Consider the following 68,003-nt stretch of genomic DNA (forward strand, 5'->3'; position numbering starts at 1 on the left):
TGAAACCCAGTTTGTTACAGTGGAAGAGAAAGCAGGAGACCAGGGAGAACATTGAAGAGCATCTTCCTCCTCTAACTGATGTAACTTCAGCTGAACATAATGTAATACGGTTATGAAATCATTAATATCTAATGATTAATTCATTCATAATATATATGAATAATTATCATCTTAATTTACAGAAATGTAAATATAATCAGTTCCTCAGTTCCTGTTTGTAGAACCGTAACTCACACATTTTCACTTTTTTAAAAGCATCACTTTTCATCATTTTTCTTTTTTATTGTAATAATTATTTGAAAACTTGTGATGAAATTCCTCTCGAGTTGTTTCAGCTGCGGATCAAGCAGAGCAGAAAGAAGGCAGGCCGTCCACACGAAAGCCTGTAAACAAGGTTACCGAGAGCAGGATGAATATTTAAAGCTCCGTCTGATGGAGCGATATCAGGGTGTAGCGTTTCGGAGGGATTATCTGAAATCGGACCTGTGAGGCTGAAGCTCCAGAAGCTCAGGGCGCTCTGCGGGGAGTCCTCTGGATGGGCGGAGCGCACCGTAACACTGTTGATTATCTGCATCTTATCACCTCCGGAAACATGGGGGTGGACGGCGCGTTGAGCCGCAGACGACTGGGTGGAGCTCTGCTGAAAACGCTGTCCGTTTCCACGGCAACGGAAGAAACGCTGAATACGATGTGCACACTTCCGGTTCCGGTTCCGTTTTGTTTCTGCGCTTCTCGAGGACTCTGTTCAGAACCTGTGACGGGAGTCGGAGAACCCCTCGGAACCATCGGTGAAACATTAACGAGCGACGGGGAGACAAGCGGCGCAGCGTTCGGCTCAGCAGGCCGCTCAGCACAGGCGTGATTCAGTTACTCCTTGGAACTGTTACGTAAGAGGGAACACGAGCAGGGGGGACGGGGACGAGGCGCCCAGAGCTCCAGTCCAAACTGGCAACCCAGATTTAATCAAGCCGTTTGGCCCCGCGTGTTCCGCTGGAGCATCTGGAGGGAGGCGGGGCGGCAGCAGCTGGGACTCGAACGCAGCAGGACGCCAGGAGTCCACAGCACACCTTCACCGGGAATGTCCTGGAGGTTCGGGCCGGTCGGAACCCCGTCAGCAGGGGGTGTCGAGGAGGGAGGTGGTGCTGAGGAGGGAGGTGGTGCTGAGGGGGGAGGTGGTGCTGAGGAGGGGGTGGTGCTGAGGAGGGAGGTGGTGCTGAGGGGAGGGTGGTTGTGTAATGAAAAGTGCAGCGCTGTCTGACAGACCACACAGCCTCATCGCCTGGGGAAGATGTTCCCTCTTTCATAACACTGTGTGTTTCAGCCTCCATCACAGTGCTTGCATTCGTCTTTCTGCCTTTCCCCCTGTTTCCTGCACCCGGTGTTCCGTTCTGATCACGTTCCTGCGGTTTCTTGGTATGTACGCACCAATCAGAACACCAAACCCCCGACCGGTGAAGTGACGGACCGCCTCTTTGTGAAGGATCCTGTGATCAGGTGGGAGACATCAGACAGAAAGTCAGGGTTCTGTCAGCTGCGTGGATTTGATTTGGTTTGATAACCAGATGAAGGTTCTGGAACCAGTCGGGTCTTCCTGCTTCGATGGGGGAGTAACGGGCCTCATTCATTTGGGACATGGTGACGGCTGGTTGATGCACGCTGTCATGTTTTGGTGAACCTTCTCCCACCTTCTCTTCATTTCATCTGTCTGTTCTCTCATTTTAGCACAATCCTCTTTTGGTCTTGTCGTCTTATCATAATCATCTCTGCGCCTGATTGTATCAGCCCCGTCTTCTCTCTCTCTCTCTCTCTCTCTCTCTCTCTCTCTCTCTCTCTCTCTCTCTCTCTCTCTCTCTGCAGTGTGTCAGTCTGTGGGTCAGTCCTCCAGGTCAGACAGAACGAGAACAGAGAACATGAAGAGAGGCTGGAGAGTCCAGACAAGAACAATGAAGGAGAGACACCAAGACAGGAACTGGATGGATGGATGGATGGATGGATGGATGGATGGATGATAGATGGGTGGATGATGAATGGGTGAATGGATAGGCAGATGGATGGATGAATGAACGGATCATTAGATGATGGATGGATGGATTTGATCAATGGACAGATGGATGATGGATGGATGCATAGATGTATCGATGGATGGATGGAAGGATGGATGGATGGATGGATGGATGGAAGGATGGATGGATGAATGAATGGATGGATGGATGATAGACAGATGAATGAATGATGGATTCATGGACACATGGATCAATAGATGATCAATTGATGAATGTATCAATGGATGGATGGATGATGAACGGATGGATGGATGGATGGATGGATGGATGGATGGATGGATGGATGGATAGACAGATGATAGATGGCTGGTTGGATGAATTGTTGGATGAATGTAAATACTGGATCAGTTGCTGAACTCCAGGTTGAGGCTGAGCCTGAGTGAAAGTTTCCTTCATGTAAACGGGATGAAAGCAGCGACCTGCAGCAGTTCGACTGGTTCTGTGTTGGACCTCTCTTCCTCTGTCGTTCCTCGGTTCCCTCACCCTGAACCTGCCGTCCTGCCGTCAGGGTTGGGTGAGGAGCTGACCGTAGTGAGGTCCTGCCTGCAGAACATCCCCGTCCTCTGATCTGAGCCCGGCGCTGCGAGGCGGCAGCATTAACCCAGATTCACAGCACGGATTGGTAAAGGGGGAAGGAAAAGAAAAAAACAGAAAGCTCGCTGCTTATGCAACGCCTGAGCCGGGCGGCCCGGTCGCCCGCGGTCCCACCCCCCCTCAAAGGAAGCAGCCATGGAGAAGAATGGAAAGACAAAAAGAACACCAAGACAAGCAGAGTGAGTGATGGAGAAGTGAGAGCGAGTCGTCCCCGGCCGCCCGGCGGCGGCGGCGGCGGCGTCCCGGCCGGGAACAGGAAGGAGCTCCGGCTCTTCCAGGAGGATTTGTTCCTCCGCCGCTGCGGTTTATGTAAGAGGAAGACGAGTGACGCTGAGGATGAGCCGAAGAACAAAACTAATCAGAACGCTCAAACTCAAAGGGACGTTTCAGGTCAACATGGCGGCGGCAGCAGAGTCTCTGCTCACGTAACCGCTTCCAGCCCCGTCCAGAGGCGTCTGCCGCCCATCCCGGCTGTGGTCCTTCATCCGTCCCTTCAGACGCCATGAAAACATCGTCTTTGTCACATTAAGGGAAGGGAGCCGTATGGAGGAGGAGGATACAGTTAGACTCATCTTTTATTGTCCAGTAACAAAATCAAAAAACTGACCATATGAATACTCTTCCACAAAACAAGAGGGCGGAGCGGAAATCCAAAAACTGCCAGAGATGCAGCGGGCAGAGAGACAGGACGAAGCCTTTCATGAGCCCGGAGCGCCAGACGACGGCGGGGATCAGGCACAGGTGAAGCACGTCAGGGAGGGAACAGCCGTGAGAAGAAGGAGGAGAACCGCAGAGCCTGAAACCAGAGGCAAGGTTAAAGACAGCGCTGGGATGCACAGCAGGGCGGACAGAAGGACGCCGGCGGGAGACAGCAGCAGTGGCAGGACGGAGGGACGGAGGGACAGACGGAGGGACAGAATAAAGAATAATGAACCACTAAAATCAATTACAGCAGTAAATCCTACAAACGTTTCAGTTTTTTTTTTCAAAACTCTGAACATGACAGATCAGAAACTCTGCCTCGTTTAAGACGGCTCCTCTTAAATGCAGTGTGCTGTGAAGTGGCCAGAGAGCCTCGGTCCTGCCGGGTCCTGCCGGGTCCTGCCGGGTCCTGCCGGGTCCTGCCGGGTCCTGCCGGGACCTGGTCTGCCTCAGGTGTTTCTCACACGGGAGTCGCTGGTGAAGCGTGAGCCGGCTGAGTCACGCTCTGTTAGCGGCTCTGTTTACCTGGTTGCTCTGCTGACTCGTCACCGCGAGCTGCAGGCTGTTTGGGCGCCGACGTCACCGCGAGGCGTCCGGAATGATCGGAACTCCCTGAATGTTCCACGAAGAACCGAGTCTTCAGCGGTACGAAGGAACAGGTCTGGAGTCTCAGTCAGGCCTGAAGACCAGAACATGGCAGAGGAGTCCAACAAGCCAGCGGTCCAACGCCCGGCTGTCCTGACTGCTTCTGCTGCCAAACCCAGCGGTTTGATCTTTATTCTGTAATCATTACATTAAATCACTGACGGATGAATGAATGAATGAATGAATGAATGAATGGAAAACTGTAAACAGCCAGAAGGACGAGACGAGGTTCTTTCAGGCATCTCAGAGTCTGGACCCCAGAAGGACAGGTTTCTGTCTTCTCTCCAGCTCTGGATATGAATGTGGAGGTCAAGAAGCCAAAAACAGGGCTGCACCTGCAGGTCAGAGCCCGTCCCCCGTCCCCCGTCCCCCCGTCCCCCCGTCCCCCGGTGTTACATAACCGACTCTGGACAGAGACACAGAGGAGCAGTAAACACACACCAGCCGCTCTTCCATTTCCAAATCAGGACGTTCACACGGGGTCGTCCTGCATGTAAATCCTCCTCCTCGTCCCTCCTCGCCCCTCCTCGTCCCTCCTCGTCCGTCCTCGTCCGTCCTCCGGCCTCGCCGCTCCGTCTTTCTCAGGTCGGGGTCAGATATCACAGGGTTTACTTCAGAGACCGTCTGGCTTATCAGCTCTCCTGGTTATGTAAGGACCTCTGAGTCCAGCTCCATCTAATCTGGACGCCTGCTGAAGATGTCCAGATCCATCTGTTTGAAGTCATAGCTGGTGTGAGATTGTCTGTCCCCCCCCCCCCCCCCCGGGACACTGACTGTAAAGACACTCAGATGAATTTCCCTCCAGGGATTTCCCCTTAAAGCCCTCCAACACCCAGAAAATGAAACTGAAAGAAAAAACCTCCACCTGACTGGAAACAAACTCGCCTACTTTAACACAGAAGTAACTGATTACTTTCATCCAATCAGTCACTTAAAGGACATGAAAACAGCTGCAGAGCTGCTGTCTCTCTCCTGCTTAATCCAATGAAATAACAAAACACCAGCATGAACCTGTGAACACACCGCTGGAGACGAGTTAGCTGCTGGAATACCGGATTATAGAGCATCTTCCTCCGTTAAATGAAGTAACTTCAGATAACACGTCTCTTTTTTGTTATTTAAGGCAATTTTAAGTTGTTTGGAACAATTTTGTTTCAGTTACTTTATTCTAAAGGTAATATAAAGTAAAGTTGTCAAAGTCATAAAAGGAAATACAGCACTGTCGTCACTGTATTGTCAGACGTCAGTGAGCATTGTACTTCTGGGCGCGCGCGCACACACACACACACACACACACACACACACACACACACAAACACACACACACACTCAAACACACATTATTATGTAAATGTTCTCGACATGTTCTTCGGTATATACACAGCAACTCATCATGTCCTCTGCAGCCTTCCCCTCCTCACACACACACACACACACACACACACACACACACACACACACACACACACACACACACACAGAAGCTCATTAATATTAAACTGCCGGCTGCTGACTGACGTAATCGACCTCCTCTAACCTCCGACAGGCTGTTTAACGTCAGACCTGATGTCACTAATCCTCCTCTGGCCGGCGGCGGACTTTCCGCTGCACATCTGGATTTAAAAATAATAATAATAATAATAAATCAGAAGAATAAGAAGCTCTGCCGGGCACAGCAGCATTTCTCCGTGTGACGTCCATTTCAGCCTGTGACGTCGGGTTTTGGCGCTCCTGCTGCCCTCTTGGCAGGCGACCGTCGGAAGTGGCTCGCTGACAGAAATCCTGATACTCATGGCAGATTCAAGTATTCGCAGCTTTTTTAGGAGATATCAGGAGCAGAAAAGACCATGTTCAGCCAGCGGCATTCCAATGCAGTTTCTGGGAAGTTTCCAGATGTGTGTCAAACAGAGTAATGCCACTGACGACCTGAGGGGGCAGTGCTGAGCGTGACGGTTAGCTTCCCCCTGTTTCCATGGAGACGGACGCTGAAGGGCAACAAAGGTTTTGCATTTTGACCTGAAAGCGTGACGAAGGCGCCTTCAGGGCTCGGGTGTTCTTGGCTTCTAGGAACGATCCCTCCGGCGCCTCCGGAGCGGCACATGCACGGCATTCCGCCCCGGAGTCGCTCCCTCGCCCCGCACGCCACGGCCGCTCGCCACACCCGCCCCAACGCCGTTCCTCCACCTCTGTTCCCGGAAACCGTGAGAACTGTCAGTTCGGTTTGAGCTGCAGGACGAACCTGAGCCTCGGATCCCAGGTGGCTCAGCGTTCTGATGAGGCTTCAGGAGGGAATCAGACACAGATCCTTATTCAAAACTTAAAGTTCCTCTTTGTTGTGATGAAACATCTCCACGTTTTCACTGAACCAAACATTTACACCAGCAAGTGAAGACCATCTCACCATAAGACCCGTGGCCCAAAACCGGCTCACATGAAGCTCCAATCCGGTCAAAGCACAAAGATAATTGTTAAAATGATTAAAGAAATCAGATTACTTATCAGAACGCCACGGCTGCAGGAGAAGCTTTTTGGTTCATGACATTGATAAATTAATTGATTTGAACTTGTTTGATATTCTATTGTCTGTACTTCCTCTCATAATTTCATCCTCGTGTTTCACTGTGAAGGATTCCGCTCCAGATTCCACTGGATTCTAACAATAGCCTCAATAATGAATCAGCCGATAGACGGTATTAATCCGTCCAGTCAACTCCTCCTTGTGATTTGCATGACCCGTGAAAAACATATTTCGTAATGATGAACGCACCGAATGGATTTTTGCACGTGAAAGAGTCGCACGTGCGACGTGCCGTCCGGCCTCATTTCAATGCCCTAATCTCTTTTAGTAGATCAGATCAGGAGACGAGGACCCCAAACATGATTTGGGAGGACAGAGGGCGGCCTGGAGGATTCTCACACACGCTCAGGTAGAACATGGAGACTCCACATATGGAGGCTGTCACACATGACCTGCATTCGTACCGAGGACCGTTCAGTAGCAGTGGCGCTGTATACGCCATGCAACCGAAGCTGTTCACCAAAAACTGCATTTACACCAGCGTCGCCGTGGAAACGGAACCCCGAGAGTTTCCAGTTTCCACGTATAAACGAGGTTTAATGAGCTCGTTCCTATTTCTGTTCGTTCGACAATGGAACGGGGCGGCGCGGTGGAGCAGTGTCACGTTTGCTGGGATTGTATTCGCAGATTGCTTCTCCGACGTTAGCCTCGATCGGCCCTCTCAGCTCACGGCGGCAGGTCTCCTGGATCGATTCCAGGCAGCTAACCGGGACAGAAACGTGTCGAACCGCCTTCGGCGTGAAAACGAGCCGCGGGCTCGTTCCACATTTCTCACATTCCAGAGACGACGAATCTGAAATGCTGCTTCGCCGGCTTCATCTCCGCCTTGCAACAACGGCCTCCATCTGTCACCCGACAAACTTCAAAACACCGAGAGACACCAAGAGACACCAAGAGACACCAGGCTCCACAAATATTCAGGAAGATCACGGAGTGACAGTTACATTTTACACTTGGTTTGATTTGTTTACCGAGTTTGAACTAAATGAACCATTTTAGCTGCTTCAGCCAGTTTGAGCAGATTCTGCCACTTCAGCTGATTTAATTTGAGCTATTTTAGTTTTTTCAGCTGTTATTGGTGCTATTAGCCATTTTCAGCAGTTTCAGCTAATTTAACCGTTTTAGCTATTTTATACTTCAAAAGTTCTCTTTACATTTCTTTTGTTGTGGTATTAGCTGCTGTGATCCTCTTTTAGCAATTTTCAGGCTTTTTTTTAACAGTTCACCTGTTTAGTTGTACAGTTTCAACCACTTTTAGCTTGTTTTTTTCGTAGGATTTTATTTTACCATTTCAGGGAATCAGCTGTTTGTAGCACTTTGAATACTTCAGTTTTTTTTGGCAGCAAAATTAGAAATGTCTTGCTTTATTAGCAGTTTTTACAGTCTTGACATGTTGACCTGTTTTGAACTCTTTTTAGCAATTGTAATCAGTGACAGTTATATTAGATCATTTTAACTTTTTAATATAGTTTTAGCTACATTAGCTAAACAATTCATTTTTTCAGAGAGTAAAATATTAATGTAATGGAGGAACGTTATCAGAAAACCAAGCACTGAGCAGCAGGCGCTTCAGGTTACTTAGTTTGAACAATATTTAGAACTTGTAAGGTTTTTCCAGACGTGTCAGATGAGGCTTTTTGTTTCCTGTATTCACTCAAAGAAACATTTTGACTGAAGATAAATGTGACGTCTGAACGCCACTCCGTCCTGTTTTTCCAGTGATAAGAAGGAATCAGCTGTTTCCGTGTTCCGACCTGCAGCGACACTGAAATCCTCACGCCGGGACTCGAACCGACTCGTCTGATTGGTTCCCGTGTCAAGCTGTCATTGCCGCTTTGTTGTTTCTGGCAGTTTGGAGATGAACTGACGGTTGAAAATGCTTCACCTTACATAACGTACATTGTCTTTCCTGACCTATAAAACACGGCAATGAACTCAATAAACAAAGACTCAGCCCGTACGTAGATGACCTCCTTCTTTAAAATCCAAGCTCAACACTTAATTATTTCAATCAGTTTTCCACTTTTATATATTTGTAGAGATTTTACAAAGCACTTATATGTTTTTTTTAATTTTAAGTAAAGTTGTAATATTGGGTTTGGTATTTTAAAACACTCCAAAACTCAGAAGCATTTTGCTGATCTTGGAGGTTTTCAGTTTTCCGCGGTGATGAAGTGACGAACACAGACTGTTGAAGTCTTTTAAGCAGATTCACACACGTTCAAAAATATTTATTGGATCAGGCCCAAAGTGTTTTAAGCAGAATTAAAGACGTTCTATAAACAGAGTTTTTGCTCTTTTATGTGCTCTGCCTTCGTTAGCAAACGTCAGCCTGCTGAGAAGCTAACTGCAGGTAAAGATGTAGATAATTATGCCAGAAAATCAAGGATAGCATGATCATCTTACGCTACGTCGTTGGTCAAGTGACTCAGTGTAACGTGGGAAACCCTCCATCGCCCCCTGGTGGCCGGCTGTAGCAGGAGCTTCATATCCGTTCCTCCAGTCCAGTTCCATCGCTCGTTTATACGAACCACTTATTCAGGATACATCTTCATTTAGAGCATCACACAACAGAAATCCACTGACCTGATAACAACGTCTTTAAACAAACCTCAAACCCGCCGAGTGTCGGTTATTTAACAAACTCTCCGATAAGGAAAAGACTGTCCTCCAAACACTCCAGTGAACTTCACCGTGCGGTTTACATATTTCAGTAAACGTCTGTGTCCACAGCGAGTTCAGGTGAGTCAGAGGGACTGGACGGTGAGGGACTTTTCTTTCTGTGCAGGTTTTTAGAAAACAGGAAGTGTTCCACATGTGGGTCCATTATCAACACCTGGAACCGAGCAGAGATCTTCACTCCACATCTTCCTGGAACGAATGAGGAAACATTTTTTATTTCAATCCTGGAATGGCTGGAATCCCACAAGAGGACTTCAGTCAATTAGATCTGATTTCAGTGTTTTTTATGGTTTCGTGTCATGTTGTCTTCCACTCTGTTCAGATCATTTGTAATTTGATATTAGAAAATTCTAGAGGAAATTTTAGTTTGTGCCTGCTAGCTGCTGCTGACAGTGTGTGCATTTGTGTGTGTGTGTGTGTGTGTGTGTGTGTGTGTGTGTGTGTGTGTGTGTGTGTGTGTGTGTGTGTGTGTGTGTGTGTGTGTGTGTGTGTGTGTGTGTGTATGATTCCTCCATGTTCACTGTGAGCTCCGGGCTGAGATCAGTCATGACAGACTCAGCAGGTGTGTCTGTTGCCATGGAGACCAGCTGCACTCAGCAGCCGTGACAGTGAATCAGCAGTTTTTCATGCAGTTTGTATGGTTGAACAAATGTAGTTTATCCAGAACTGAGAGGTGAAATTAATTTTATTTAGTTTATTTATCTATTTTATTTTTACTGTGAGTATCAGAAACCTTTCATGGATATTTCCTGAAAATTTCATGTCTGTAGGATCATCCATTCAGCCACAGCAAGTTTGTAGAAATGTGTGAACTTTTGCATTCAGGCGAGAAAATCTCTCTCTAAAATGCATCGGAGCGGATGGGAGAAAATTCTTCACTGTCCTCAAACAAAGGCATCTGGAGAGAGAACCGTTTGAGATAGAGAAAAAATGAAAGCACTGTGAGAATCACAATGAAAATACCTACGTTTCGATGTATGATTTGTGAAGATTGAGCCAGAAATGTGGCCGTGGGGATGAGAGAAAAACTTTTTTTAGTCTCCCGCATTCTGCCTGCCGCTCTCCCACACTAGCCCTCTCCAACACTCACACATTATAAACTCCCAAAACAGCTGAAATTCTTACCAAACTTTATAGCTCACAGTTTAAATTTGGTAGAATGTTTTGAAATGAGGTTTTCTCATCTGGATAGAGGACAAAAACAGCAACATTTTTGATATTTGACATTTCTACATCAAAGTACTGTCAGGCACGATGGACTTGTTCGGTGATGTATTTTTTAAACATTTTTTAGTCGGCTGTCCTCCGTTTACATGAGGAAAACATTCCCAGTTTTTGGGAATTTTCTCAGAATTAGTTTCCCGAAAATCCAAAAAATCAAAGAATAAAAATCACAGAACACTATTCCTCGAATTTTCTGCAAGTTTTGATGTGCCTTCAGTTGGAAAGCTCCAACGGCGACGCATTTTTCAGCTACGTCAGGGACGGCGAGGGTTCTGATCAGTGCGGTAAATGTGTCCTTTCTTGGAGAAGATGTTGAATTCAGAAGTTCACACGTCAGAAAAAATTCTGGTTTTGGTTCCGTCCACAATGTGTTGCTCGCCTCCGATTATCAGGACACCGCCGTGCAGGAAGCTAGCCCGTAGCTCACCGCTGCAGCCTGCTAGCTTCACCCGAAGTGAGAATTCACAGCTGATCAGTCTGGTAACGGGACCAACGCTGCCGACATGTCAGCCTGTAGGAGACTCGAAAAGACGTTTATTCATCAGTTATCATCATTTGCTGGATTTCCAGTCGATTTGTTTGTATCCACACACACACACACACACACACACACACACACACACACACTCTGACATATGTACTGTCGACACAGTGGTATATATTTTATCTTTAATCCTACACATTCTGAGAACAGCCGGTGTTTTCTGCTGAATCCTGTATAACACACAACACACAACACACACACACACACACACACACACACACACACACATACATACATACGCACACACACACATCGCAGGGTTCATATCGCTGGTAATCCGCCGCAGCGCTCCAGCCGTTAGGTAAGACGGCGCCCGGCGTTGTGTAACTTTCTAAACGTTTCAACTCATCCTGCTCACTGGTCTGCAGCGCACACACACACACACACACACACACTGCTGTTAAACATGCATGAATGCCCACACACCCACACACACACACACACACACTGGTTGAGTTTGCCATCAGAGAATTGGCAGATCATGGCACTTTGAGCAGGGCGCTTATGTCGGGGCATTTCCACAGGAACTTTAACTGTGATGTAATGTGTGTCGCCGCCGCTTCTCGCTCAATGCGAGCGAGGCTCGGGGGTGGGGGTGGGGGGGTGTTGAGGGGGGTGGAGAGGGCTATTTTTGTCGGTTACATTTTCCGTGCGGCCCCGGCTGGCCGGACGCCCTACAATAGCCCGTGTTAAGCAGCGTGTCCTCATTCCTGACCAGAACCGGAGCCGTCAGGGTGTTTTAATGGCTCCGCCCACAGAACGTCCACCTCGGCTTTCTGGGTCAGTTTCCTCCTGCTGGTTCACACTGAGGAATTGAGAGCAGATGAGCTGTCGGAGCATCAGTCACTGCACGAGCCGGAGTTTCTCTTCTCGAGTCTGGATCTTCAAAGCTGACGGTTTATTAGCGTGTCAAACACTGACAAGGAAACACGAAGTAGCGGTGGCGTTCAATTTGTTTACCAGGTTAATATGGATCCACAGGAGTAGAACTGATGTTTTAAACCTGCTTTCATACATTTTTCCAAGATGTTGACTTGGTAACGCACCGAGAAGCTCATATGACAATTTGTTTTACTTTTTGGTCACTAACATGCTAATAGGCGTCATATTGCGCAATAGCTAGCCTGTATGAGATCATAAACAAGCGGAGTGACGCTCAGACCCCATTTACACGACAACGTTTCAAGTAGAAAAACATCGTTTTTACATTTTCATTTCAGAAAAGTCTCACGTTGATGTCTGTGTGATTGAAACATTAAAAACATTCTTGCTAGCATGGTCAGTCACGAAGTGGAGCTGTTGGTCGGTTTTGTAATGAAACCACACACACACATGCGCGCACACACACGTTGCGTTTTCCTCCGTGTACACGGTCGGAACATTTTCCAAAAGCTCCACCTTGGCAAATATTGAATGTCATGTAAACAAGTGCCAAAGCTAGCATCCTGATGCTAATGCTGACCGACCGGACTTCCTGCTCCTTTGCTCACTGAATGCTAAACTTTGTTGTGAAATATAAACACGTTAGCTTCCACACTCCCCCCATGATTCCTCAGTATAACTGGCACTGCTTTCACAGGAAAGGTTAGCATGCTAATTAGCTGTTTTTTTTAGCCTTTTCTTCTTTTCCTCACATGATTATCAGACTGCAACACCTGTCAGTTCTTAAATATTATGTGTTTTTGACAACAGTCGTGTTACAAGTGTGTGACGTTAATTTGTTTTCCAGCGTGTTGTTAGCAAACATGCTAAAACACAACACTACAATCACGCTACGCTACGTGCCGCTAGCACTGGCCCTCCTGTTTGCTGTGTCATGCAGTAAAGTGCCGCCCGACGCCGACTCATCGTCGGTTCGGGACTCACACGGTTCTTATGAGGACTCAAGTAGAACAGCGTGTTTCTATTCCTGACCGCTAATCTGCGGCGTGTCTGCGGCGCGGCCGTAAATCCGCCCCCCGGCAGGTGACCCTCCTCCTTCAGAGTGTTTCTGTGAACCGGTCGCCGGTCCACCTGACCTTCTGGTAATCAGGTTAAAGATAGCAGCAGGTGAGCCGCGCCGCTCGCTGAGTGACCTACTGTACAGACAGAATGATCTCAATCCCTCCACCTGTCTGCGCACCGAGCCGCCGCCGCCGCCGTCCGCGCTCAGCCACATCCAAACGCAACGTGTGCACATTTTCATTCCAGGCTGCACTGAAGGCTGCTACGCACCGCAAACAGGGTGATCGTCGCGTTACTCGTGTGAAATATTACTAAGTCAAACAAAGAGTCTCAACAGAAATCACCCGGAATCCAAAAATATTCATATTTCTTTCACGGTGTGTTCCAAATCCTCAAAATAAGAGATGCAAAATCGTCAAATTATGCTGCTGAATTGGCACTATTTAGAATAAATGGAGAAAAACTGATAATATAATGCATTTCACAGTCCCAGTTTGGACATTTGATTCAAGTCTGTACTCAGTTTTCCCATTAATCTGCATATTAGAGTTGCTACAAAATCCTTTTTATTTAGAATGCATGCCAAATGTTATATGAAATTCACATTAATAGTCAAAATGTGTGCAAAAAATTCAGAACATAATTTGTAGAAGTAACCAGAATTAATCCAGAACACCAAAATATGAATATTCCCATCACGGAGCGCAGGAAATAAACATACAGTGTTGGTTCTGTGCTCCATTTTCAGTGCTGTTGTTATCTAAATTAAAGGATTGCTCCATTATTAGTTCGCTTTTTAATTCATTGCTTCAGTTTCTTACAGATTCAAACACATTTATCTTGATAAGGTTTGAATCTAAACTTTAAAGTTGGCCTTTGTTGATGGAAACGGATCACTCAACACTTTAAATCAAGTTAAAATATGATGAGTGGACTCATAAAGGAGTTCAGAGGTCGTCAGTGATCGGCCCGCAGGTCACACAGTGTGTTCCTCAGGAGTTACATGATCTGAGAGCGGGCCTGTTTTCCGTGTGAAGCAGGTGACCATCAGGCTGAGAAAATATGTTTGTTGGCAGCGCGGCGCGGTTCTGGCACGAGGACGGCGGAGATGAGATGACTCAGCTGGGTTTGTCCTCGATCAGAGCGGCGCTCAACTTTCCCTGAACTCCGGCGGTTCTGAGTCAAACACGGCGAAGAGTTTCCTCCCTGGAAGCAGCTGACTGCGGAAAAAACAGGCCGTTGAAGGGAGGAGGAGGACAATGTAGAACAAGTTATTCATAACCATTTTATGAATCCCAGCTGGAGATGGGTACCTTGGTACCAGAGGAACCTCGGTTCTAAATAAGCCCCGATGCTAAACGAGCTGCAGGACACTTTTAAATCCTGGAGGATCAATAATCTCTGACGATATCGGTTCTTTTATCTGTACTTTAGAACAGACCTCCACAAACCTTTTTCCACCTTGGACGGGCTTTCTCCAAAGCACTGACGGAAGTGAAACATTTTTCAAATTAAAACTCAATGCTGACTGATAGAAATTTCAAAATAAAAGTTTTCCTCCTCTCTTTGGGCCCAGTACCAGATGATTCACAGTTTAGCCTCTCAAGTTGTTGTTCAGTGTGATCGTCACCAACTTAGTGTTCAGAAAGCTGATTTGTTCAAGAGATTGGTTGATTGATCTTTTTTAATCATTTTTTAAAAATGTTTTTTGAAAATAAATTTCAAAAAATGAAATAAAAAAACTGAAGCAGATGTCCCAATAAGAATTCAGCTGAAGTTCCAGGTCGATATAATCTCCCTACGACAAACTGTCAGGTTGCATTTTCATTCCAGAAAAGTTTCACGTTTCCAGGTCAGTTTCCATGGAAACGGCAATAAAACATTGAAAACGGTGTAGTTTTCATGTTGGTCAAAAGTTGGCGCTGTTGTTTGTTTTCGTGATGAAACCACACACACATGCTGCGGAGATCAATACACTGGAAACATTAATGTGACAACACGGAGAACAACTCAAACTAACATCAGATCTCTCTAGAACCCGGCGGCAGACTCCCTCCCTATCTGAGTGTTTGGGCTTTTATTCTGAAGGAGCCAAACATTCACACCGCTGCTGCCTGGAGACCAAGATATCTCTGAATGAGCTGAAAACAAAGATACTGGGAGTCGGATTTAGAACATTATTAAAGCAACGGGGTGGATTGAAGGTGCAGAAACAGATAGAAACAGAACTTCATGGTCTCCTGGTCATCCTGACTCACCCATGTTAAAAAACTCAAGTCTCACAGGTTCTTCTCAAGGATCCTGTTTTGCAGAGACTTCTTAGCTTCAGCTTCACTTTTCACACAATCAGTAAAAACGCCTGAGCTGGTTTATCGTTCAGGTTCTACTGCAAATCGTCCACTTATATTCATTCAGAGTGTTGTCCAACATTAACGCGTGTTAATCAACATGCTGAAGTTACAGGTAGTAAAAATAGTTATTTTCAAAATAAGAGTTTCATAGTGTCAGAACATACCATTTGAACTTATTGTCATTACACTGGATGGCAATTATATGATCACATTTTAACATTTGGTTCAAATTTTTAAAGGATACATTACCCTTCAAAGTAAAGGCATAAGATTTATTTTTCCATGTGTCTATTTTCAGTCCTTTATAACGTAATTTTATATTCTAAATTAAACAGTTGTGAACAGGATCAGGATCAGGATCAGGAGCAGCATTTCCCCCCGTTTCCATGGAGATGGAGTCCGAACATTTCTAAAAAGTTCCATCTTGGAATCTGTTTTCAAAAGCTTGCATGTTCAGAGTCTGAGCTCCGTTACTGTGTTTAGGAACAACCAAAACACAACATCTGGACCACAGAGTGCTGGCTAACTGGTTAACTGGTTAACTGGCTAACTGGTTAACTGGTTAACTGGTTAACTGGTTATCTGTGACGTTAGTCCTGGAACACAGTGAGGAGCTGAACAGGAGTCGAGATGCTTCACTCAGCTGCAAGGAGACGATCACCTTCAGTTCAATCTGTGTTTTTCACCCTGTCATCCTGCTGGACTCTGATCCATTCAGATGAGTGTTTTTCACCCTGTCATCCTGCTGGACTCTGATCCATTCAGATGAGTGTTTTTCACCCTGTCATCCTGCTGGACTCTGATCTATTCAGATGAGTGTTTTTCACCCTGTCATCCTGCTGGACTCTGATCCATTCAGATGAGTGTTTTTCACCCTGTCATCCTGCTGGACTCTGATCCATTCAGATGAGTGTTTTTCACCCTGTCATCCTGCTGGACTCTGATCCATTCAGATGAGTGTTTTTCACCCTGTCATCCAGCTGGACTCTGATCCATTCAGATGAGTGTTTTTCACCCTGTCATCCTGCTGGACTCTGATCCATTCAGATGAGTGTTTTTCACCCTGTCATCCTGCTGGACTCTGACTTGACTCCCCGCTGCTGTAAACAGTCTCGAACTCGCTCCACTTCCACTCCGTCATCGGGGCAAATTACAGGATGAACGTCCAGCTCTGGAAGCAGAAGGACCATTAAAAGCAGCTCATCAGGAAGAAAACACCGTTACTCAGCTGTTGTTGACGCGGGTTCAGGTGTGCAGTGGGTGGCACTCTCACCTCACAGCCAGGCGTCCCTGGTTTGAGTCCGAACTGGCTGAGCGCTCTGGGATCAGTTCCAGAGTCAAGAGACCTCAAGCTGGATCGGTAGCTAGAGTGGTCGTCCGTCAAACGAGAGGTTGCTGGTTCGAGTTCCTGTCCGTCCATGTGTTGAAGTGCCCTTGAGCGAGACGCTGAACCTCTCACTGCATATGCCACCACTGGTGTGTGAATGGATGATTGTGATTAACAAAATGAAAGCGTACCTCCACCGAGGACTGGACGTGAGACTGTCCCCCCACTGACGGTACCGTCTGAATCCCATTGGTCCTGCTGGTGCGTTGCCTCTGAATCAGGCAGACCGGGTCCCACAGCGTGACTGTGAGTCGGGCTGAATGTCTTTCTGTCGCCCTGAAGCTCCTCCATACAGGGATCATCCAGAAGCCAGCTCCAGACACAAGTCCAGCCCCGGGCTCTGGAGCTGTGTGCCTCAGTTCTTGACCCAGACCTGGTCCGACTCTGATCTTTCCTGTTTCAGGTTTACAGCGATCTGAAAACGATGAAGTTATCAGGAAGACACACACATTCATATGGACAGACCAGCAGGCTGGAGTGTTGCTATGGTGACTGTCAACTCTAAAACTACCAAGTCCAGGAGAATATGGACTGGAACCAGGACCTGGAGGACCAAGAGAATATGGACCAGGACCAGGATCGGGGGAGTATGGACTGGGAGCCATGACACTCTTTTTGTTCATCTACTGAGGCTGTGCAGAACTAGTTGGTACGACTGTAGTGCGAACGATCAGTAGGACTGGGTTCAGTGTTTCTGCCGTCTGCTGTGAGTCGGAACATGTCCCGAGAGTCTCTGTCTCCAGTTTCCACAGAGTCGGAACATTTTCACTAAAGTTCCTCCTTGGGAACCATTTCCAAAAAGTTGTCTGTTGTCATATAAACAGAAAACCAAACTGTAAGGAGACTGTTGTGTTTTCAGTTGAAGACGCTGAAACGCCCTCGGTCAACCGGCTGCGCTCAGCCTCGACGCCGCTCCTCAGGGTGAAGGGTCACACTGCTCCACCGGGCCGTTAGCCTCCGTCAGGAGCTCCGGTGAAACGAGCGCCGGCTCCGTGCGGAGCGTGGACGAACCCTCAGTTGGGTGTAGCGCTGTAAACCCTCGCCTCCGGGCGCTGCGCTCACGGTGTGCCATGACCTGCGGCCCGAGGCCGACGGAGGCCCACGCCAGTGTGGCCGACCGGATAACGCTGCGCACGAAAACCCCTCCAGAGGATCCGGAGACGGCGGAGGCTGCGGAGGCCAATTAAAAGAGCCCGCAGGCTTTTATTCCTCAGGTGGTTCCCGAGTCATGGAGACCGGTTCCCCCTCCGCAGGGACTCCCACGCTCCCGGCATCCGTAACCAGACACCCGCCTTTGTTCTGGTCCAGGTGGATAAAGGACCGCGAGCGGGGTGGGAGGGGGGTGAGCAGAGGCAGGTGCGTCACACATCTTCGGTTTCAGCTGTTTGGAGTCGGCGCAGGCTCGGCGATAGGAGGAAGGGAGAGGGAAAGTTAGACTTTTCTGACCGCCGCTGCAGCGACACACACCGAGGAGGAGACGGGGAGGGACAGGCGGGAGGCGTTTTCCTTCAGCGTCCGTCTCCCATGCAGTCAGTCACCTGAGCGTCCTGCGGCGGACAGACGTGGATTCATCACAGGCGATCAGACACCGAGGAGGAGATGAAGACCGGGAAGAAATCCTTCATAGGTGAGTGTTGCTTTAAGTGGCTGCCGGTGTTTACGGGAGCATCTGGGAAATGAAGGGAGCCTTTCAGCAGCGCAGAGAGGAGAGAGAGAGGAGAGAGAGAGAGAGAGAGAGAGAGAGAGAGGAGAGAGAGAGAGAGAGAGGGAGAGACCCTGAGACATGTAACTTTTACAGCCCGGTCGTCCAAAACGCAGCGCTTCATTTCCACAAACTGACCACAGCAAAGCGTCCGGCCTCCTCAGTGCAGCAGCCTCCACCGCTCCGTCAGCCGGGAGGCGGAGGAGGAGGAGAGCTGCTGCAGGGCCCAGGCTCCAGAATCCGGACCTGGATCACCTGCAGCCCACCTGATCACCTGGATCCATGATCAGCTAGATCACACCTGATCACCTGGATCATACCTGATCACTGGATCCATGATCCCTGGTCATCTGATCAGCCAGATCCCCCCGATCAACTAGATCCCTGATCATCTGTTCACCTGGACCATAGCTGAACACCTGGTTCCCTAGTAGCCTGATCACTGTGATCCCACCCGATCACCTGGATCCCTGATCACTTGAATTTTTCATCACCTCGATCCCTGATCATCTGATCACCTGGATCCCACCTGATTTACTAGATTAGTGATCACCTGGATCAATGTTAACCTGATCCCTGATCATCTGGATTCCACCTGCTCACCTGTATCTCTGATCATCTGATCACCTGGATCCCTGATTTCCAGGATCATACCTGATTACTCGATCCCGGTCCAGAACTGGACATGAAAGGAATCACTGTGTTCACCTCAGATCAGTTTGTCATCCTCCGTCATCACGGAAAAGACGACCGTAGCAACTCGAGGCCAGCTCCGTTTTTTTGTGGCATTTTTATCGTTGCCGTGGGAACGGACGCTGTTTTCAGAACGTTGCTGTGTAAACACCAAACTTTTCAGAAACAAATCGGCATTTTCACTTGAAATCTGTTCTTCAGAGTCTTTAAACACCAGCAGGCGTTGAACCGTGACTCCTGTTTCCTCTGGAGGTTTGTCTCGCGCTGCTCGCTCGGTGTTTGGCTTCGTCTTGGAGACGCCGGCTCGCAGTGGCGCTACAGTTAAATATCTGGAACGTTCCTGATATCAGGGCTGGAACGGTGCTCAGCGCTCCGTGGGGTGTGAATGTGAGCTGGTTGCAGCTGCTGTTCCAGTCCATGGAGATTTATTTGCATGTGTTCCTCTGGTGCTGAGTGCGGAGCGTTGCCTCTTTTCATCTTTCTCCCCACAGCCTCTCTGCTGTGTCACTTTTCAAAACCATTACCTGATCTTAACCTCCTCGGATGTCTGACCTGACTCATCTTTCTGAGTCGGGAAAATCTCACCGATTTGTTTCCAAACTCCTAAATTGTGGCAGTTTCTTCATTTAAAGGTGAACTGTTATCAAAACAAAGCCGTTTCTTTGGGCCTGCTGCTGCCGTCAGAGGGCTGCTGTAATAATACGTCTTCTCCACAGCAGGCGGGACGGCTTCTCTGCAATTACATGGAGGAATATAGTGGGCCGCTGTGATTACCGGCTCCAGCAAACATCCCGCAGTCAGAAAACACAGAGAATATCCCGATATGTGGAGCGAAGCAAACCCTGGACCTCATGCACATTTCTCTACAAAAACCACAGACTCAAGCGATCTTATTATCTTTTTTTAACAACTTCTGTAAATAATGGTGAAGGAGAAACTTCTAATTTCTGCAGTAACATTGATTTGCTGTTTTTGCCCTGTTTGCTCTTTAAAAAACTGGTGCACAAAGTTACGTTATCGATGCTTTTATTTTGAAAATTCGAACAAATATGAATGAATCTGGCACCATAAGTCACCATTTTAACAACTTTTTAAATTCACTTTTAATTGTTTTATTATTCTTTTGCACACATTAAACAATTTAATTGCAAATTCGATTCGAATTAAAAGATTTTTTTATTTACTTAAATGAAAAAACATAAATCAAAGGAGTGCTGTCAATGTTGTCATCCGGGTTATATAGTTCACCATAAATCTTTCCAGGTGAGTTAAAGCCAAGGTTAGAGCAATAAAAGTTTTACACATTCACAATAATAACTGTAAAGACTGCAGTGATGAAGCAGATTCACTCCGGTCTTAAATACGTCTCTTGTTCTTCCAGAAATGTTAAAATATAAATGAAGGCACATTTCTCTGCTTTGACACTTCAAAACGCCTCGAGGGTCAAAGTGTTTCACTGTGTTTCATGACGAGGTTTTGCTGTCAGGAGTTGATCGGATCCTGGATTTCCCTTCACACCTTGTCCTGGTTGTGTTGGAAGTTTTGGAAAATGCTCCGACTGTGTCTCCGTGGAAACGGAACTTTTCTGAAACCGCTGGGGTTTCATCTCTGTGTGGACGGGGGAAAGCACCGCGACTGGACGGAACGCTGAACTGTTCTGAAATTACCCGAAAACTCTGCTGCAACTGAAAGCTTCTCAAAACCTGCTCTGCTAAACGAAACAAACACGAAAACTCTGGAGTCTTCTGAAGCCTTTTTACCGGCGGTTCGATTCTGTAGTCTCTCTGGCTGAAAGCGTGTTTGAGGCTAACGGTGTCGGTCTGAGCCTGGTGAGACCACAGCGCTGTGAGGAGACAGGCGGCTGTCCTGTTGCCGGGAGACGTGGGAGGCCGCTGATGGAAGCTGTCAAACCTCCCTTTGTTTCCGCGGGCGGCTTGCTTCCTGCGTTGTTTTGGAGCATCTTCCTGGATGGTCAAACGGTCGCCGGATCAGGCGTTCGGTGAAACTCCGCACTGAGCCTCGACGTTCCATTTCCAGCCCACCTACCGTGAATCCATCAGGCGATCCGCCGTTTGTTTGGAATGTTGCTGGAAGGGTTCAGGTCTGCCCTGCGGCTCGGGTTTCCAGCACTCCGGCTGCCGTCACCGCCTCGCTCCCTTCACCCTCTCTGAGGCGATCAGCTGGTTTCCGATTGGGCGCTCGGCGGACGGCGGCCTGGATCAGGTGGATCGGCTGGTTTTATACCGGCTGCTCTGTCCGATGGGAGGGTGAATCAGAGCTCCAGCAGGCCACGGCCCCAGAAACAGGAAGAGTGTGAGGAAAACAGGAGTCTCTGCTGATTCATGATGTCTGGACGCCGTTTAGGAGACAGAAATCTAAACAAAGAACTACAATTCAGTTTATAGAGCATCTTCCCCCTCTAACATCCAGACTATAGAGCATCTTCCTCCCACTGATTGATGTAACTTTAGAGAAGACACACCCCCTTCTAATGATTGGTTGTTTATGGAAAGGGGCGGGGCTTGACTCTGACAGGACATAAAGCTTCTCTGTAAATGGGATTTTTCTCCACTCTGGACTGGAACACAGCGTTAGGCTGACCTCCAGCCGTGGAAACACACGTTAAAGCAGGAAAAACACACAGAGCTCATAATGCGAACCCTCATCCTGTCATCACGACAGTGATTATAGCAGGAACGGCAGCCACATTAAGGTAATAAACAGGGGCTTCGCGCTCCTAAATAGGCAGGATGGTCCCAGTAGCCTGGCAGCAAATTAAAGTCATGTATTGTGGAGAGCTTTGGAAGCCGTGTGCGTCTGAGTCATCCTCTGAGCAGCCGTCTAACCCCCCCGTGGACAGCACAAGAAAGGAACAGACACATTTCATCTCCTGGAATTCAGGAGGCGAGCCAGCGATTTCTCCCACTCGCTCAGCGTCGGCCCGAGGGATCCGAGGGACCACCTCCGGTCTCCAGACCCAGAAACTCACAGCCGACAGGCCGAGGCCGACGGAGCTGGCGAAGGCTGCGTGGGCGTCCAACACGAGCCTGCCGGCGCTGTAATTAGAGATCCTCCATCTTCATTACCCAGCAGCCCTTCCTGCCAGCCCCACGGCAGGGCGCCGCGGACCCGGGTGACTCACTCCTCCACCTTCTGCTGCCTCCTGTCACCACGGAGGGCGGCGGCGGCGGCGGGGAGACGGACGCTCTCTGCAGCATTCTACTGACAGAGACAGGAATCTAAAAACCCAACCAGCCGCTGTGAGAGCCTCCCGTTAACTCACCAACGAGACGAACCGAAACAAAGCTAACCGCTGTTTACACAGCTGCTGTGGATACAGGCTAATGCTAATGCTAATGCTAATACCATGAGGACCGAGGCCCCGCTCCCACCACAGCGCATCAGCAACGTTTTAAAAACGATGTCCGTTTCCTTGGAAACCGCTGAGACACCAGAGTCCATCCATTCCGAAGGAAGCTCCGCCCCCTTCATTCAGGCTTTATTTGTTAAGTAACCGTTTATCCCAGCAGTGTTTCCTGCAGAATGGCGTTCAGACAGCAGAGCTCCTCTCAGTCGCTCAGGTTATTTCCTCCTCAGCTGACAGACGATCACAGAATCAGACAATCCAGAGACACAACCAGCTGCTCTTTAGCTTCCTGAGATTATCTCGGTATTTTATAAATGGTGTGTAACTGGAAAAACTCGAACAAACACTCTAGATGGGAAATTCCCATTTTTAAGTAATATTTAAACTCGTGCCCTATAAAGGCTGGAGGCATTGTTCTGTGTTGAGCAACAATAATTGTTTATGCCTCTTGTAAAATCCCTCATGCAGCCGATAAAGACTGTCCAAACAGACTGGATCCAGTGAGGAAGACATTTCAGTGGTTCTCGTATTTCAGTTTCAGTTTTATTCACTTTTACAGTTACAGCGATCAGTGTTCACTTAAAAGACGAAGTAGAAAAACCCGAGAAGTGTTTGGTGAGTGAAACACCAGAGCAGGAAAAACTTCCCTTTGTTCTTTGTTCGGTTGTGTCATGAACTCGCAGCTGAATAATCGTCTTTGTTTCTTGGAGAGCGCAGGAGTTTTCATGTTGTGAGAAATACGGCATGATTTCTGTGGAGGGTCTGGATCCTGGAGAGGAAACTCTGATCTGAAGAAGGCAGCAATGGAGAAGGAGGGGCCTTAGCTTCCAGCAGATCCAGATAAGTCGCAGCTCCGTCTGCCTCCACCTGTTAGGGTTTGAACGGCCGCTTCCTTCTCTGATGTCTGATTGGCCGAAGCTTGGCAGAGGAGGAAACCCTCCGAGCCTGCTCTTCAGGAACGCTCCGACTGTCGTTTACATCTGCAAATACCTTCCAGGCCTGAGAAAACACGGCAGTGTGACTGAAGAGTCACTTCGGAGACACTTTTTGAAAGCGGTGAGAATGTTTTTGTGCTGCTGACTCCTCGCTCCAGCAGCTCTGCTGTAACAAAGCTTATATTTAGAACCGTAAACTGCGCCGTCATCTGCATACGTGGAAACATTTCTCACATCCCGACTGGACGCAAACGACAAAGAAAGACCGTTTGAATGTTGACGTCATTCTGCTCCCTGCGCACATGTGGGTGATGCATCACAAAAAAGGCACAGCGCCAACTAGTGGCTGGACATGCAAACCACAGCGTATTCAAAACCTTTTTTAATTTTTTTAACTCGACAACATTTTAGAGTGAAAATGCAAAACTCTCGCTGTGTTTTGAGGTTCTGTTTACATGACAACAGTGTTTGGAGGAACTGAAAATGAAACTTTTTAGAAACAGCTCCCAAGGCGGAGGCAAAACGCTGAGACTGTGCCACCACCACTGGGAGCTGTTTGGTTAAAAACACCAGAAACTATGGATCTCCAGTGACCAGGCGGTTCTGATGAGCCGATAATCCGCGGTTTGATTCTGGTTCGTGGACTTTCACAGCTCCTCAGATCTCAGAATCCTGAAGCTCTGCCTTCATTCAGAGTGAAAGAGAAAGTGTCGGTGCTCGTGAGAGTTTTCACTGCGAGCGGAAACACCGACGGAAAGCAGGGCGGCTTCTGAGAAGGCGCTAAATAAAACCTGATTAATCCGTCACGTGACCGACGGCAGCGAGGGAGACCCGGTGAGCCGGCCCGAGGCGGGGAGCCTGGGAGAGGAGCAACCGGATCCGCTCAGGTTCTGAGAGCAAACAGAGGCCAAGCTGAGCCGAGTCCGCTCAGGTTCCCCTCCAGGGACCAGGTGGTTCCCCTTTCAGTCCAGTCCTCAGTTCCTCTTTCCACAAGGCGGCCAGTCTCGGGTGGGCGGAGTCTCGCTTCCTCTGAGGGAAGCGTGACCGTCACATGAAAAGGCAGGAGTTCCCCCTGAAACTGCACGGCTGGACGGCCCGAGGCCACGCACCACATGTTTAGAACCACTGCTGCACTTCACAGGGAAAGTACAGGGAGTTTCAACGATCCAAACCCATCAGAAGAGCATCTGGGTTTTTTGTTTTTGAACCACGGACTGAATCTTTGCTACATTTTTCCACTGACAAACAGTCTAAACGAGGACTTAAAGGTGCACCACAAAAACCAGTGTTTTTTCAAAATAATACTGTGCCATCTTGTTCGTTAATTATTTAATTTCCTCCCATGAACCTTATTAAGAGCAGATATTAAATTAAAATATAAACTTTTTTAAAAAATAATTTAAAGACTGTGAAACTTATTTTTCTGATACAGTTGAAGCCAAACTTGATTTTATATGAAAATTCAAATTTAATTCTTGTTTTTGGCAAACAAATTCTACCTGAATACTATATGTGCGTACATGTGTGTGTGTGTGTGTGTGTGTGTGTGTGTGTGTGTGTGTGTGTGTGTGTGGTTTTCTCACACCCTGCAGGAGAGTGAAGTGTATCATGGAGCTGCTCCTCTCCCCTCCTCGGCCTGTATGGCCATCTGCATTATGGCAGTTATGTAACTCACAGGGTCAGTGGACCACAGATGTGACAGCTGGAGCTTAATGTCACTGATCTTTTCTCTGAATTTACATAATTCTGACCGCTGACCTCGACCGCATCATGGATGGTGAGCCTCCTAATCAGCGAGGACCGGTGGAGGTCAGAGGAATCCGGTGGATTTCTAGGTGTGGATTTCCAGTCTCTCACCTGCGATGAGGGTTCTGGTGCTCAGACGCTGCAGGAGAAGCAGGAATGCAGCAGTCGTGACATACATTTCTGCACATCCTCCAGAAAAAAAGAGAAAAATAATGTCTGCAGGAGAACGCAGGAGGGGAGGGGAGTCGGAGAATCCACACCGCACAAATCTGCACACATTGTTCCCACGCTGTGTGTGTGTGTGTGTGTGTTGTGATGTGAAGTCAGTTGGAGATTTTCCATTGAGAGAAAATGAGGTGGGAGAAAGTCCCCCCTCCTGTTTCACACTCCTCCTCCTCCTCCGCTGCAGTGAGCTCTCCTCTTCGTCATCCCTCTCTGTCTTCCTCCTCCTCCTCCTCCTCCTCCTCCTCCTGCTGCTGTGTTGATCGTGAATGAAATGGTTCTTCATGCTGGTTCTTTGGAGACAGCGATCCTCTCTTTAGTTTTTTGTTGTTGCACTGAGCAGGATCAGCAGGGTCTTCTCTCTAAAACAGCTTTCTCCATCTGAGTTATCCATCTGGGTTCTCATTGAATATCATTTTGAGGGTAAAGTTTGATTTCTGGGGGGGGGGGGGGGGGGGGGGGGGGGATTCTGGGGATGAAAATGTGCACCTAAAAGTAAAACAAGTCAGGTGTCCAGTAAAAAGAGTTGGGATTCTGTAAAAGAAAAACGTGACACTTCATCAAATTCCCTTCCAAAACGATGTGAGCATCAATCCAGAGAATAAATAAACATTCTGCATGACATGCTGCTCATTTTGTACACAATAGATTCTTTATATAAATAATTTAAATTTTGCTGATGGACTCATTAAAGCAATGAAAACATAAATTAGAGGGGCTCCTTTGGAGTGAAGACTCTTCACTGAGTCGTGACGTAGGAACAGAACTGAGTCCTGAGAGCCGACTCTATTTTCTGAGCCAAACTGTGAGAACATGACTGTTTTTCGCCAGCTGAGTAATAAAAATGGACTCTTTTTACTGAGCCAGTGCACAAAAATTTGCTTTTTTCACCGAGACAAACCGTCACAATGGACTCTTCATGGAGCTCACCTGTTAGCTTCAACTCTTGTTGTGAATTGAGTCCTAAAAATCAGCTGTTGTCACCGAGCCGAGAGTAAGGACTGAGCCTTTTCTCTGATCGGTGCAATAATAAAGTACACCTTTGTTCTCGCGGAGCTGGAAGATCCGACTGTCTCCACTGACCCTGAACTCCTCATCTCTGCGAGGCAGAAGAGGCTGCGGCGGAATCCCGTGACGTCACGCCCCCGGCCGTTGCCGCGGTTACCCGCGGTGACGACAGAGTGGGCGTGTCCCCTGACCACGTGGTCAGTATAAAAGCTCGTGTCCGCTCGCTCGCTGGCATTCGGAGCGGAGCGCGGCGTGTCGGAGCGGAGCGCGTGCGTGAGACAGCAGAGCGCGGAGGGGAAATTATCTGGTTCTATCGCTGCTTTTTATTGGATATCGATCACCTGCCGCTCGCCATGGCCGTGACGGAAGCCGGGTGCGACCTGACGTACTGCAAGATGCGGGGCATCGTGGCGGTTCTCACCGGTGAGACACTCATCAGTCAAACCTTCCATTTATCTGCGAATCAAACGGGATTTCAGTTATTTTAAATGTGTGAAACGGCTCCAGGTGACGGTTTGGAGGGAGCAGCTCGGATATGATTGTTAGTAGGAAGACTGAAACCCGGTAAAAATAAATAAATAAATAAAAATAAAAAAGAGAAAATAAAAATGTTGCGTTCGTGCAGAGAGCCTTGAGATGAGGATGTGAGGATGGAAAGAAAGGCTTTGTTGGCGCGTGAACGGGTCACCCAGGTGGTTGCGTAACCTGTAAGCCCGCAGCAGGTCTGCGCTGCGGATCTGAACTGTAACGGACTGTTTGGCTCTCACGCTGCGGGATTACAGCTCTGGTTCCAGATGATGGAAGAATTAAAAAAATAAAAATCTTCTGTGTGAATGATGATGATGATGATGACCCCCCCTCCTGTCTGCAGCTTTCATCAAAGAGAGGAAGATGGGGCTGAACGACTTCATCCAGAAGCTGGTGTCGACTCCTCATATCTGCCAACAGTGAGTTTGATGATTCTGTTTCTGGGGGGGGGGGGGGCAGCATCGCTTACTTCCTGGCTAATTGGGCTGGACTATTTATTTCTGAGCCCATTCATGGTCCAAATCCAATCAGCCGGCTGCGTTTGGCAGGACGTTCTGAGAAGTGTGTAATCTGGGTCCAGGGTAAGAATAGTCCTTTCATGAGCGGCCGGCCGCCTCCTCCTAATCCCCCCTCCTGCAAATCCCCCCCGTCCCCGAGACCGGGACCGACCTGGAGGTGGGGGGACTGGACGGACGCTCCAGATGCTGCTGGGGGTGAAGGTGGTGCGAGAGGTCGCGGGGGGTCACGGGATTAATCCTCTCAGACGGGTCAGGTGCAGCAGACAGACGGGAACATCCAGACCTAACGCTTCACTGATCCCCACAGCGCCGAGGTCAACAACTTCCTGAAGATCGACCAGAACCAGAACGAGGAGGCCGAGGCTGACGACCTGCCCGGGAGTCCGGTAAGAAGGACGCTTTATCCAACCCTCCTCGCACTCATCCGGCGGAGTCCCTCATTTTAAAAACCCTGCGATGTGTTTTTCTTCCAGATGTGCCTGAACTCCAGGAGCTCCCTGGGAGAAGACTCTCAGTAAGTTTAATCTCAGAACAGAGAACCAGGAGCAGCAAAACACACTGGAATATACCAGTAACTACAGCTCTAAACCACTGTTTGGCCTGGAGCAATAAAACGTTCATCTGTCCTTATAAACTATCTTTTTACAACAAACCTGAAATTTCAATCAAATAACTTCAGTTTCTTAAATATGAAGCTTTAATTCCAATGTTTACATCTTACTCAAAACTATAGAAGAAAAGTTCAGATTATCTTCAGAATAACTCGTATAATTCAGAAATGATCTTTAATGCAGACACATTTCAGTCATCTGTGGCTCAATCCTGATCACCTGAGGTGAAAGGGCGCCCCTGCTGGTCAAAGGCAGGCATTGCAGTTAATGTTGTTTCTCAAATCTGGAAGTTTGACGCCTTGGATTAAATTTTTCTCATCTGTAACCTAAAAAAGTAACTTTTAATGGCATTGTTATCAACAGGTAGCCTTAAAACGATGAACAACAGCAAATGTATTAACTTCAAGTTGAGACATTTCAGCAGAAAAGATCAGAAAAGTCGTGTCCTCACCAGACCGTCTGCTTCCCTCCTCCAGGATCAAACCCTGCGACTTCGACTACCTGAAAATCATCGGGAAGGGCAGCTTTGGGAAGGTGAGTGTCCGGTCTGGTTGAGCCGCCTGGGTCGTGACCCCGGCCGTGACCCCGGCGCTGACCCCGCTTTGCTCGCCGCAGGTCCTGCTGGCTCGGCACAAAGAGTCCACCCAGTACTACGCCGTCAAGGTGCTGCAGAAGAAGATCATCCTGAAGAAGAAGGAGGTGAGCGCCGTCCCGTCAGGACGCCGCCGCCGCCGCCGGGCACCAGCAGGAGCCCCGCGTTAACCTTTGACCTCTGCTCCCTGCAGCAAAAGCACATCATGGCGGAGCGCAGCGTGCTGATGAAGAACATCAAGCACCCCTTCCTGGTGGGGCTGCACTACTCCTTCCAGACCACCGACAAGCTCTACTTCGTGCTGGACTACGTGAACGGCGGCGAGGTGAGCGGGGTGAGGGTGGGGGTGAACGGGTGAACCGTTAACGGGGCGGCTGAACGTTAACGGCTCCGCCTCCCGCAGCTCTTCTACCACCTGCAGAGGGAGCGGGTCTTCCTGGAGCCGCGGGCGCGCTTCTACGCCGCCGAGATCGCCAGCGCGCTGGGATACCTGCACTCCCTGCACATCGTCTACAGGTACCGGCGCAGCGGCGGCGCCCCCTGCTGGACGCTCCGGCTCGCTGTCACCCAGAACAGAACAGACTTTATTTATCTCAGCATGGAGAAATACACAGCTGGAGGGCTGCAAAACAGTGAGGAGATGTGCAAACAGAGAATGAGAATAAATCATGGTGCAAATCTTAATAAGAATAATAATAGAAATCTAAAAGAAGAACAGATATAACTTCATACACAACAGAAATCTAAAATATAAAAGGAGTTATTTACAAGTATGTGGCAGTAGGTTTTAGTGCAGTGGTTTGTAAAGTGAAGGACCAGAGTCTCAACATGAAGCAGGTTTAATGAAACCTTGTGGAGAAAAATCCAGAGAAATGACCAGGAAGCAGTTTTTAAAAACCCAGAACTTTTCTTCTTGTCCTTTAAAGTTCCTGGTTTAGAAACATCAATAGGATTTTTTTCGACTGCTGTCAGAGTTAATGGCATTAATCATGATTAATAAATGTAGGGATGACTAATAAAGATTAATATTTGAGCCATGGTTAATGCCATCAGGGCTTCTTCTCAGGTTGAAGCTGTGTTTTGAAGGCAGACGTTGCGTCTCTCCCCTCAGGGACCTGAAGCCGGAGAACATCCTGCTGGACTCGCAGGGCCACATCGTGCTGACGGACTTCGGCCTGTGCAAAGAGGGGCTGGAGCCCAACGGGACCACGTCCACGTTCTGCGGCACGCCGGAGGTAGGAGGCCCTGCCGTCGCCGTGGAGACGGCCCCGGCTCTCCGGTGAACCCGGTGTCCTGACGTTGTCTCTCCCGGCAGTACCTGGCGCCCGAGGTGCTGCAGAAGCAGGCGTACGACCGGACGGTGGACTGGTGGTGTCTGGGCTCCGTGCTGTACGAGATGCTCTACGGCCTGGTGAGTCCCGCCCCCTCTGACCTCTGACCTGTCACCTCCCCGGAGGCTAACCGACGCCTCGCTCCCCCCCCCGCAGCCGCCGTTCTACAGCCGCAACACGGCGGAGATGTACAGCAACATCCTGCACAAGGCGCCGGTGCTGAAGCCCAACGTGTCCAACGCCGGCCGCGAGCTGCTGGAGGGGCTGCTGCAGAAGGAGCGCGGCGCCCGGCTGGGCGCCAAGGACGACTTCGTGAGTGGCCCCACCCCCCCACCCCCACCCCCACCGCGCCGTGCCCGACTCGCCCGACCCAACCGCTAACCCAGGCTCTCCTCTGTCCGCAGCTGGAGCTCAAGTACCACTCCTTCTTCTCCCCCATCAACTGGGACGACCTGATGTCCAAGAAGATCACCCCCCCCTTCGTCCCCTCCGTGGTACGTTCCTGCCGCCGGGACCAGCGCTGGAGTGTAAACATCCAGCCTGGAATCTATATATCTAACCTGGAATTACCAGAACCTGTAACGCTAATTTGGAATTATAATAATAATAATCTCTGAATCCAAATGATAATATCACCAAATTCAATATATATCAGCGACGATTTTCAAATCCAGTCTGGAATCATAGTAATAATCTGCTAAGCTGTTAGTTTGTGGGTTGATGAGCCACATGTTGCTCCTGGAGGACTCATTACTTCTGGATCTGACCGATCAAAGAAAGGATCAATGCGATGTTCAGACTTTGTTTTAGTGTCTTATCTGAAATGTCTCATTTCTAGGTCAAAATGTCTTTTTTAGCAACAAACAAATGGCAGAGATTTGATTATAATAACTGACTGATCTGACATGAAACGCCGCAGAAGATGGAGAAGCAAAGGTTCCACGGCTCAGAGCTGCTGTTTAATGTGTGTGTGTGTGTGTGTGTGTGTGTGTGTGTCACAGAGCGGCCCCACCGACCTGCGGCACTTTGACCCTGAGTTCACCCACCTGCCCGTCTCGTCCTCGCTGTGCTCCGACGCGCCGCACGTCACCAGCAGCGTGAAGGAGGCGGCCGGCGCCTTCCCGGGCTTCTCCTACGGCCCCCCCGCCGACCACTGCTTCATGTGAACCCTGACCCCGCCCCCCACGCCCCGACCCCGCCCCCAGCCCGCCAGCAGGGACGGGGGGGCGTGGCTTCTGCCTCACTGGAGAGAAACGTGCCAAGAGAGAGACGCTCTGCTGGAGGAGGAGAAGAAGAGGAGGAGGAGGAGGAGGAGGAGGGGAAGTGCCTGAGGTTCTGAGGCAGTATCAGGAGGAGTCGGCGTCATCCAAGCACCCGTTGGCACGGCAACCAGGCCATTCCATTCCACAGCGCCGTCCTGCGTCGTCCTCGGCGACTCCCGCCGTTGCCGTGGAAACAGAGTGAAGGGATCCCGAATGGAAACCCTCAGAACGGCGTCCGCTGTCTGGACTTTATTTGGTGGGAGCTGTTTTTTGTTTTTGTTTTTGTTTTTTTTTTGTGATGCCTTCATGTTTAAATCTGTTTCTATTTTCTTAAAGTTCGGCGTTTCGTTCGGTTCTTCTTGTTGTTGTTGTTGTTTTTTTTTCACGGTGATGCTCGATTGCACTCGAGGAAACGAGGGTGAGGAGAAGCAGAAGCAGCGCCGCCTGGATCCGGGGTGGGGGGGGGTTCTCAACCTTATCGCCGCTCTACATCCACTCTGGAAAGGGGTGTCAAACATGAGGCCCGCGAGCCAAAACCGGGACAACAAATGAGACGTTACAGACACAGTTTTCAGTCATTTTCTGCTTTTTGCTTAAACGTTTGAGAAATGTGGGCGATAAGCGAGTGTTGGCGATCACTGCCCCCCCCCCCCCCCCCCCCCCACCTCCCCACACACACACACACACACACACACACACACGGATCACACATATCTCCTTCCATATCCGCTTTGCATTAACGGCGTTTCAAACTGTGACCAAACCTGCTGACTTTTCCGCTCCTCCTTTCACCCGTTTGTCCTCAAAAACTGAAGATTTTCCTTTAAACCGTAGAAAAAAACCGTCTGTTTAAATGTTTTTTCATGTTTTAACCGCCGTGAACGTCTCCTCTCATAACTGACTCCTGTCTGTACATACATAGGTTTATTATTATTATCAGAGACTCTGTTTCGTCTGTGAAGAGCTTCTGTGATTTGGGGGTCTTTGGGTTCCGGTTCATCTGAAACGTGGGTGAAGGAAGCAGCAATAAGAGGCTCCCGTCGTCCTGGCTGGATTCTCTCGATGTTCTGTCTGAACTGTGAACGTCTTGTGGCCGTCCAGGGCGGCCTGTAAGTCCTGTAATCCGTGTACATATCTCTCTCCCCAAAAAAACCCTGCGGCTCCTTTTTTAATCCAGCTAAAGATGTGTAATTATTCATTATTAATGATATTAAGGAGCCACGACGCGGTTCTGGAAAGTGCAATAAACAGAGAATAAACTGATCTGATGTCGTTTAGCAGAAACACGTTTCATTCATTTGTGCTCTGGAGTTAATTCTATATTAAATAAAAATCCTAATGGAGGATTTAAAGAGGAAAGATATCAATAAAAGAAACAGTTCTAGAAGATTCTCTTCCAGATTTGGAAGTGTTATTTTTCTGTTTTGTACTCTTTATTTATTTCCATGTATACATGTAATATATATGTAATGTATACATCACACTGTATGAAAACACAATTTAAGTGAAATCATCTGAAACTGTAATCTGCGTCAGAAAGGAAAAATAAAATCTCTGAAAAGTGGTTTCTGTCCTGTTGTCGATGTCGATACACATTTCACACTGAAGTACAGTCATCTGGATTTTTCAAGTCCTTTTTCACCAGGAAATTACAGGAAAAAAAACTCACTTATGTTTATTAGGACTATTGACTCCATTACATTAATTCTTCAGCTAACCTTCACTTATAGTCCACACCTCCACGCTTTTATCTGTTATATTACCTATTTATTTCAGTTTTATCAACTGATATATTGCAATTTTACCTTATTTTATTTTATTTTATTTGTTACATAACTGCATTTACTAGGCATTTATTCATTTATTTTCAAATCTTAAAAAAATGTAATTAATTATTTGGCTAGAAAAAAGAAAAATAATGTTTGGTATCAGTAAAAAATAATTATTATAATAAATCATTAAATTATTATTTGTTTATTTTTTATGTATTTATCTTAGGTATTTATTACTGCATTATAAAATACATTGAATAAATTATTTGGCAAGACAAAAAGAAAACGTAATGTTCAGTATCTGTAAAAAAAAAAAGAAAATATATTATTTGAAAAAAAAAATTCTCTGATAAATATTCTGTAATCTACTGAAGCATTAAAAAATTAGCATATCTCCTACGCTGAAAATTATATTAGAATGTTGGGCCACGAGATGTCTTTCTGTTTGTTTGTTTGTTTGTTTTTGGAATTAAACTGCTCACAAGCTACATTAACAGCACTTCTGTGTAAACAGAAACTCAGAACAAACGAAATTTTCCATGTTGAGTAATTTACTGAAAAAGATTGCTGTGTTATTGGAGCCTCGGTTTATTAAACTCGGTCATGTTGAACTAGCCCATGTGTTTTTGTTTTGTTTGTCAATTTTTTTTTTATTTTTTATTTTTTTGCGGGTGGGGGGATATATCCTACGAAAATTAAGAGATTATTAAGAGACAGCGGATTGCTGACTGCAGAACCACATGAAGGCGCTGAAAAGAAGTCACTGTAGGTTTTTGTTTGTTTGTTTGTTTGTTTGTTTGTTTGTTTGTTTGTTTGTTTGTTTGTTTACCTGTTTCTTCCAGCCACACCTGTCGCGTCCTCTCGCGCCAAAACGCCTGTGCTGTGGCTCGGCGGCTGGCGCATGCGCAGTGCGGCCTCCTCGGCTCACTTCCTGCTAAATAGTGCTCCCTAACAACGGACAAAGCTTGAGAGAGCGGAGCCGCGGAAAGACGCAGAAAGAGCCGCGGCGGACGGTCGCTCCTTCGATGGTGAGCCGCCTCCGGGTCGTGTCTCCGGGTTGGAGCTTCGGGGGGCTCCGGGGGAGGCCTGGCTCACTTCTGGTTCGGTGTACCGGGACTCAGACGCTTCCACACGCTACCGGAGGCGGCTAATCCCCGGAGCGGAAAAGTTTGTCTGTGTGGCTGGAGTCTTTGCAGTTAGTGGTTGAATAACGGAGTTTTTGTTCTATTAAAGGAAACCGGGTGGCGATGTGTGTACTTTAGAGTTAATAAACTGAGTCATAGCGGGGAGCAGTCAGTGTTGTTGCCGCTGGAAGGTTGCTGGGTGCAGTGTAAATGCTGGCGCAGTCTCGTTCATTGGTTGTAGTTTGCCTTTAAATTGTTGCCAGTAAATGTTCTTGTTGCCTGTCGTATATTGATGTGCGGTGGTAATTAATGACCAGGCCTGCTGTGTTTACACTGCTCCCATTGGTTTATTAACCGGGAAGTAATCTGAGAATGGCTTCACCTTCACAGCCAGCTGTCACGGGAGGCGAGTAATGGCTGGATTCACATGGAAGTGAGCGGTACACTGCTCTTCAGAGCAGATCCTGTAACCTGGACCCCAGACTAAAACCAGAACCCCAGACCCTGTTAACGTGGACTCTAGACGCAGACCCTTAATGACACTGGACTCCTGAACCAGTTTTCAGTCTCTAAACAGAAGGGTGAATCATTTAATTTCTCTTGAACTTCTTAAATCCAGTTTCTTTCAAACCAAACTTCAAAAAGATGAACTGGGTAATTTGACGCTGAAAAAAGCAGATTCTTCACACAGGATCTGGTCCTGTTTTTAGACCAGAATCCATTAAAGCCTACATTTTGAACTCTGTAGTGTTTGAGGATCCAAATCTCTGAATGCAGTGAAGAGACTTTTGTGTAATTATCCAGGTGAAAGATGCCGATTTGTCCTCCAGGATCAGTATGACTGTCATGTTTTTAATCTTTAAATGTCACTTTTCAATGTAAACAAAGCGTTTTTTCTGCTTTCTAATACTGTGAATGGTAAGAATTGGGAAAAAAAAAAATCCTATGGTTAATGTAGAACAACGTGATTTGGTTAATTTACTGTCGGTTTCTGGGCATCGTTTCTGGAGTTATAGTTAAAATAAATCCTGCATTAGGTTATTGGTTTTAATGTGTGTGTGTGTGTGTGTGTGTGTGTGTGTGTGTGGCAGGGTCCCGGTGGACTCCCCGGCTGCATCGAGTAGGCTGAGCCAGCAGACATGGCGGCTCGCTCCGCTTCAGAGATGGAAGACTCCCAGGAGCTGCCGGTGAGTCCGGCTGGGGGGTGGGGTGGGGTGGGGTGGGGTGGGCTGGGGGGTCCGGGTACGGGTTGGGGACTATGCCCGGTGGTGTCATGGAGCTCTTTACACCCTGATCACACAATAAAGTTTGAGGTGAGAATGCATGGATTTTAAGGAAAGTTCTGCACACGATATTTTGAAAGTAGTGTCTGTTTCCATGGAAACGGCAAAAAAACTGAAAGCTCAGGACTTCCTGATCAGATCTGTAGATAGCTGATCAGGCCCATATTGATGGGTTTTGTTTGGTGAAAAAATCCTGGTCAGCAGTGTACGAAGGTGTACGAAGAAAACAGTGCCTGAGTTGATTTTTCAAAATAAAAGTGTCTCCCTCGCAGTCAGAATAAAGCGCCGTCCTCCTGACGCTCCTGGTTTGTGTCTCTGCAGGCCAAGAAGGTGAAGCTGGAGACGGAAGCTTCCCGGGAGAAGGAGTCCAGGTTCGCTCTCTTCTTCGCGCCGCAGCGGTCAGATTGCCTCTTTCCTCACGCCGCCGCCGTCTTCTTGGTGTTTCAGTCAGGCGGACGGAGACGGGAGTCCGTCCGCGGCGCCGGAGCGGGACGCCTCGTATCCCGCGCTCTCGGCCGCCCAGCTGAGCTCAGGTGACTCGAACGGCCCAGACGCCCCGAGGCCGCCGGGTGGAGCGGCGGCGGCGCCGCCTCCCTCGTGTGACGACGCCATCAACTCCTTCGCACACTCAGGTAGAAGCGAACCTTCTGACGGCGCCGAGCGGAGCCGGAACGATCCGGAACTGAAGGTGTTTCTGCTTCTCTCCCCGTTCGACAGCGACAAACAACAGCGTGACGTCCGAGTTCCCCCAGCAGGTTTACCAGGGGGGCAGGTCAGTCGCACTCTTCATCATCATCATCTTTTCTCTCCTTCACACCAGCTGTGTCGAACATGTGAACTCGCGGGATGCAGGGAGTTGTTGTTCCGCTCAGCGCCGCTTGTTTGTCTTCCAGCCCGGCGGTCACCTCCTACACCAGCCCGGTGTCCTTCCCGCCTCTGGCTCAGTCCACGGTGTACTCGGCCTTCCCCCAGACGGGCCAGACCTACGGCCTCCCACCCTTCGGTTAGTGCCCCTCCCCGCTCCTCGCGCCGGCCCGCCCTGACCCCCCCCCCGCCGCTCTGCCCGTCGTGCTTTGGCGCTGTGGACTCGGTCTGCTTCGGAGCGCTGCACACTCGCTGTTTCTGTTTCTGAGAGCGCCGGCCCCCGAGCCGCCTCCTTCACCCTCTGCTTCCTGCTCTCTGTCCTCTTCAGGTGCTATGTGGCCAGGCATAAAAACTGAGACAGGGCCGCCAGAGGCGCCCTCTGGTGGCCAGCCTGGGTTTCTCAGCTTCAGCTCCACATATACCTCAAGCCAGCCCGGCCCGCTGCACTACTCATACCCCAGCCAAGGCAAGCCGCGACCTCCCCCGTCACTGTCCGCCACGCCACCACGGCTCCGCTCTCCTCTCTCCTCCTCGCTGTCGGCTCCGCCCGCCGGCGTCACGCCGCCTCTAAAGACGTGTCTGTGTCCGCAGGCTCCAGCTTCACCACCTCCAGCGTGTACTCCAACCTCCCCCCGGCTACGGCCGTCACCACGGCCTCCACGGCCGCAGCTCACCAGGTCAGAGGCCCGGTCGCGGGGTCACGACCTCTTCCCCACACTGCCGCCGCAGACGGGGGCGGGCGCCGCTCCCCGTCTGGACCGAATGCAGAGACAGAACTGAAGTTTCCCGCTCCGTCTCGCTCTCGCCCCCTGCAGGAGTTCAGCAGCTTCAACTCTCTGGGTCAGACTCAGTTCTCTCAGTACTACGCTCTGCCTCCCAGCTACGTGCCGGCGGGGCTTCCTGCCGCCGACGAGCACGGCGCCAGCGCCGGCGGCGTGGGGGCGACTGGGTACTCTGCCGTGAAGTCGGAGGAGGCCGCCTCTGCTGGCCTGCCCCCTAGAGGTGAAGCACGCACTCATCTGCCCGCCTTTAAAACACCAGACGCCTTGGTCAGCTAGCTGGTGGCTCCATGGTTAGCTAGCTGGTGGCTCCATGGTTAGCATTAGCTGGTGGCTCCATGGTTAGCTAGCTGGTGGCTCCATGGTTAGCATTAGCTGGTGGCTTCATGGTTAGCTAGCTGGTGGCTCCATGGTTAGCTAGCTGGTGGCTCCATGGTTAGCATTAGCTGGTGGCTCCATGGTTAGCATTAGCTGGTGGCTCCATGGTTAGCATTAGCTGGTGGCTCCATGGTTAGCATTAGCTGGTGGCTCCATGGTTAGCTAGTTGGTGGCTCCATGGTTAGCTAGCTGGTGGCTCCATGGTTAGCTAGCTGGTGGCTCCATGGTTAGCTAGCTGGTGGCTCCATGGTTAGCTAACTGGTTGCTCGGTGTGGATTTCTGACTCTGTTTTCTTCCGTCCAGGCTCCAGCCGTCACTCTGCTCTCACTCTGCTCTCACTCTGCGCTCACTCCGCTCTCACGCTTTCTTTCCCAGACGCCTCTCCTCCAGAAAGCCTCCCGGCCGGCGCCGCTCTCCCCGCCGGCGTTCTCCAGCCGGCTGCAGGCAGGGAGCAGGACGAGGTGGGCCGCCGGAACTCGGTGGGCAAAGCCAAAGGGAAGGGCAAGAAGTCTGAGAACTGCCCCCCCGCAGACTCCGACCTGGAGGTAACTGAGCCAGGAGGGGAAACCAGATCAGTGATCAGAGTGTGAGGAGCCGTTCACACCACAACGCCTCCAGGCGTTTCACCGCCGCGACTCTTTCTCTTCTCGCCTGGAAGCGTTGTCTTGTAGAGCGCCGCATCAGAGCTAGCATGCTAACTGCAGCCCGGGGCAGGTTTCCCGTTGCCGTCTGCTCCTGACCGAGGTCGTGTGAACGGCGCCCGGCGCCGCTTCTCCCCCCTGCTGTCTTTCAGCGGATCTTCCTCTGGGACCTGGACGAGACCATCATCATCTTCCACTCGCTGCTCACCGGCTCGTACGCGCAGAAGTTCGGCAAGGTGGGTCTGCGTGTGGCGGTGCGGGGCGTGGCGTGGCGGCCAGGCTCCAGTCTGACACGGGGGTGTGTGTGTGTGTGTGTGTGTGTCAGGACCCGGCCACCGTGCTCAACCTGGGCCTGCAGATGGAGGAGCTGATCTTCGAGCTGGCCGACACCCACCTCTTCTTCAACGACCTGGAGGTGCGGCCGGCGGCGTCCCGGAGGAAGCGTCATGGCGGCGTTGGCGGCTGGAATAACTGCCTCTGTGTTTCAGGAGTGCGACCAGGTGCACGTGGAGGACGTGGCGTCCGAAGACAACGGCCAGGACCTGAGGTGCGTCGGCGCTCCATCGGCTCCGCCCCCCCTCAGCCTCAGCGCTGTATTAAGAGCTTTTTTTTTTTTTTTTTTAATTTTCTCCTTGCTCTTCTTCTTCTTTAGTAACTACAACTTCCTGGCGGACGGCTTCAGCGGCCCCGGGGGGGGCGGGGCCTCCGGGGCCACCACGGGGGTGCAGGGCGGCGTGGAGTGGATGCGGAAGCTGGCGTTCCGCTACCGCCGGCTAAAAGAGATCTACAGCGGCTACAAAGGGAACGTGGGCGGTGAGAGCCTCAGAAGACTCCACTTTAATGTCGAATTATGTGCATTTTTACAAAACTCACCACATGTCTCACTTTTATTTTGACGGTTTAAGCCTTCAGCTGTCTATTTTGAAAACACTGCAATTCTTTTTTTTTTTTTTTTTTTTTTAACCCTCCTTTTTTCAAATCCAGTATTTTTCTTGACAATTTGACGTCTTTTTCTTGGTTGTTTGGTCTTCAGTTCTCTCCTTTCTGGAACCCTGAGCTGCTGAGCGCAGTTCTTTCTACTTCTGTTCTTCTATTTCTAAAACTGTTTTGCCAGTGTTCTGGTTTGACATGGTGATAGTTAACGGACGCCATCTGAACATAAAGACGGTCATTCTCAGCACTTCTGACCTTCTGGTTTCTGCGTAAAGCTTCTGTCCAAACGGCATCATCGCTGCAGCAGCCGCAACATGAAAGGTCTCAGAATGGTGTAGTACATCATCCAGGCCGTTAGGAGGCGCTGTAACCCCACAGAAATCCAAATCCACCAGACTGGAGCGACTCCTGGAGTCGCCATCATTCAGCTGTTCTACATGAGTTGATTAAAAAAGAACCTAAAATCACTAAATTCTACAGAATCGAAGGATCACATTATAAATGGAGTCCCAGAAGCCAGTCCGTGTGTGTTCAGTGCCGGAGGAAACGGTTCCATGTGTGTGTGTGTGTGTGTGTGTGTGTGTGTGTGTGTTCCAGGCCTGCTGAGCCCCATGAAGCGGGAGCTGCTGCTGCGGCTGCAGGCGGAGATCCAGGTGGTGACGGACGCCTGGCTCAACACGGCGCTCAAGTCCCTGCTGCTCATCCAGTCCAGGTCCTCCTCGGCTCGGCGCCCGGCCGTCGGACGGTGTGTGTGTGTGTGTGTGTTCATCAGAGTGAAGTGTGTGTGTTTTCCACAGGGGGAAGTGTATGAACGTGTTGGTCACCACCACCCAGCTGGTCCCGGCTCTGGCCAAAGTGCTGCTCTACGGTCTGGGAGACGTCTTCCCCATCGAGAACATCTACAGCGCCACCAAGATCGGTACGCATCGCTCACGCGCACACACACACACACACACACACGCACGCACACCGGGCTACACCCTGAGGACTCACTCGCTCTTCCGCCCCTTCGCAGGCAAAGAGAGCTGCTTCGAGAGGATCGTCTCTCGCTTCGGGAAGAAGGTGACGTACGTGGTGATCGGAGACGGTCGAGACGAGGAGTTCGCAGCCAAGCAGGTGAAACTCGGAGGCTTTAATCCCTGCAGGAGGTTCTGGTCTCAGGAAGGAAAGAAACCAAACTACCTGATCCTCAGCCGATGAAATGATTTGATTCTGGAGCGTTTGACTCATCTGCTCAGAAGCCTTCTGAAGTAGAAACAGCATTTTGAATTGTTTCTTAGTTTAGTTATTAATACATCCAGATTATAGAGCGTCTTCTGTGGTTCTCCGGCTGTTCTCGGGGTTCAAACCAGGTGTCTTTTGTGCCTCCGTCCCGCTGCAGCACAACATGCCGTTCTGGAGGATCTCCACTCACGGTGACCTGGTGTCTCTTCACCAGGCGCTGGAACTGGACTTCTTGTAAGAGGAGCACAAGCTGCTGGATGTGGCTCGCAAAGAGGATCAAAGACCCTCCACACACACACACACACACACACACACACACACACACACACACACACACACACACACTCTGTCCTCCACGGCAGCTAACCCGGCGGCGGCTGAAACTGGCACTGACTGGGACTCAGAGGGAGTTTTCTCCGTCCCCTCGGACCCCGGCTGGCCTCACGTCTCCCTTCAGTTTCCGCTCTCGCTCCGTCAGACGGATCCTCTGAGATCGACCGATCGATCACATCGAAGCACATGAGGGGAAAAAAAAACCCCAAACCCACAAAGCTTCCGCCAGCTTCAAGGATTTACCGTCCCCTCCTCTCTCACGTAGCCAGTTCGCTCTTCAACAGACGGTACCGGGTGGATTCAGACAGACTGGGTGATAACCTCTGACCTCTGACCCCTCCCCCGGCCTCCGACCCCTGTGATGCAGGTCCACTGCATTCGTTCATGACCCAGCTCATCCTGACGCAGCAGGAATCTTTTACTTGGGCAAACCTGTGTCTCAGTGCTTCCTTTAACGGTAAAGGAAACGAGCTTTAATCCGTCACACTGAAACTTACCGCATCAGAACTTCAGAGTAATCCAGGAAATCCTGTTTGTTTTAGTCTCAAGGCCACAGCTATCCCAGAAGCTCTCAGTTTGAGAGACAGAACCAACGGTGAAGCGGTTGCTGGTTTGACGCCGCGTCGACTTCGCTCACACACAAACCACTGGAGGGGAGGAACAACGGCAGTGCAATACATCTGTTTCCTCTGGATTCCTGGGGGGGGGGGGGTCTGGTCAGAGCGAGATTACGACTGAACAATACTGAGCCTGAAGAAAACTTTGTATTCACACACTTGCAGCTTCGACCGTTACGAATGTGTATTTCTGTGTCGTTTTGTTTGTTTTTGTGTGACTGTGCATATTTATATTGTGCCTTTAACCATCACCTGTATCCATCCTCTCAAAGGGAAGCCTGCCTTTCTGTTGTTTGATATGCGTATCGTTGAACTGTTATATTATCCAAAGTGTTTTTTTGGTTTTTCAAATTCAATAAGTTTAAAGCTTTCCTTTAACAAGTTTTGTTTTTTTTGTTTTGTTTTTGTTTTCGATCTGACGGTTCTGTCTGCACTGCAATCAAACTGGTCTCATCCAGACTGTCAGAAGTGTTTGGAGCAGCAGGAAGAAGGACAGAGTCCGAACACAACTCGCCGGAGACACAAACCGCAGAAAATGAGTTTCACTGAAGACTGAGCCGAGTCGCTGCGTTTCGTACATCGTACGAAGATTGCCGGGGTTTTAACAGCGACTCCTGCTGGAGTTTGAGTTGTTGGAGCAACGCTCAGTGTTGGCAGATTCAAGCAACGACCGCCACAGCTGCCACAACTGCGTTCTGTTGGATCCTTCCTCGGTTCAGCGGTCGTCAAAAGACAGAAAAGCTGCAGGAAACCAGACTGATGTGCTGAAGATTATTTCTTATTTCTGAGGAGGTTTGAAACGTCTGCAACAATACCAAAAACCATTTAAAGAAAGAAGTTTGTTTTTGTTGAGAGAAATTTTTGACATTTCTGTGTAGAAGTATCTGGAAAGTCCTTCACAAGTCCCGCTCGCTTTCTGTCGCAGTTGGCTGTTGAGGCAACGCCGCTAACACTCACTGGGTGGCAGCAGTGAGTCGGTTCCGAACCGGCTAGCTGCAGCCTGGTCCGTCCTGTAATTCCACTTCCCGCCACAGGATGGTGCAGTGAGTCCCTGTTCCTGCGGTCAGCAGCGTGTGAGGTGAGGAAATCCTCCTTTCTCAGAACGTAGTTCTGTTCTGGATGCTTGTCCAACATCTCAACACATTGAGAGTTTTAGACTCACCGCACCATCTGGTGGTACCGACTGGTATTACACCCCCGTCTAACTGCTCAGCAGAGTTTCTCCTAAAATGCTTCACTGACTGAAAATGAGAGAAACTGCACCCTTTTCAAAACGATTGTCGGCTTTTTGAAAAGCGGAGTCTGTTTTGAATGTGTTGCAGTGAAACGCTTCACTTTGCTTCGAGACAATCACCAAGGCTTTGCTTTTCCTCGAAGGCCGCCTGAATTCTGGAAAGCTCTCCATCCCGTCGGTCGGCTCGTTGAATGTTTGTTTTTCTTCTTGACTTTGTCTTGCATGCGGTGTCAGATTTGAAGTGTAGCGCGTGGTCGCGGGAAAAATGAAGACCATGCAGATGTTCAGGGGACTGGAATCTTCACCTGTTCTCTACCTGGTTCAATTCTTTCTAATGCCAAATGCTGTTCTTTAGGTTTTTCCAATGCGATTCATCTCTGATTTTTTTTTTTTTGGGGTTGACTTGACCCAGTGTTGATTCAGTGGCTGTTTGTACCCCCACAGGCGGTTCTCCTGTGTACTCCAGACTCTCAATACAGTGTAAATACATTTTAAGACATCTCAGACTCACGTTTGTCTTCATTTACTGTGGCTGTACAACAACGTGAACAAAGGCACTTACAAATACAAGTCAGCGGCACTGGTATAAATTAGGCATTCTTCAGCGAGTTCTGGTAAAGAAATGCTGTGGTAGTGTAAGGTGTGAGGAACCTTTACCGATGAGATTGCAGTTTATAAATCACAGTGACTGAAAAAAGATTAAAACATATTAAAGACTTTACGCTTTCAACATGTTACAATTACTGATGTTTCCTTTAGTGCAATAATTCTGTTATAAATAAGTTGGTTGTACAACTTGGCAACTCCATATGCTGTTAGCTTTAGCGTTTACTCATTTCTTTGGTGTTTCACATTTTTCCTGCAGGAAGAGTTGTTGCTCCTCAGTCAACTCGACATTGCTGAATGCATTGTGAAACATCCCACACTGCAAGAGGCATCAGCCTCCCGCTAATGTCGAGGTTATAGAGCGTCTTCCTCCCTCAGTCATGAAACTGACCTGCCGCACAGTGCCGACAGTTTACAGAGAAGTTACTTAAAGTGACAAGTAATTATAATAAAATATAAGTTTTCAGTCATTTAAATGTTTCTGAGAATGTTAAATCCAACAAGTTCATATATACAATACTCTCTGTACTTTAAATTTCTCTGATAAAAAAAACCAAAAGTCTTTCATGTTAATACTTGAAGAGCAGCTTTAGGTCAGCCTGAAACTGCCTGGCAGCTCACGTCTCCACTCAGACTTCAGGAGTTCACCTCTGTGGTTCTTCAGGGTTCCGTCGCAGTCGAGCGTGACTCAGTCAGCCCTCTGCGTCCTGAGGAAGTCAAGTGACGGATCAGGAGTAGAAGTTCTCTGCCAGCTTCCTCATCCTTCTGTTGTAGGGTTCAGGCTGGGGAGGGGCTTCAATCGATCTGGACATAGAGTCCACCTCATCGCTGACCATGACTGCCTCAGCGCCGTCCCCCTTCAGCTCCTCTTTTCCCACGTTCGGATGGAACCACTTATAGTAAAGCACTTTAAGAACGAGGCCAAGGATGTAGACGAGGAGGACGCAGCCGACGGTGACGGCGGCGTACGGCAGCGGTACCTCAAACTCCGGGGGATCGGTGCTCATCTTCCAGCACCACACGCCACTCAGCACCGCCATGTCCGCCAGTATGAACAGATGGTACGCTGTAGTCGTGTACCTGGTCTTCCCCTCGACCACGTTGAACCAGTTGAAGTACCAGACGAGCGCCACGGTGGCCCGGTAGAGCCACTCCCCGCCGCTGCTGTCCATGAACTATGTTTCGGCCCTCCAGGCCAAGAAGAAGAAGATCATCCAGGAGCAGAGGAAGTGGGTGAAGATGAAGCAGGGCAGCACGGAGGCGAACAGGGCGAGCGCCACCAGGCGGGAAGAGATGAGGACTAAGTTCCAGAGGAAGAAGACGATGGACGAGACCAGCGTCTGCTTGTTCTTGTCAGTCAGGAAGGAGCGCAGCGAGCGGTGGTACGTGGTCACGCAGTACGCAACAGCCATGGCCGACCCCACGGCCTTGAGCGCTGAGGAAGAGGAGAGAGAGGAAGGTTAAACATGGAGTCGGTCCACTGGACGATGCAGCTGGAACCTTAGATCATGACAGAATGAACGAGAACGTCCAGGAGAGACTCAAACGCAGACCAGGTTCAGGATCCTGATCAACGGCGGTCCGCCCGTCATAGACCCCGTTTGCACGATGTTCTGAGTAAAGATGTGTCGTTTATGTACTTTTTTTTTCAGAAAAGTTTTGCATCAACACGGCAACGTTCTGAAAGAACACGCGAGAACACTGTCACTCATATGGACAGAGCACCCAGTTGGATTGTTATTGTGGTGACTTTCAACTCTAAAACTACCAAATCCAGGAGAACCAGGACCAGAAGTCATGACACTCTGGAGGAAAACATTCTTACTGTCCATCTACTGAGCATGTGCAGAATAACTTTATGGCCGAGGGCGTCCTGAGACGAGGACTCTGGATCGGTCTAAGACATCCTGAGACGAGGACTCTGGGTGGGTTTGGAACATCCTGGAGAGATCATTTCTCAGATCTCTCTATTGGTGTGGAAGCAGTTTGAGTTCCGCCTGCAGGAGCTGGGCAGGAAGTGGTTGATATCTGGGGTTGTTTTCGTTCCACACCGACAGCCGAACAGCTCCAGAGCTTATCTCTGGGCGAGAGGATGACCGTTTTCCTCCAACCCTCCTTTATCTCGTTTCGCCTCATCGCTGTCGCAGACGAGCCACCTTGAAACGCCTCGAGGGTTCAGCTGCACTCGTCTCTCAACTGAAATATTCATGGTTTGATCCCCAATCAGTGTAGGGAAGTGTCCCTGAGCAAAGCACCAAACCCAAAGTTCCTCCCAATGGATGGACTGAGAAACTTTCACCAGTGACGTGTTCTAAACGTAGAGATCTTTCACACCTGGAACCCCTCCAGACCCCCTTTCAGGGTCCCGCTAGGACCCGGTTACTGCCGTGAAGGAACTGCACCTTTTTTCAGGTCCAAGCTGCCCTTCTGCAGGAAGATGGTGAGCATGAGGACGAGCTGGGGGGTGCTCTCCGAGAACGTCTCCACGATGCGCAGCATGCTCAGGTCGTGGCTCAGGCACACCGCCTGACCCCCGGCCTCGGCGTTCTTCAGGAAGACGGTTTTCACCGCCGTCTCCAAGACGCCCAAATGCCTGAGAAGAAAAGACATTCATGACAAAACCAGTTGAACAGGGTCTTCACTTCGGGCCCCGATGACAAGATTTTTTCCTCGTAGAAGGCGTCTTAAAGGCCCCGAATCAGGTCGACGTTTCCCTCATCATCCAAGTATCTGTGGTTCCTTTGACTTCCAAACTCCACTAGCCGTTCAGTCCCACCCGGAGCCTCTGAAAGTCCTATTTATGGAATATTTTTGCCTGATGGGGTATTGAGGGAGTTTTAAAAGCATCTTCAAGCCGTAATCAGTAACAGATATGTGAGTTTTCAAGCTTCTCATTCAGGTCACGGCGCACGCTGGACTGAAGTGTGAGGAACGTTACATCCTCTTGTGCAGGGCGAGGTCAGTATTTCAACGCCTCGACTTCCTGAGTGGTTAAGAACCCGCAGAGACCAGCGAGGCATGCAGAGGCACGCTGAGCGTCACACGCCGAGTGTCACACACCGAGCGTCACGCTGGCCGGAGGGCAGCCGCAGCTCATTGTTTCTACTGGCTGCTCGACCGGAACTTTCATTCCCACCTGCAGGATCTGCTGCTGCTGCGTTTCCTGGAAACTGAACACAGTTCAGGAAAAACTAAAGAGAAACTGATCTGCACACACACGCACACGCACACACACAGTGAAAGACAGAGTCAAACCCAACCTGAAGTAGATCCCCAGCTGGACGAAGTGGAAAAGTTTGAGGCTGCACTGGCTCACGCTCTTCTCCACCTCGGTCCTCATCTCAAAGTTATCGTAGCCGTACCAGAGCCAGCTGTAGACCTGGACCAGCACCGAGGAGCCCACCAGGAACAGCAGCAGGAGCCCCAGGCAGCCGTAAGCCCCTTCCCGGTAGAACTGCTCGGCCGCCAGCACGTCCAGGACCACGTCCACCAGGAAGAGCGGCAGGCCCACTGACGTCAAGCCGAAGTCCAGCCAGGAGTACTTGGATATTCCCATCGTGAGTGTGTGTGTGTGTGTGTGTGTGTGTTCACATGCTACTGACAGGCAAAGGAAACTGTCAGATCCAAAGTTCAGCTGTAGCAGCTGGAGCTCCGCCCCCTGCTCTGAGGCGTCTTAAAGGAACAGCGTTCCCCTTCAGACTCCTGGAAGCCGCTGGTCCACCTTTCACCTGGCGGCAATCAGCTTCCTGTCGTTCATTGAAGACAGATTGATTCCCGTAAACTGCTGCTGCTGCTGGGACCCATGCACAATAACGGACAGAAACTCTTCTGCCAGTTAGAGGAAACATCCTGGAGGTTTATGAAGCTGTGGAGCTTCATCGTCTTAGTTTGACTCCTTTACCTTTAATCAGTTAATTAATGTAGGTTTCATCACGATTGACCACAGCATCAGCATTGTTGGTTTTTCTAAGTTTGAAAACTATCCGATGTAGATTTTGTATTAAGTTGGTCTATGTGGTACTTTATTTTGAAAAAAATCCATAAAGGAAATGTATTCGTTGTGTTCATTTGATTCCTAGCTGAGACACTCTGGTGTCCAACCAGGTAGTTCAACAACTGGTTTAAACCACAGAGTTCCAGCTTCCTGTTTGGACTGATCAATGCTTTACATGACGGGCTTGAAGCTGCCTTGAAACGCAGAACAATGGAATTTTAATTATTTTAAAAACGCAATTAATTTACCATGGAAATTGTAATTAATCACATTTAAGAAAACTAATCTTTTGACAGCCGCAGTTTAACAAACTAAGACTCTGAAATTGTGCATCATAATTTAAAGTAATGGTTTTAGATGTTGTAGTTTCAGAAAAGTTGCGCGTTCACTCAATGGAAACGGCAGAAACACTGAAAACGGCGCGGTGGGCGTGTTGGGCTTTTCCCTGTTTCCACTCAGTGTTTTCAGGACCTTCAGTGTCTCCAAGCCGTTTCACGGTCCGGAGCTGAGAATCATCACACAAACAGCCTCAGCGGTTCCACAGTCGCAGGACTTTAATGACACAGCGTGGCAGATGAGGTAAACCTGGGAAACATTCGTCACCTTGACTGTGGATCCGTGTGAGAACAACACACGAGACGCTCAGGCCCCCGGAGGGACGTACAGCCGAACTACAGTCTGAACGGAACAGTCTAAAGTCAACAGAGCAGAACAAACATCACCTGAACCTGATCCTGAACCTGAACATTCAACAGAAATAAATAGAGCTGGTAGAACAACACGAACCACAGCGTCTTCAGCAAAGTGGAGGTAAAAACAGTCCTTTGGGTTGAATTTACATTCAAAGGCCTCAAACAGGCTGTAACGGATTTTAAAAAACAATGGTTCCATTATAAATTCAGATTATTCTTTCAGAACTCCAGTTTGTCGTTGCATTTTTATAAAACTCCAGAGCAGCGACAAACGTCTGACACATGAAAATAAAATATAGATTTCACCTCGTTAATGTATAAAAATCTTTTTTCCCAGTGTAAAAAGATGATTTACTCGGTAGAAAAAGACTTCATCTTAAAAAGAAGTTGGTTCGAAGCGTTTCTGAAAACATGGCTTCATGACAGCATTTTGACTTTTCACTGGAACCGACTGACTCTCCGCTGACTTCCTGCTTCCTGTGAGGAGCTCAAAGTTTCATCATTTATTTCTACAAGACTACGTTTTAAACTACCTTTTTCCCTTTTAAATAAAACTGTGACCTCTGGTGAAAGAGTGAAACAACACATTTCGGAATATTCTGATATTTATAGATTATTTTTGATTTTCGTTAGTTAGATACTCGTTAGTTCATGAGTGTAGAAATAACCGAGGAAAGTTTTCAAGAAGCAGGAACTTTGGATGAAGTGATCCAGACTGTGTGGATTTTCAAGCGTCAGGATTAAGTCTGGGCTCAGGAGGACCTGATGTGGCAGCGCATCCTGGACTGGCCTTCACTCTGTGATGGCGGCGGTCTCCTCGGCCCCATTGTTGGTGGCGGTCTCGGCCCCGGCGGTCTCGGCCCCGGCGGCGCCTCGTCTTTGGAAGTAGAACGTGTTGGCGTGGCAGACCATGCGCCTGTTGAGGAGCTGAGTGGACGGGGGGCCGTCCTGGATGGTGAAGTCTCTGTAGGACACCTCGGCGTCGGGCAGGTCGTCGGGCGGCCCCGGGTCCCTCAGCGGGGGCCTGAACAGCCGGGGGTGGAAGCAGCAGTAGTACAGCGTCTTGAAGAGCAGCCCCAGCAGGTAGGTGAGCGGCAGGGCGAGCAGCAGGGCCAGGGCGTACGGCTCGGTCTGCGCCGCGTCGCGGTACAGCCACCAGGTGGCGAGCAGCACGCCGCCGTCCGCCGTGATGAAGCCGTGGTACACCAGGCTGCGGCCCCGCGTGCGGCCCTCCGCCACGTTGAACCAGCTGAAGTACCAGATGAGGCCCACCGTGGCGCGGTACAGCCACTCGCCGCCCGCGCTGTCCATGAAGTCCGTCCGCTGGCGCCACGCCCACAGCACGAAGACCGGCCACAGCAGCAGGAAGTGGACGGCGATGTAGCCCGGCAGCACCGAGGAGAAGAGGGCGAGGGCCGCCACCCGCGGGGCGATCAGCAGCAGGTTCCACAGGAAGTAGACCAGCGAGGAGCCCCAGCCCTGCTGCGCCTTGTCCGGCAGGAAGGAGCGCAGCGAGCGGTGGTAGTCCACCACCATCCAGGCGATGGACGTGGTGGACGCCGCGATGCTCACGACTGGAAGACAACGGGAGGACACGGGGTCAGGAAGGCAGGACGGCAAGACATCAGGAAGACACGGGGTCAGGAAAACAGGACATCGGACTGGGATCAGAATGAGGACCGGAGTTGGGGTTGGGACCGGGACCAGGACCGGGGGACTCACACTGCACGGTGCGGGCCCTGTTGGTGCGCAGCATGACGTAGATCATGAGCGTGAGCTGAGGCGCGCTCTCGCAGAAGGTCTCGATGAGCCGCAGCATGCTGAGGTCGTGCGTCAGGTAGACGGCGTACTCCGAGCCCGCCTCCCGCCGCCACCACACCTTGAAGCCCTGCCGGATGGCCGAGATGTGCCTGAGAGAGACGGCGGAGAGGTCAGAGGGCAAACCACCGCCTCTGCCAACATTCACACCTGTAATGTTTGAACAGCGACGAGTCCACAGAGGGAAGAGGCAAAGCAGAAGCTTCTAAAGGTTCCCGTTTTTTTATTTATCTGGACTAATAAGGCCTGGGGTTGTTGAAACACGTTCCACATGTTGAGAAACATTTACCAGAAGACATGTTTACTATTCTAATCACCAGGTTTTAGACAATAGTGAGAATGTTAAGAACAACCAGGTCTGTTAGGCAAAACAAAGACTGGAATTTATCTGCTGCCTACAGAAGAGATAACATCCAGATTATAGAGCACCATCCTCCTCTGACATGAGACTATAGAGCATTTTCCTCCCTCTAAAACCCAGATTATGGAGCATTTTCCTCCTCTAGCATCAACATTATAGAGCATCTTCCACTCAATAACACCGAGATTATAAAGTATCTTCCTCCCTCTGACATCAGAATATCTTTGTCTTCTAACATCGATATTAGAGCATCTTCCTCCTCTGACAGATTATAGAGCATCTTCCTCCACTAACTTGGACCGACTCGGTTCAGGTCTCACTCCCCTGTCTGACTCAGAGCTGTAGACTCTTCGGGTCTCTGGTCTTGTCTCATGAAGTGGCGGTCGGTACCTGCAGAGGAAGCCCAGCTGCAGCACATGGAGCAGGCAGAAGACCTGGACCCGGTTCCCGCACAGCACCGTCTGCGCCCCGTTCTCCCCGCCGAAGCCCGGCAGCGCCCGGTCGTACCAGAACCAGAACCAGCTGAACATCTGGACCACCACCGAGGACAGCACCATGAGGCCGACCAGCACCCCGAACCAGGAGAGGTCCCCGCGGCTGTAGAACTCGGTGGCCACCCACACGTCGGAGCCCCAGTCCACGAGGAACGTGCACACCCCGACGACGGAGAAGGCGAAGTCCACCCAGGAGTACCGGGAGAAGGAGGCCCGCTCCATGGTGGCGCGGCGCCCGGCTCACCCGCCCCGCTGGGGGCGACCTGTTGCTGCGGAGCTAGGACCGGCTAATGCCCGGCGGGCGGCGGACCGTTAGCTCCTCCCGGAGCCGCGCCGCGCCGCTTTCTCCACCGCGGGGAGGACGAGCGGCTCCCCGGACTTCAACATCTGCTCCCGCGCTCCCTCCGTCCGGGTGGTGCCGGGGCTTCACGGAGCAGAACCGGAGTCTCACCGAGAGTTTGAAAGTTTTAAAGTCCTCCTCGGAGCGGAGAGCAGCGGCGCAGCTCCCGATGAGCACCGCCCGGCTGAGTGCGGCCGTAAGCCCCGCCCACCGGGACGGGCGGGTGTGCAACTCCAAACACCACGGGGCTTTTCAAAACGGCTGGCCATCGTCAATGTCAAATAAGTTACAGTTTCTCTCAAATAATGAGCTAATCGTCTAAAAACGGGCTGAAATATTTTTTTTCTTAAATGACTGCGATTGTAAAACAACCAAGTCCAGAAGAACCTGAGGTGGTCGTCAAGGCACTGGAGGCAAACATTAATATTGTCCATACTGAGCATGCGCAGAACTACTGTTTCTGGTGCGCATGCGCAGTAGTAACAAGGACGACGCTGCCAGAGCGTTTCCATTTACAGGCCATGTTAGAGGGCTCGTTGATAAAGGCGGGTATTTGACTGTTTTTCAGTTTTATTTATACAAACTCATGAAAACCTCATTAAAGGAATACTCCACCCAAAAACGATTTGGCCTCATTTTCTACTCACCCTCATGCTGAGAAACACTCTGGAGCACTTTTTTGACGTTTCAAATGCAGTTGGAGATGTTTGGGGATTTTCGTTGTCAACAAACAGGGACCAACAGAGCCCGACAGAAAAAACGGTCCATAAAATCCACAAAACGTTCCCATTTTCCTTCATACTGCTCGTCTGCTGTAATCCAAGTGTCCTGAGCGCGTAACGTCCATAATTAATTCTTAACGAGGTAATTTAGTGTATTTTAAGAGCCCAAACAGGGCGCTCTCATACAGCTCCATTGCATGTCTGCGCGCGCACCCTGAACTACGGAAGCCGCGGCAGACCAAGCAACACGCTTGTGCCCTTTCAGCAGGACACCGAATTCAAAGCTTTAAAACAGCAGCCAATCACTTTTGTGATTGTCCACAGCTCGGTCACTCACAGCAGAATATATACAGCGGAACTTCTTCTTCTACGCTTGCAATTTAGAAAAGTAGTCGCTGAAAGCGCGCAAGCGTCTGGCTTGGTCTGCCGCGGCTTCCGTAGTTCAGGGTGCGCGTGCAGACATGCAATGGAGCTGTATGAGAGCGCCCTGTTTGGGCTCTTAAAATGCACTAAATTACCTCGTTAAGAATTAATTATGGACGTTACGCGCTCAGGACACTTGGATTACAGCGGACGAGCAGTATGAAGGAAAATGGGAACGTTTTGTGGACTTTATGGACCATTTTTTCTGTCGGGCTCTGTCGGTCCCTGTTTGTTGACCACGAAAATCCCCAAACATCTCCAACTGCATTTGAAATGTCAAAAAAGTGCTCCAGAGTGTTTCTCAGCATGAGGGTGAGTAGAAAATGAGGCCAAATCGTTTTTTGGGTGGAGTATTCCTTTAAGAGCCGCTGGCACGCAAAACCTATATGCGTCGTGTTATGAGACGAGTAAAGCCATGCTAACCAATCTGAATCCTGGACAACTGTAAACATGGGCCGTTCACGTGTGGCACTTCCATCATATAGCCCATGGTGCTTTTCACACAGTTCCAACACGATGCAGCTGGACTCAGCCTCATCGTTTTCCATTATGATAGATTATGACCTTGGTGTGGGTGGAGTCATGGCGAGGCAAACAAAAACTGAAGTGGCGTAATTTGTTCTGTCACATGTTCGTCCTGTCGAGCTCCTGCTAAATCCGCCCATCAGCAACCTGAAGAAATGTCTGCCCCTCGTTGATTTCTGTGCATCCACGTCTGATCCTGATCGTTCTTGCTGTGATGTGTTTTAAAAATAACAGGGTTGACTCTTATGGGCGAGCCACTCTCTGTGACGCCGTGTCCTGCCCAGTGGCCAGCCGTCTGCCAATGCCACATTTTCAGCTCGCTTGGAACCGCAGCTGAGCAGGAACTAGAAAAGTATCTGGTTTCCGGCAACTACTACACGTAATGGAAAAGCCTAAGGTCCGAAAAGGCCCAGAAAATGAAGCACTTGGCCACAGTTTGTAGGTCATCACGACACAAGTCAAACAACTCAGAGCTGCAAGCTGAAAATTCAAAAAGCTATGAAGTGAAAATGTATCTTCAAGAAAACTTCACCTGTGTTTAAAAACATCGAAACTGTATTGACATTACTCAGATTTAATTTGGTTAAGTTTGTTTCTACTCCACAGATCTTAAATATTCAGGTTTGAACATTCAAAGAACAGATCAGTCATATGGCATTGAGGATGACAAATGGCAGATTGTGTTTTATTGATGTGAAGATTATGAATCCCTGGTCTATAATAATCAGGCTAGATTTTTTTCTCTTTTTCTGTGAAACACAGAGCATTTGGTTTATTTATTTCTGGGGACTTTCTGCAGTTAACTGTTAGCTGGAGCTAACTAGCCGTTGCTAGCAGCAGTGATCAGTGCTTGCTCTTCCTGCTTCCCCCTCATCACTCAGACTATCCGAGCTGTGGATGCTAACCAGAGCTTCGCTATAATCTCAGATTCCTCTCCCACCTTTAACACTGGCTCCCTCCATCCCCTCAGAATCCCCCCATGTCCATACTGCCATGTTAAAACCCCTCTTCCCCCGTGCGTCTCAGTATTCACTCCCCCGTATTGTGTTGAGGGCAATAAAACCACCACATATCAACCTGTAGCAACACCTGAATGAAGGTCAAAGGTCACATAAACATACATTTTTGTTACTTTTTATTTGGTTTTCTTTCTTTGCGAAACAGTTCAACTTTTTTTTCTTCTTTCTTTGCTTATCTTTTTCTACTTTTTGACCTGGTCTCTCCTCCTCTGCTACCCCCCATCAGCAGACCTCCTCCCCCTCGTAGACCGGCTCCAGGCCCACAGCCCCCCTTCCCCCAGCACAGCATCCTCCTCTGCTCATGTTCCCACCGTCTCGTTTGTCGTAACTTCTTCATTTCTTCTTTCTCTTGCTCTCCGACGTCTCTCTCCTCTCTTCCTCTCGCTTCTTGGCGGCCTGTTTTTGGGTCTTCTTTTTGACCTTCTCTAACTTTGCCTTCTGCCGGTCGTTCATGGAGGCGAGCTCATTCAGTTTGATGATTTGGTCAATGAGAACCTGGATGTCTTGTTTTGTTCTCGCCTTGCTCTCTATCCACTCCTTCTCCTTGGCCATCCAGGTCTCTTCTCTATTTTCAAACAGCTTCAGCTGCTGAACGGCCTCCGCCTTCACCCTCATCTCTCTCTGGACTTGAGCCTCCAGACCCCTGCACCTCTCCGTCCACTGAGCCTGGCTGGTTGCAGCCTGTGCCTCCACCTCTTTCAGCCTGGCCACACTGTTCCTGCTCTCCTCCATGAGCGCTGCCTTCTCCGTCATGAAGTTGGCGGCTGCGTCACAGTTCTCCTGTTTGAGGAGCCTCAGCTGGTTCTCTTGCTCCTCTTGCAGAGCTGAGATTCTTGAAGCCACCTCCTCCTCTCGTCTGGCACAGCAGTCCTTCCACTCTTTCTCAGACGTCCTCAGGGTGTTGATTTCCAGCATGAGCTGCCCCACTCTCTTCTCATGCCTTTCGTGAAGAGCGTTTTCTTTCACCTTTTTAGCGGCCATCACATTCTCCATGTGGGCCTTGAACCTCTCAAAGCGGGTCTTCAGATTATTGAGCTCCACGTCCTTCTTCCTGAGCTGATTTTCAAGTTTTGAACTCTGGATGTTTTTGTACAGCACAGTTTCATTCAGCTCTTGGAACTCCTCTTGAAGCTTGTTGCAGCTGCTGCGAGCAGTTTCAGCGTCTTCCTTACCTGTTAGGAGGCTTGTTTTTAAGGCCTGGACCTCCTGCTCCATCTCGCACAGCTGTCGGTCCTTTTCCTCCAGCTCAGCCTCCGGTTGCTTCCGTTTGTCCTCCAAGCTGAGGACCCTGACGTTCAGCACCTCATTTTCCTCCTGGAGCTTTGCTTTGGCGATCCCGGTCTCTTCTCGCTTTTTAAATTGGTTCAGCTGCTGAACGGCCTTCGCCTTCACCCTCATCTCTCTCTGGACTTGAGCCTCCAGACCCCTGCACCTCTCCGTCCACTGAGCCTGGCTGGTTGCAGCCTGTGCCTCCACCTCTTTCAGCCTGGCCACACTGTTCCTGCTCTCCTCCATGAGCGCTGCCTTCTCTGCCATGAAGTTGGCGGCTGCGTCACAGTTCTCCTGTTTGAGGAGCCTCAGCTGGTTCTCTTGCTCCTCTTGCAGAGCTGAGATTCTTGAAGCCACCTCCTCCTCTCGTCTGGCACAGCAGTCCTTCCACTGTTTCTCAGACGTCCTCAGGGAGGCCATTTCCAGCATGAGCTGCCCCACTCTCTTCTCATGCCTTTCGTGAAGAGCGTTTTCTTTTACCTTTTTAGCGGCCATCACATTCTCCATGTGGGCCTTGAACCTCTCAAAGCGGGTCTTCAGATTATTGAGCTCCACGTCCTTCTTCCTGAGCTGATTTTCAAGTTTTGAACTCTGGATGTTTTTGTACATCACAGTTTCATTCAGCTCTTGGAACTCCTCTTGAAGCTTGTTGCAGCTGCTGCGAGCAGTTTCAGCGTCTTCTTTATCTGTTAGGAGGCTTGTGTTTAAGGCCTGGACCTCCTGCTCCATCTCGCACAGCTGTCGGTCCTTTTCCTCCAGCTCAGCTTCCGGTTGCTTCCGTTTGTCCTCCAAGCTGAGGACCCTGACGTTCAGCACCTCATTTTCCTCCTGGAGCTTTGCTTTGGCGATCCCGGTCTCTTCTCGCTTTTTAAATTGGTTCAGCTGCTGAACGGCCTCCGCCTTCACCCTCATCTCTCTCTGGACTTGAGCCTCCAGACCCCTGCACCTCTCCGTCCACTGAGCCTGGCTGGTTGCAGCCTGTGCCTCCACCTCTTTCAGCCTGGCCACACTGTTCCTGCTCTCCTCCATGAGCGCTGCCTTCTCTGCCATGAAGTTGGCGGCTGCGTCACAGTTCTCCTGTTTGAGGAGCCTCAGCTGCTTCTCTTGCTCCTCTTGCAGAGCTGAGATTCTTGAAGCCACCTCCTCCTCTCGTCTGGCACAGCAGTCCTTCCACTCTTTCTCAGACGTCCTCAGGGTGTTGATTTCCAGCATGAGCTGCCCCACTCTCTTCTCATGCCTTTCGTGAAGAGCGTTTTCTTTCACCTTTTTAGCGGCCATCACATTCTCCATGTGGGCCTTGAACCTCTCAAAGCGGGTCTTCAGATTATTGAGCTCCACGTCCTTCTTCCTGAGCTGTTTTTCAAGTTTTGAACTCTGGATGTTTTTGGACATCACAGTTTCGTTCAGCTCTTGGAACTCCTCTTGCAGCTTGTTGCAGCTGCTGCGAGCAGTTTCAGCGTCTTCCTGACCTGTTAGGAGGCTTGTGTTTAAGGCCTGGACCTCCTGCTCCATCTCACACAGCTGTCGGTCCTTTTCCTCCAGCTCAGCTTCCAGTTGCTTCCGTTTGTCCTCCAAGCTGAGGACCCTGACGTTCAGCGCCTCATTTTCCTCCTGGAGCTTTGCTTTGGCGATCCTGGTCTCTTCTCTCTTTTTAAATTGGTTCAGCTGCTGAACGGCCTTCGCCTTCGCCCTCGTCTCTCTCTCTACTTCAGCCTCCAGACCCCTGCACCTCTCCGTCCACTGAGCCTGGCTGGTTGCAGCCTGTGCCTCCACCTCTTTCAGCCTGGCCACACTGTTCCTGCTCTCCTCCATGAGCGCTGCCTTCTCTGCCATGAAGTTGGCGGCTGCGTCACAGTTCTCCTGCTTGAGGAGCCTCAGCTGGTTCTCTTGCTCCTCTTGCAGAGCTGAGATTACTAAAGCCACCTCCTCCTCTCGTCTGGCACAGCAGTCCTTCCACTCTTTCTCAGACGTCCTCAGGGAGGCCATTTCTAGCATGAGCTGCTTCTTCATCTCATTCATTTGTCTGTCCTTTTCCTGGATTTCAGACTCCAGCTGCTTCTGTTTGTCCTCCAAACTGAGGACCCTGACGTCCAGCTCCTGATTTTCCTCCTGGAGCTCCGTCTTCTCCTCCTCCAAGCTGCTGAACCAGTGTTGGAGGTCATTGTATTCTTCAGTCTTCTGAAGGCTGAGGTTGCGGTAGAAGTGCAATGCCTCACACAGCGCCTGTTGAATTTTGAACATGAAAATGAAATTAAAACAATGAAAACAATGAAAATGAAACTTAACATGACTGAGAAGAAGTAAGATAAAGCATAAGCTTATTAAAGTTTACCTTGAAAGACGGGGATTCTCGGCTGACTGCTTGTTCCGTCATTCTCTCCGATTTGCAGCTAAAACATTCAGTTCGCTGCTCCTTCATCTCGCTCAGCTCTCTGTCCTTTGCCTGCAGTTCAGACTCCAGCTGCTTCTGTTTGTCCTCCAAACTGAGGACCCTGACGTCAAGCGCCTGCTTCTCCTGCTGGAGTTCTTTATTCTCCTCCTCCAAGCTGCTGAACCGGTGTTGGAGGTCATTGTATTCTTCAGTCCGCCGAAGGCTGTCGTTGCGATAGAAGCGCAATGCCTCACGCAGCTCCTGTTTAATTTTGAACATGGAAAATGAGATTAAAGCAATGAAAACAATGAAAATGGAAACTTAACATGACTGAGAAGAAGTAAGATAAAGCATAAGCTTATTAAAGTTTACCTTGAAAGACGGAGATTCTCGGCTAACTGCTTGTTCCGTCATTCTCTCCAATTTGCAGCTAAAACGTTCAATTCTGTGCTATCACTGTCTCTGCTCTCGTCTGCTCTGACTCCTCTGCTCTACGCTACTCTACGCTACTCTATGCTACTCTATGCTACTCTAGGCTACTCTATGCTACTCTAGGCTACTCTAGGCTACTCTACTGTGTTCTGACTGCTCTGCTCTACGCTACGCTACTCTGGGCTACTCTCCTCTGCTGTGACTGCTCTCCTGGTCGCTCGTGCAATGAATAAAATCCGGTAGAACTCTCCTCAGCTCTTCTCTGAGGCAAAATCAGGCGGCTTTCAAGTCCTGATGACATCACTGGCTGCCGCAGCAACCGCGTGAATTTCTGATGACATCATGCTGCTGGTTGCCACAGCAACAGCAGAGCTGGCAGTGAGATACAGAAAGTAAGTAAACATGGCATAATTTAGTATTTATGATGATGTTAAGGTGCAACAAGAGGAAAATTTATCATAAAAGTAATTAAATATGTGTCCCGGTGTGGAGAGAACATTCCCTTTGGAACAATTTGTTTTTTTTGTTATTTATTTATTTTTTTAGTTTAAAATATACAATAAGCATGAGCGTGTGAATAAACATTGATTTAAAGGGGCTGTATCATGCAAAATTCACTTTTGTATGTTTCAACCTTGTTATATAGCAATGTACTCACCAAAAACACCCCAAAGCGTTTTTTTTTCCTTCGTGCCTGTGTGTTTGAGCTTTCCTGGTGTTTCTGCTGTTCAGAGAGGCAGCCCCTCCCGCACCGTGAAGACGCTCTGTTTCCCACGTTCACGTCACACAGAGAAGATGGCTCCCCTGAGCCCCCCTCCCTCCCGCAGGCCCTCGGCAATCAGCGCTGCTGCTTTCTGTATCTCCGATTACGGAGATAAACTTTAACCATCGTCCGAAAGCAACAATCAAGCAACAGCATGAAGAGTCTGCGCTTAGTGAGTTTCTAACAGGAAAAGACGTTTTCGCGTGTCTTTGCGTGTAGAGAAGCTCGAGCTAAAGAGCTAAAGCTAGCTAGCGTATTTGTTTTGAAGCGCTGATTGGTTGAAGTTCGCTGTCAGTCAAAGTCCACAGGGGGAGAGGCGGGATTTTCAGTGAAACGGAGCGTTTTCTCTTCCGGGTTTCAGAATTAGCCCCAGAAAATGTTGTATTTCACACAAAATGACTTTTCCTTAGCGCCAAAAATAAACTATTACCATGTTAATGTCATTTTGTAGGGTTTGGACTAGCTAAAAGAGCAGGATACAGCCCCTTTAAAATACAACACAAGTTCTCATGTCTGGCCGACCAACCCGACAGAGAGCATGAGTCCTGGCCAGCAGCAGAGTGGATTCTGGGACACGGCGGTTCAGAGCTCTGCTCTGGAGGACTCTGGTTCTCAAACCGACACCGTCCAAAATCCGCAGTGAGGAAACAGAAGTTCTGACCTCCTGACCTTCCTTCAGTCCCTTCAGGCGGATCTGGTTCCCGTTTACACAGCGGCAGAAACTGAAAACCCTGCAGTCTTCATGTTGCTCCACCGGTGGGCGCTGTCATTTGTGTGTGTGTGTGTGTGTGTGTGTGTACACCTGCCTGGAACACTGCTGCGTCTCTGCAGAGCTGAATCGATCGGGAACAGCTGAAGAACAGACCACCATGGTTTGGTCTATCACTCTGTGACCGTATGAAGCTGTTCAAAGTCTGAAAAATCTCAGTGAGCTCTCTTTACCAAAACACAGCTAAGAATCTGAACGCTCTCCGACCGGGTGTCCAATGGGAGGGCGTGCAGTGGGAGGCCTGGGCGCCTCTCCGCCTGTCCTGGGGGGGTCGGGCGGCATTTCTCCGGGCTCACATCACTGTTTGTTTGGGGTTGGAGGATGTGCGTGTGGCTGCAGGAGGTCTGCGCTCGGCGGCGGCGGCGGACCAGAGACGCCCCACCTGGAAGCACTTCAGCGGGGTCGGAGGTCAACGCTATTGAACCCGAGTGACAACGTCTGCACGTAAACACGAAACGCTCGGCGTAATGAGAGAAATGTTCGCCGGAACAAAGGCGAAGGTCACGTTTTTCCCTCCGGAGGTGAAAACAGCTCACGGTGCCAGACGGCTCCTTCCAAAAGCTTCACCGCGAAAACGGACCAAGTGTTAGACGGACCCGGACTGAGGGGAAACAACACTCTGCTTCACACATACATTCAGATCCAACTCTGGAACTGGAGGGTTGAAAATAAAAGGAGCTGATGATCCGGGCTGCAAAGCCATCAAGCAAACAGTAAATACTTCAAACAAAACATTGAATTTTTGGTAACACTTTACTTTAAGCACCCGGTATAACACATTATAAGTAGTTATAAACACTCATACATGATCACAATGCTTTATAACTCACTATACAGCACTATACAGCATAGGAAGAGTCGAGCCGAGCATGCGCTCTTGGATATCCTCAAACATCTTGAAATATCATCATTTTCACTTGTTTGTGGCATAACAATGTTAGCTTTTCTAACTCAGAATAGTCTAAATTCAAATTCAGTTTGAAGGATTTTAAGTGTGTTATTTTTTTCTAAAACCAATGTAAAAATGTGGACTGTTATCTAAGTCTGATTACTGTCACTTTTCATTGTCCTGAATTTTTTTTTATCAAATCTCGAATTTTGAACATAACACAAGATCAGGACCCGAGCATCTCAAGACCAATATGAAGGGACAAGTTTGAACAAAGGCCCAGCCGTTCTGGAGCACGACATCACAGGGATGTGTGTGAGTGTGGAAAGTTACGGCATAAAATCAGAAAGATTTGTTGAGTTATAATGAATAAATTAATTTGCCCTTGCGGATAAATACAGTTTCTTGAATACAAGAGGTTTTCTTTGAAAGATTAATTCAATCAGCTCCAATCAGAAGGTAAAGCCACGCCCATTCTGGCGCTGACCAATCACGTTGAAGCACTCGGTGACGCATCCGTCGCCTCGCTGGCCAATCGAATCGGACCGTCACGTGACGTAAAGCCTCCTCGGGAACGCGCGCTGCGCCTGGCTGGTGGAGTTCACGCGGTTCGCTGCACGCGCAGGCTAACAATATGTCGCGGGTGTACATCGGCAGGCTGAGCTACAGGGCCCGGGAGAAGGACGTGGAGAGGTTCTTCAAGGGTTACGGGAAGATCCTAGAAGTCGACCTGAAAAACGGGTAAGGTTACCGTGGGTTCCCCCGGTGGGAGCGGGTTTTGTGCGCGGGGCCGTGCCGGACAGACGGCTCCTTGTCTGGGCCTCGCTCGAAGCCCTCCGGCCTGCTAATGCTAACTAGCAGCTAGCATGTGCTTCGAGCCAAAGTCTGCCTCTGTTCCTGTTTTGTTTTGCTTTTGTTTTGTTTCGAATATAATCGAAATTGTGTTTCGTTCGATGTGAAAAAAAAACAAAGTAAAGCGAGACGTTTCCGGGACCCTGAGTGAATTCAGTTACATTACAGCCCGCGTCGACCGCCGCTAGCCGCCGCTAGCTAACGTTGGACGTGGCAAAGTCAAAGGCGGCTGAGAATCCCACGTTTTAGTTTTAACTACCTCTGAAACTTCACACACCCGGGAATAACGTTAATCATAGGCTAGATATTAACAATTACATGTGTGGATTGGGTAAACCTCATCTGTTCTTAACTTCTGTTTGTCTTTCTTTGCCTGTGTTCTCCTTTCTTTGTTTTTTTACGCGATATAGATGAATTCCGTTCTTCTTTTGTTCTGATACCCTGCGTGTTTCCACCGTAGCAGGGAAAGCCAGACGGAGTTTACACTCCACTGTGTCTTGTGTGCACAACTGTAGGAAATGTGTGTATAATTTTTTAAGTGAATTCTGCATCTGTTCCTAACGGTCTCTGCAGCTTTTGCAGTGTACTGACACCAAACGTAAATGTGGTAAAGAGGGTTTTAAATTGACTCTTGGACTTGAGTTGAATGTTTAAAGCTGGAGGATCTGGAGCAGCTGTGTTTTTTGGACTGTAAACTGACTCTGTAAACTCTCTCTCCCCCTCCCCCTCGTGCAGGTATGGGTTTGTTGAATTCGATGACCCTCGCGATGCAGACGATGCCGTGTACGACCTGAACGGCAAAGACCTGTGTGGCGAACGGGTCATAGTGGAGCACACCAAGGGGCCCCGGCGGGACGGAGGCTATGGCGCCCGGAGTAAGTGTCCAGCTCAGTGCTGTTTACCTTCTGGGGATTTGTTCATTACAGGAAGTCAATCTAAGGGGCAAAGTTTGAAGCGTGTCCTTGGTGGCTGATGTGCGTTCAGTTTATATCAGATTTCATTTATTGGTTTGGATTCTCCGCCTGATAAAGTCGTTTCTCATTATCGGTTCGTCTGAAAATTATTGATGTTCAGTCTCTTTTGAAGCGAGTCTCTCCTGCGACTCGGCTCTCGTATTTCTCTCCCTCTCATCTGGCCTCATGATCTAATCTGTGAGCACCGGAGCCACCAACGACTCGAGAAGCATTGTGATGCATTGAAGTAATGTGAATGTGATGGGGAGATGGCTTTCTACTGACACTATCAATGTTTTGAGTTCTGTAAAATTACTGTGACTGTCAAGTATCTTGTAAATCTAATTGATGTCTTATCATAACCATTTTTTTTATTTCATTTAAAATGATTGTCAATTTAAAGGTAAAGATTTAACAAAGAACCTCAATGTTTTAATTGAAAGAGTCCTTTGCTGACTGCCTGCCCCTATTGCTGGCCATGGTGTCCCCCCATTCCAAGAGTGTGGTTTGACCATTCTGGGCCCCTGGGCAGACCAAAAAAGGGAGCCATTGTGAATGAAGACCGCTTTTGCCATTAGGCCCAGGCCGGGTGGTGAGGATGCCATGGGGGTTAGGAAGAGATGTGGGTTCAGCCTGAAACAGCAACATGTCTTGTAACAGTCTCATGTTTTTACTTAGGATAGTTTAGAAACTTGCTTTAGTTCAACGTAAGTACTTTCTCTGTAAGTTGAATTGTTTTTTTTGTTTTTTTTTTGTTTTTTTATGTGATAGGCCAATTGGACTCACACCAAATCCTGTGTTGTATTGTAAATTAAGATTAAAGTAGAAGTAACTAGAACTTTCTATGCTTTACTGAGTTTGTTTGTAAAATACCTTTTTCGCAGTCTGTTTTTTTAATTTGATTTTTGTTTCCCTTTGTGGATATTGTCAGCCTTTGTAGCCTGTAGCTTGGAGTTTAGAGTTTTGTTTTGTTTTCCCGCCCCAGTGGTGTCCCGGTCCTCATTTCTCCGTCTGTTTCCTTGTTACCCTGTAAGGTGGATATGGGCGCTGGGGCAGAGACAGATATGGTCCTCCCATAAGGACAGATTATCGCCTTATTGTTGAGAATCTTTCCAGCCGCTGCAGCTGGCAGGACTTGAAGGTAAGGGGTGTTTCCTCTCTCAGCTTGTTTCCACGTATCTTTGTGGTTTTTCTCCTGTGACGGTTTCGTTTCGCTGCCTCCGTGCAGGACTACATGAGGCAGGCGGGGGAGGTGACGTACGCCGACACCCACAAGGGCCGCAGGAACGAGGGGGTGATCGAGTTCCGGCTCTACTCCGACATGAAGCGGGCTCTGGAGAAGCTGGACGGCACCGAGGTCAACGGCAGAAAGATCCGGCTCATCGAGGACCGGCCCGGGGCCCGGCGCCGCCGCTCGTACTCCCGCAGCCGGAGCCGCTCCAGGTCAGTGTCCCGGTTCGACTCCGGGTCTGAGTGGAGGTCCAGGGTGGAGTTTTAAAGTAGCTCCTGGTTCTTCTGGTGTGTGGGACGGGTTTGGGCGCTGCTGTTGGTGCTGACGCCTCCCGCCGGTCTCCGCAGGTCTCGCTCCAGGAGCCGCAGGTCCCGCAAGAGCCGCAGCCGCAGCGAGAGCAGCAGCCGCAGCCGCTCGCACTCCAGGTGAGGCCGGAGGCCGGTCGTCTGAATGCTGCTCAGAATGCCGGAATGTGGCGTGTGTGTGTGTGTGTGTGACGCGCCGTGGAGTTGGTTCCGGGCGTTAAGGCGGTCTGTTGTGGTCCTCAGGGCGGCGTCTCGCTCCCGCAGTCGCTCTCGCAGCAAGAAGAACAAGAGCAAGAGCAAGAAGGAGGACGAGGAGCGCAGCAACGGCGCCGCCAAGAGCAAGGACCACAGCCGCAGCCGCAGCGCCAGCCCCAAGAGCAAGAAGGCCAAGAAGGACGGCAAGAAGGGCAAGAAGGACGACTCCAGGTCCCGGTCCCGCTCCCAGTCCAGGTCCCGGTCCCGGTCCAGATCAGAAGTCAAAGATCGCTCCAGGAAGTCGGGCTCCAAGGGCCGCGATCCGCCGAAGAGCGACGATGAGGGGGCGGAGCCCGAGCGGGGGTCCCGGTCCCGGTCCCCATCCCCTGCCGAGCCCAAACCCAGAGCCGGCTCCAAGTCCAAATCCAAATCCAAGTCCCGCTCCCCCTCCCCCGCCAAGGCCCGCTCCCAGTCCAGGTCCCCCTCCCGGTCCCGGTCCCCGTCCCGCTCAAAGTCCCGCTCCCCGTCCCGCTCTCGCTCCCGGTCCCGCTCTTAGTGCAGGTCCAGTGCCGTTTTGTCACGTGTCCCCCCCGTCCCTCCCCGTCCCCCCGTCCCTCTCCCTCCCTCTCCTCCTGTGCCTCCCCCAACTCTTCCTCTTGTCCTCTATTTACATTCCCCGCCCCGCCCCGGCCCCGCCCCCTCCCGGTTTTTGATAGGTAGCTGGAGGAAACCCGCCACTCGTGCTGCGTGTCTTTTCTGCACATGCTGATTCCATAATTTCCTTTGACTTTTACTCAGCGTTTTTCATTAGAGGCGTTTGTAAATTAACAGGGTGCGCTCGTTTTATAAGTTTCAACGATGGAATGGTCTGTCTTACCTTGTTTTTTTTTTTAATTGGTTGTAGTGGGAATGTGTTTCAGACCCAACCTTAAATCCTTGTATCATTTTGTTTCACATTAAAGAAAAAGGCCTGTTCTGAACGTTGTGTTGGTTTGATTCAATCCTGGAACCTCGATGATCTTCAGCAGCTCTGCTCTCTGCACTTTCAGAACCCAGAAGACTCAGAGGACCTCGTTATGATTTAAACATGTTCCAGGGTTCGCCTAACCTTAACCCTAACCCTGGTACCTGCAGTGGGTCCACAAGTTTCTCCAAATGTTACAAAATTAATCTGCTAAATAATAAAGATTCAGATCCTTAAACAGTGTTACCAAGTTTCCACACAAACTGCTGAGAGGAGCCAGATCACATCTGAACTCACGGAAATATTCTTCATTGGTCCCAAGATGAAGGGGAAGCACGGATCTGTTGGACTGAAAAAAGATTGATTTTTAACTCGAATCAGTAAATTTCAAGTCCCTGTATTTCCTCGAACCTCCACAGTGAGATAAATAAAGCCACAGCAGATACAGAACACAAAGTGCGTCTTTAGCAGGACGGAGAAGCTTCTGGATGTTTAGTCTGGAGCGTGTTTAATGTTTCCAGCAAATTCTGTCATCAGTTCTCACTCCTCCCCCTGAAAGTGTTTTAACAGCGACACCTGCTGGGCTCAGGCACCCAGAGTCACCAGCCCCACGGGTGAGTGTCGGATTAAAAAAAACACACACACACACACACACATTTCTAAACACTGAGCTGATATTTCTTTTGTGTTCGTTCTTCTCATCTTTGTGGAGCTGAAACTGAAAAGCAAATAAAAGTTAAAGCGACCATCAAGTTTCTTCTCGCACAGACCAGTTTTTGGACTCGAGGAAAACCATTTGTGCACAGGGAGAACATGTAGACTCCAGCTGGGGTCATGTGCGTTCAGGTAACGTGCTAAAAAACAACTAAATCTGGATTTAAATGAGTTGTTTTGGTGTTATTGATTGCTGGTATCGGTCAGTTCTCAGGTATCAGAACTCCTACCGGGTCAGTGGTTTCTCCGGTTCTCACACTGCCTCTGTTAGGATCTGGGTCTGACTCCAGGTTCTGAGACTTCAGCGCTTCTTGACTTAGCAACGGTTGCTAGGCACTGGGTGACGTCATAGGCTGTAAACGCAGTTGGAGCCAATCAGAGTCTGGACCAACAGAATGAACTGATGGATTACTGAACTTCACCTGTGGATCAATGACATGAAGGAGGTCTCTCATGTGGTCATATTGCTCCACCTAGTGGCCCGTTAGTGTCTCTGCAGTTTTATGTTTAAGACCGAATGAAACGCATTTTTCTGGCCTGCTTCTGATCTGCTCAGAGGTCAGAGGTCATGATCAGGCTGATCTTTAATCACTCTTCATGTTCTGTGGACTCGGTCCCTCGCTGTCTTGTGGGCTGTTGGACTAATGACTGTCTGGATTGGGTCTCTCCTGATGCTCTTGTGTAATTTGACACCTGGATCCTCATCCTAACATCCCAGATCACAACCAGCAACTCCCATCCTGTCTGCAGTAAACACAGAGGAGGAATGTGAAGCGCCAGGCCAGAAGGAAAGGCTGGGCCAATTACAGCTGCGGTGACAAACTGGCGAATGACAGTTTGAATCTGAAAAATGAGGAAACAAACAAAAACCCAAATAGTTAAATCCCCTGACAAAATAAATGGAAGTCATCATTATAATATATTAAGAAACTGTTTCATACATGTAATGTGTGGTGAGATTCCTGCAGCTTTTTATTGTGGAAGGTGTGGTGGAGACGTTATCATTGTTGTCAAAGTGATGGATGATGGACTTTGGGTTCCTCCAGGAACAGGCTGGGAAGCGCCGTTCTAATCCACATAGATGGGTCTGGATCATAGATCTGGATGAACCAGGGAGAAACAACCTTTCTGACCAAAAGAGCGAAACTGTTATCTTAGTGCTGTAGACAGGATTCCGCATCTCCGCCATCTTGCTTAGGTTTACCTAAGCAAGATGGCGATTTGACCCATCTAAGATGGCAATTTGAAACCCAGCACAGCCAATCCTGTCCTGTTTTCTCTGACATCACGCCCTTATGCAAGTTAAGCCCCTCCCACAAGAACTTGCGACGAACGCCCATAGACCAATCACGGTTAGAGCCTCAGGGGCTCTTCTGATTGGTCAAAGATACCTGGAGCTGTCGAGATTCCTTTTCAGCTCAGAACAGAGACATATGGAAACGCTGCGCTCTCGCAGTAGTGCAATTTTGCTACACTCCTAAAGGATTATCAATGGATACTCTGACATTTAATCCATAGAAAACACAAAAAAAATAGCATTGACTAGCAAAATCCTGCCTACAGCACCTTTAAGGCAGAGCTGCTGAACACGTCTCACCTTCAGAAAGAGGTGAACAGATTCTGAAGATTCAAATACAGTCAATTTGAAACACTTAAAAAAACTGTACGATATGTTGCATTAATGAAGTTTTTATAACAATTTAGGGTGGTAATTATTTTTTCATTACATTTACTGCTGTTCTTGTTCCTGATTTTGCCATTTTTTTTCAAGCATTGGGCCACACAGAGTAAATAGAAAAAAAATTGAATATCAAAATAACACACCATAAAAATTATATAAGTGTTTTCAAATGATACTACAGTGATTCTCTTACTGACTCTGACATCTGACCTTGAAGGTGAAATTCTCTTCGCCCCGCCCTCAAAACGGGACATCTCGTCCAATCAGATGCCCTAATTTACAGTGACGTCATGCACATCAGCCAATCGGGATCGAGGGTGGCCTCTCCGTCTCCAGTTCACCTGGGTACAGATGTATGACAAACCGCTCCGCCAATCATCGCCGAGGATTTGGTTCCATCAGCCAATCAGAATGCGTCGTGAGAAAATGGGCGTGTCCAAGGTCCCTGCAGTCCGCCTCGGCGTCTTCCGGCTGCTTCGTCCTCTGGAACCACAACGTGAGTCTCGCTTTTCTCCCCCTGTTGGATTTAAACACGGAGGTTCACCGGAGAGCGGTCAGCTGGGCCGGAACGGTCCCGGTCCGGGCCCGGCGGCTCGGTGTCGGTCCCGGTTTCTGAAAGCCCGCAGAACTGAGCTGGTTCGGAGGTCTGAGTGGAGCTAAGAAGCTAGCAGAAGCTAACGGAGTGTCACCATGGCGGCTCCCATTCAAAACATCAAACACACACACACACACAGACACACACACACACACGTGGCACCGTTCTGTGAGAGCTGTCCGGGACAGCAGGGCTTGACATGAACCAGTCCGGGGGTTCTGAGGTTAGACCTGGTCAGGGGGTCTGCTGGTCTGGAGGTCCTGAGAGAGTCTGGGTCCTGTTGATGGGATCTGAGGATTTGGGTGTGTGTGTGTGCGTGCGTGCTGGGGGGTAGTGGTGTGTCCAGGCTGCCCCCCCTCCACCTGCCCTCCAGCTCTATAACAGTCTCTCCCTCCTCCTCAGGATGGGCAGTGTTCTTGCTGCCAGCTCCCCCAGCCCTCCGCCCCCCCCGGGCCCCCCGGGTCCCGGGCTGACGGTGCCGCCGGGCTTCGGGATGCCCCCCGTCTCCCCGGTCACGCCCCCCGCCGTGGCGTCCAGCGAGCAGCAGCAGGACTCCGGACCCTCGTTACCAAACCCGGGGGCGTTTGACGAGTGCCATCGCAAATGCAAAGGTGT

General features: G+C 49.5%; 5 protein-coding genes and 1 pseudogene across 10 annotated transcripts in view; 4 read left to right on the forward strand and 2 right to left on the reverse strand.

Annotated features, from left to right (window-relative positions):
* Positions 1–18,259: 18,259 nt before the first annotated feature.
* On the forward strand, positions 18,260–42,910 carry LOC115409254 (serine/threonine-protein kinase Sgk1). Of its 3 annotated transcripts, XM_030120345.1 has the most exons (14): positions 26,638–26,810; positions 27,259–27,334; positions 27,741–27,819; positions 27,907–27,947; positions 28,521–28,578; positions 28,660–28,743; positions 28,830–28,961; positions 29,040–29,152; positions 29,748–29,871; positions 29,952–30,047; positions 30,124–30,279; positions 30,372–30,461; positions 30,969–31,137; positions 40,888–42,910. In XM_030120345.1, the coding sequence occupies exons 1-13, from the start codon at positions 26,741–26,743 to the stop codon at positions 31,131–31,133; spliced, it is 1,284 nt and encodes a 427-aa protein (XP_029976205.1). In that variant the 5' UTR covers positions 26,638–26,740; the 3' UTR covers positions 31,134–31,137; positions 40,888–42,910. The 3 variants fall into 3 exon arrangements, with proteins under 3 accessions (XP_029976206.1, XP_029976205.1, XP_029976204.1); XM_030120346.1 differs by lacking the exons at positions 26,638–26,810; positions 40,888–42,910 and adding an exon at positions 18,260–18,341 and having other exon boundaries at positions 30,969–32,058; XM_030120344.1 differs by lacking the exon at positions 40,888–42,910 and having other exon boundaries at positions 30,969–32,058.
* On the forward strand, positions 33,921–42,910 carry eya3 (EYA transcriptional coactivator and phosphatase 3). Of its 2 annotated transcripts, XM_030120341.1 has the most exons (18): positions 33,921–34,029; positions 35,217–35,312; positions 35,730–35,779; positions 35,856–36,040; positions 36,126–36,180; positions 36,302–36,411; positions 36,601–36,738; positions 36,864–36,949; positions 37,088–37,274; positions 37,805–37,974; positions 38,223–38,306; positions 38,396–38,485; positions 38,559–38,617; positions 38,723–38,883; positions 39,601–39,715; positions 39,801–39,922; positions 40,019–40,119; positions 40,385–42,910. In XM_030120341.1, the coding sequence occupies exons 2-18, from the start codon at positions 35,265–35,267 to the stop codon at positions 40,463–40,465; spliced, it is 1,842 nt and encodes a 613-aa protein (XP_029976201.1). In that variant the 5' UTR covers positions 33,921–34,029; positions 35,217–35,264; the 3' UTR covers positions 40,466–42,910. The 2 variants fall into 2 exon arrangements, with proteins under 2 accessions (XP_029976201.1, XP_029976202.1); XM_030120342.1 differs by lacking the exon at positions 36,601–36,738.
* Positions 42,911–42,923: 13 nt separating this feature from the next.
* On the reverse strand, positions 42,924–46,631 carry LOC115409255 (XK-related protein 8-like; annotated as a pseudogene).
* Positions 46,632–47,553: 922 nt separating this feature from the next.
* xkr8.3 (XK related 8, tandem duplicate 3) lies at positions 47,554–50,887 on the reverse strand. The gene is made up of 3 exons (XM_030120343.1): positions 50,273–50,887; positions 49,426–49,613; positions 47,554–49,277 (listed from the first exon to the last, which is right to left on the reverse strand). The coding sequence occupies exons 1-3, from the start codon at positions 50,596–50,598 to the stop codon at positions 48,496–48,498; spliced, it is 1,296 nt and encodes a 431-aa protein (XP_029976203.1). The 5' UTR covers positions 50,599–50,887; the 3' UTR covers positions 47,554–48,495.
* Positions 50,888–60,469: 9,582 nt separating this feature from the next.
* srsf4 (serine and arginine rich splicing factor 4) lies at positions 60,470–64,414 on the forward strand. Of its 3 annotated transcripts, XM_030120697.1 has the most exons (6): positions 60,470–60,639; positions 61,486–61,625; positions 62,738–62,844; positions 62,932–63,146; positions 63,282–63,359; positions 63,483–64,414. In XM_030120697.1, the coding sequence occupies exons 1-6, from the start codon at positions 60,533–60,535 to the stop codon at positions 63,988–63,990; spliced, it is 1,155 nt and encodes a 384-aa protein (XP_029976557.1). In that variant the 5' UTR covers positions 60,470–60,532; the 3' UTR covers positions 63,991–64,414. The 3 variants fall into 3 exon arrangements, with proteins under 3 accessions (XP_029976557.1, XP_029976558.1, XP_029976559.1); XM_030120698.1 differs by lacking the exons at positions 60,470–60,639; positions 61,486–61,625 and adding an exon at positions 61,722–62,325; XM_030120699.1 differs by lacking the exons at positions 60,470–60,639; positions 61,486–61,625 and adding an exon at positions 61,722–62,295.
* Positions 64,415–67,233: 2,819 nt separating this feature from the next.
* tomm40l (translocase of outer mitochondrial membrane 40 homolog, like) overlaps positions 67,234–68,003 on the forward strand; it is a 3,021-nt gene continuing 2,251 nt past the window's right edge. The window contains exons 1-2 of the mRNA XM_030120640.1: positions 67,234–67,289; positions 67,791–67,999. Of these exons, the coding sequence (XP_029976500.1) occupies positions 67,792–67,999 (208 nt within the window). The 5' untranslated portion in view covers positions 67,234–67,289; position 67,791. The remainder of the gene's footprint in view (positions 67,290–67,790; positions 68,000–68,003) is intronic.

This window comes from Salarias fasciatus, chromosome 22, assembly GCF_902148845.1.
Source record: "Salarias fasciatus chromosome 22, fSalaFa1.1, whole genome shotgun sequence".
NCBI classification, from domain to species: domain Eukaryota; kingdom Metazoa; phylum Chordata; class Actinopteri; order Blenniiformes; family Blenniidae; genus Salarias; species Salarias fasciatus.

Excerpts from the sequence above, each read along its gene's own strand:
- LOC115409254 (XM_030120345.1), top strand. The coding sequence starts at position 26,741 with ATGGCCGTGACGGAAGCCGGGTGCGACCTGACGTACTGCAAGATGCGG. Across the intron at positions 28,744-28,829 it reads TCATCCTGAAGAAGAAGGAG|CAAAAGCACATCATGGCGGA; the intron begins GTGAGCGCCGTC and ends TGCTCCCTGCAG. Across the intron at positions 30,280-30,371 it reads TGGGCGCCAAGGACGACTTC|CTGGAGCTCAAGTACCACTC; the intron begins GTGAGTGGCCCC and ends CTCTGTCCGCAG.
- eya3 (XM_030120341.1), top strand. The coding sequence starts at position 35,265 with ATGGCGGCTCGCTCCGCTTCAGAGATGGAAGACTCCCAGGAGCTGCCG. Across the intron at positions 35,313-35,729 it reads AAGACTCCCAGGAGCTGCCG|GCCAAGAAGGTGAAGCTGGA; the intron begins GTGAGTCCGGCT and ends GTGTCTCTGCAG. Across the intron at positions 38,486-38,558 it reads TCTTCTTCAACGACCTGGAG|GAGTGCGACCAGGTGCACGT; the intron begins GTGCGGCCGGCG and ends TCTGTGTTTCAG.
- xkr8.3 (XM_030120343.1), bottom strand. The coding sequence starts at position 50,598 with ATGGAGCGGGCCTCCTTCTCCCGGTACTCCTGGGTGGACTTCGCCTTC. Across the intron at positions 49,614-50,272 it reads CAGCTGGGCTTCCTCTGCAG|GCACATCTCGGCCATCCGGC; the intron begins GTACCGACCGCC and ends CGTCTCTCTCAG. Across the intron at positions 49,278-49,425 it reads CAGGGCCCGCACCGTGCAGT|TCGTGAGCATCGCGGCGTCC; the intron begins GTGAGTCCCCCG and ends GTTGTCTTCCAG.
- srsf4 (XM_030120697.1), top strand. The coding sequence starts at position 60,533 with ATGTCGCGGGTGTACATCGGCAGGCTGAGCTACAGGGCCCGGGAGAAG. Across the intron at positions 61,626-62,737 it reads CGGAGGCTATGGCGCCCGGA|GTGGATATGGGCGCTGGGGC; the intron begins GTAAGTGTCCAG and ends TTACCCTGTAAG. Across the intron at positions 63,360-63,482 it reads CGCAGCCGCTCGCACTCCAG|GGCGGCGTCTCGCTCCCGCA; the intron begins GTGAGGCCGGAG and ends TGTGGTCCTCAG.